The 72,089-nt window shown below is 43.7% G+C and overlaps 1 protein-coding gene across 1 annotated transcript; it reads left to right on the top strand.

The window, feature by feature from the left end:
• The first annotated feature begins 12,023 nt into the window (after window positions 1-12,023).
• LOC124275830 (fatty acid-binding protein 5-like) lies at window positions 12,024-64,740 on the top strand. The gene is made up of 4 exons (XM_046711510.1): window positions 12,024-12,400; window positions 58,098-58,276; window positions 62,416-62,526; window positions 64,199-64,740. Exons 1-4 carry the CDS (start codon window positions 12,325-12,327, stop codon window positions 64,250-64,252), a joined length of 420 nt encoding a protein of 139 aa, XP_046567466.1. The 5' UTR covers window positions 12,024-12,324; the 3' UTR covers window positions 64,253-64,740.
• Window positions 64,741-72,089: the final 7,349 nt, after the last annotated feature.

The following is a 72,089-nucleotide window of genomic DNA, read 5'->3' as shown; positions in this document are numbered from 1 at the left end:
CTGTCTCGCAGACCCTGAACCGCTTTATTTTCCTTTCTAGCTTTTTCTGCAATGCTAAAGCCCTAAATGAAGCAAGTCTAGAGTTCCTCAGGTCCTGAAACTCCCATCTCACTGGGGCTCCATTTAGTTAAAAAGAAATTATTTGTTTCTGCCCAAATTATATATATATTCAGAGCGTCAGTCTAACGGTTTGGTGCATGTTATTGTATTGCAGTTGTGCATATAGATCATCATGGCGTCAATCACTGGAGTGTCTGGTCCAGACACAATTATTTACAGACCGCCGTCGTAGGTGTCAGCCCGGGACCGCCACATCTCCCAGTTAGTATAGTCCCAGGAGCGCCACAATTGATTTCACTGCAGTTTGTGGCGTTGTGGGGATTATATGGTTGAGTGATTGCCGTTTTCTGAAAAAAGAGCTCGCTGCTTAAGTCTTGAGGTGAGGTGAGGTGAGGTGAAATTGGGTTTAACGCCGTACTTGAGAATATTTCGCTCATATGACGACGTGCATGCGTGTGTATGTGTATGTGCGGCTGCTTGTACTAGCCCAGACTGAAGCTGGTTTTATAGTGCTAGCCCACTGAGATACCATGCCGCAGTGAAGCATGAATACCCCACTCAGACGCATTATACTGACTCCGAACCGACCAGTCCTTGTTGTACCCATTAATGCCGAGCGCCAGGCAGGGACCAACAAGCACCATATTTTAACGTCTTTTGGTTTGACGCGGTCGGGGATCGAACCCGCGACCTTCCGCTCTCCGGGCGGATGCTCTAACCACTACACCACGGAGTTCTATGACCACAGGTTATCTCTGCCTGTGTGTTGTTACAACATGTATTAACTTACAGTATTGATCAAAGAGCCAATGGAAACAATCAGTTTGGCATCGAGTTAATGTTGGTAAGTAAGCAAGTATATGGATATAAAGACAAATCTGTTTGACACTGAGTTAAAGTTGCTCAGAAAAAAATCAGTTTGGCACTGAGATGATATTGCTAAGTAATCAAGCGTGTATATAAGTGAATGAGTGAGTGAGTTTGGTTTTACGCCGCTTTTTGCAATATTCCAGCAATATCACGGCGGGGGACACCACAAATGGGCTTCACACATTGTGCCCATGTGGGGAATCGAACCCGGGTTTTCGGCGTGACGAGCTAACGCTTAAACCACTAGGCTACCCCACCGCCCCAAGCGTGTATATAAAGACAAATCAGTTTACACTGAATTAATGTTGCTGAGTAAACGACAATATAAAAACTTTTGTATTTCAAACATTTATCACCATTATGGCTAATGTACAAGTGCAAATAACAGTAGTCGAGAACGTAAGAGGTGGCCACAATGTTTTCTTTGTTTTCATTAAGTAAACACTTGACTAGAATGTGTACGGTAATCTAATCAATCACCTGTGAACGATACCGGGACCGCCACAGTTGTATATCAGAGAACCATTCACTATGCCCAGGAGCGCCACACTACATTTCGCTCCAGAAATTACAAATATGGCGGTCCTGGGTATAAACCCCGTGGTATAGCTAGAAAGTTACTGAAAACACAGACTCACGGCAATGGTAACGCTACGAGTGTCGTAATTCCTATTGTTTAACACAGACGTACGACGGTGGGAACGCTACCACCGTCGTATCCCCTATAATTTATTATAGACTTTGTCAGTGGTAACGCTACGACTGTCGTAATTCCTATTGTTTAACACAGACGTACGACGGTGGGAACGCTACGACCGTCGTAACCCCTATAATTTTATTATAGATTTACCACCGTCGTATCCCCTATAATTTATTATAGACTTTGTCAGTGGTAACGCTACGACTGTCGTAATTCCTATTGTTTAACACAGACGTACGACGGTGGGAACGCTACCACCGTCGTATCCCCTATAATTTATTATAGACTTTGTCAGTGGTAACGCTACGACTGTCGTAATTCCTATTGTTTAACACAGACGTACGACGGTGGGAACGCTACGACCGTCGTAACCCCTATAATTTATTATAGATTTATGACAGTGGTAACTCTACGACTGCCGTAATTCCTATTGTTTAACACAGACGTACGACGGTGGGAACGCTACGACCGTCGTAACCCCTATAATTTATTATAGATTTATGACAGTGGTAACTCTACGACTGCCGTAATTCCTATTGTTTAACACAGACGTACGACGGTGGTAACGCTACGACCGTCGTAACCCCTATAATGTATTATAGACATGACAGTGGTAACTCTACGACTGTCGTAAGTCCTATCGTCTAACACAGAATGCGGCGCCGCAGTGTGCTGTGCGGAGATCACCGAAATGGAAAGTTTAAACCTGCATCACACACACCGATGCTCGCCACGCCACGCCACCCACGAGCCCACTTGAGAAGACGCGAGTAGATCATCGTAAAAGTCCGCCTTGCCTTGTGAAGACTTGAGTTCGGCATCGATCAAGTCCACCTTTTGAAGACGCGAGTTCGGCAGCGGTCAAGTCCAACTTGTAAAGACGCAAATACGGCATCTAGCGAGTGCTTCTCATGAAGACTCAAGTACGTTATAATTCGTGGGGTGGGGGTGGGAAGTTGGTACGTGGGGGGTGTTGGGGTGAGGGGTTCTTCTTTCCGAGTCATCCGCCATTGTGGGGAAAGTTCTGTTATCTTTCGGTCGACCTGACCCTAACATTTGTACTTTCCCTTCCAAACAAATGCAGTCCGTCGAGAGCGATAACCCCTCCTTTCAGAGGTATTAGCCTCAGTCGCCTGGCATTCTGTGTATATCATTTTCAGTTGACATTACACGTAAATATCAAGCTAGCATTAATTGTACCCTGCGTCACAGAATAACACTTATACACATGATAGCTGTGGCATCCGGGGACTGGCTGGCTGTTACATGGGGAATGTACCGGAGACGATCCCGTTACGTAAACTGTCTCAGTCATGGGTTGGGCACTCTCACACAAAGCGGTCTGAGCGCTACGACTGCCTGTGGTAAAGTATAGAAGTTACTATGAAAGTGGCGCTAAGACCGCTTTGTCCAAGAGGGACCTACAGTTTGTGTGAGAAGGGGACTGGGTGTGCTGGATATATGTGAGAGGAAGAATGGTGTGTCTGTGAGAGCCAGACTGGTGTGTCTGTGAGAGGGAGACTGGTATATGTGAGAGGGAGACTGGTGTGTCTGTGAGAGGGAGACCGGTTTGTGTGTGAGAGGGAGACTGGTATATGTGAGAGGGAGACTGGTTTGTGTGTGAGAGGGAGACTGGTGCGTCTATGAGAGTGAGACTGGTGTGTCTGTGAGAGGGAGACTGGTGCGTCTATGAGAGTGAGACTGGTATGTGAGACTGGAGAGGAGGGAGACTGGTCTGTGAGAGGAGACTGTGTGAGAGAGTGAGACTGGTGTGTCTGTGAGAGGGAGACTGGTGTGTCTGTGAGAGGGAGACTGGTGTGTCTGTGAGAGGGAGACTGGTGTGTCTGTGAGAGGGAGACTGGTGTGTCTGTGAGAGGGAGACTGGTGTGTCTGTGAGAGGAGACTGGTGGTGTCTGTGAGAGGGAGACTGGTGTGTGTCTGAGAGAGACTGGAGACTGGCGTGTCTGTGAGAGGGAGACTGGGTATATGTGAGATGGAGACTGTGGTGGTGTCTGAGAGAGGGAGACTGGTGTTTGAGAGGGAGACTGGTGTTTCTGAGAGAGAAAGACTGTTGCGTCTGTGTGAGAGGGAGACTGGTATATGTAACAGGAAGACTGGTGTGTCTGCTTAATGGCTATTTTTATGTGTGAGACTGTTCTGTCTGCAATGGGGAGGATGTGGTGGGAGAAACTGGCATGTTTGTGAGAGGTTGACGTATATGCACAAGAGTAACACTGAGTGATAAGCACACAGTGTTGTACGTACACGGAATCTGTTACTGATTTCTAGGAATTAAAAAAATACAGAATGCACAAGGTGTATCATAGCTATTAGTGAAAGATCATCAGTTCTTAGGGAACGAGTTTCATGTGAGTCCGGGAACTCCCCAATAAAGAGTACCGGAACTCATTAAGACAATGTTGATGATGATGTCCCTCTCGGCGTCTCCGTGTTTTCATTACCTGCACCAATCTATAGCAACCGACGACATGGACCTCCTCTTCCAAATATATTTCCGGCAGGTTTAAATAACAAAAATGGTACTGTTTCATTAATATATTATGTAAACGACTTTGAATAACGAAAATTGTCTGTCGAGGATAATTAAATTTAACATAAAAGCGATGCATGTCAGAGGCTAAATTAGCTTTCATTATTGACATGTGATAGAATGGGCGATACAAATTAGGGTTAGGGTTGTCTCCCCTTGTATCGCGAGCGCCAGTGTACAGGTGGTTTGCCCTGTATCTAGACATACTGCTCACAATTTGCTAAGGATATGTCATTTTCGTCTCCATGTTTAATCCCATTAGTCCGAGGCAAGAGAGTTGCTTTAAAAGTCCAGTTTCCATTTTTGCCTAACTTGCGTGGAACTTGCTAGCGCCACCATTTGCTATATTAAGAGTTATGTCCCTTTATGTGTCATTCCCAAGCGAAATAATCAATTCCCTGTTATGGCTATTATGAGTGAGTGAGTGAGTTTAGTTTCACGCCGCTTTTAGCATTATTCCAGCAATATCATGGCGGGGGACACCAGACATGGGCTTCACACATTGTACCCATGTGGGGAATCGAACCCGGGTCTTCGGCGTGACGAGCGAACGCTTTAACCATTAGGCTACCCTAGACTACAATTAATACCCAATGGACATAAACAGGAGACCAATGGTAATGAATCCAGTTGTGCCGTTTTGCAATCAACTGAAGAGGAGTGAGTGAGTGAGTTTAGTTTTAGGGTTAAATATTTTCAAATGAGCGAAGACTTAATGTTCACTTGGAACAGCGTTAAAGGGGCCATAACTGCTGGTTGCACAACTTTAATCAACATTTATTATTTATATTAGTCTACAGTCTACGGTGTAATTTACAAAGTCCACTTCTTGGTATTGTTAGCGTGATAACATTGTCTACCTCACGTATCACATGTCTTGGTCGAGTTTCCGGCTGCACCGGAAGTTGGTTGTGTGTCGGCGAAGATTCTCACTTGATATCACCTGATATACATTTACACCACTGATATACACCACTGATATATACACCACTGATATACACCACTGATATACACCACTGATATACACCACTGATATACACCACTGATGATATACACCACTGATATATACACCACTGATATACACCACTGATATACACCACTGATATACACCACTGATATACACCACTGATATATACACCACTGATATATACACCACTGATATACACCACTGATATACACCACTGATATACACCACTGATATACACCACTGATATACACCACTGATATACACCACTGATATACACCACTGATATACACCACTGATATACACCACTGATATACACACCACTGATATATACACCACTGATATATACACCACTGATGTAACCCTGAGGCTGTACATTTATATCTGGTATATACCTGTGTTTCACTTACAGCTCTTGTCACCAGTGTTTCACATTGAACTCTGGTCACCTGTGTTTCACATACAGCTCTTGTCACCTGTGTTTCACATACAGCTCTTGTCACCTGTGTTTCACATACAGCTCTTGCAACCTGTGTTTCACATAAAACTCTTGTCACCTGTGTTTCACATGGAACTCTGGTCACCTGTGTTTTACATACAGCTCTTGTCACCTGTGTTTCACACACAGCTCTTGTCACCTGTGTTTCACATACAGCCCCTGAACACCTTTGTTTCACATACAGCTCTTGCAACCTGTGTTTCACATACAGCTCTTGTCACCTGTGTTTCACATGGAACTCTTGTCGCCTGTGTTTCACATATAGCCCTTGTAACCTGTGTTTCACATACAGCCCCTGAACACCTTTGTTTCACATACAGCTCTTGCAACCTGTGTTTCACATACAGCTCTTGTCACCTGTGTTTCACATGGAACTCTTGTCACCTGTGTTTCACATATAGCTCTTGTAACCTGTGTTTCACATACAGCTCTTGCAACCTGTGTTTCACATACCATGTCACGGTTGAGAGGTGTCCTCCCATTATGCCTACAGTCCCATTCTACCTACACGTTAAAACAACATGATAAGCTCCAGTGATCAGGAAGTAAGGTTAATGTGCTGACCTATTCTACCTTTACTAAAATGAACTTGACCAAAGTCAATTGTATGCAATACGGGAAAATCCAAATCCAAATGGAGCGTGGATGTGTTGCGTTGTAGATTTAATGAAGTCTCCAGTTGTGGACCACCGGCCCTTGCATGCGAATGAGATGTAACCAGGTGGACGCCTACGACAGGATCAAAACTCTAGCTCAGTTTGGCCAATCTTTGATATTTGGAACAACGTTCACAGGCTGTTTTAAATCCTCCGGTGTCTTCAATGCGCTGCAACTGACACTCTGTATTGACTTTGCAGACTGATTTTTTATTTACACCATGGTTTTACGTTTTTATACACCATAGAGAGAGTATACTCGATTAGGTGATCGGAAAAAAGTCATAGGAAAATAATCATGGAAAAAAGTCATAGGAAAAATAACTATTATAAAACATCCTGTATTTCAAACATCTCCCACAATTGTAATAAAGCATCCTGTTTACCTGTTATATACCTGCTGACTTTCGTTATTGGACGGTTAGCTTTTACTATTGTCGATCTTTATACAAATAATTATGTGAGGCTTTCGTCTACTAGGGCTGTGGTTTACCGGCATTTACCGGTTCAGACATGACGATACGTATTGCGATACGCTGATCGAAAACCGGTATTTTGACTTGCATTCGGAAAACTTGTAACACTCGAAATCTTCGGATATGTCCTTGTTTCATTTGTGCCAAATATTATTCACATTCTTATTCTATCATGATTAAAAGTTGTTATTAAAGCTTAATCAGGCATAGTGATTTTGTTGTGTTTTGCTCTATAAATCAAGAATTAACTCGATTATAAGAAATTCTCTGCAATACCCACCCCTATTCTTTACCCTCGTGGGACACCATCATCCTTCCATCTGGCGTACAATCGAATGGTTCCAAAACGAACATGCAGCAGTACCGTCTGTGATTGCGCAAGATTCTGTGGGCAACCCTCGAACAAGAGACATCCAGCTCAAGAAGAAACTACGAAATTTGTGTTTGGACAGAGTAGCTGGCCGAAAGACTGTCACTCAGACTCTTCACGGTATGGGATGGAACATTCGGCTACATGAAATGTTCTTAGACAATTGATGTAGTGTCATTGCAGATGATAGTGTTGTGATCTGATTTTATGATGTCATGTATTATACTGGAATAAATACATTAATTTAAAAAGTTAGGTTCAGATGTGGTTCGAATGTGGTTCAGAGTAATTTATGTAGTGCTATTGATGATAATATTGTTATGACTTGTTGAAGAAATACATTATTAATACTGACTTTTTTTATTTTATGACTTTTCTCTTATGACTTAGTTTCCTACCCAAATCTATGACTTTAGTATTGCAATAGTATTTTTTCTCCTTGAATTGTTTCATTTGAAGTCATTTCCCAAATGAATGTATAGTTTATATAACAAGTTGAAGTAGTTTCAGTCTCTTTTAATAACTGACAAGAAACTTGAAAGCCAGATCCAGTAAACAGTTAACACATGAACTCAATGAAACTGCAAGTCTGCACCCAGACATCCTGTATTTTGTGCTGCGCATTTATCAACGGAAGTCAATTACTATCAATAACTATCGATAGTCACACATACTATCGATGCATCGATAGTTTTCGTTTCTATCATCGATTAATTGCTATCGGAGACTAAACAATTGCAATCCATCGATAGTTCGATACATCGTTACAGCACTAGTGTTGAATGTGTATCGCACTGATGACATGGTATATCGTAAGTGATATGCACTGATGACATGGTATATCGTAAGTGATATGCACTGATGACATGGTATATCGTAAGTGATATGCACTGATGACATGATATATCGTAAGTGATATGCACTGATGACATGGTATATCGTAAGTGATATGCACTGATGACATGGTATATCGTAAGTGATATGCACTGATGACATGGTATATCGTAAGTGATATGCACTGATGATGGTGACGTGGTATATCGTAAGTGATATGCACTGATGACATGGTATATGGTATATCGTAATGCACCGATGATATAAGTGATATGCACTGATGACATGGTATATCGTAAGTGATATGCACTGATGACATGGATGATATGCACTGATGACATGGTATATCGTAAGCGATATGCACTGATGACATGGTATATCGTAAGCGATATGCACTGATGACATGGTATATCGTAAGCGATATGCACTGATGACATGGTATATCGTAAGCGATATGCACTGATGACATGGTATATCGTAAGCGATATGCACTGATGACATGGTATATCGTAAGTGATATGCACTGATGACATGGTATATCGTAAGTGATATGCACTGATGACATGGTATATCGTAAGTGATATGCACTGATGACATGGTATATCGTAAGTGATATGCACTGATGACATGGTATATCGTAAGCGATATGCACTGATGACATGGTATATCGTAATATGATATGCACGTGATGACATGACATATCGTAAGTGATATGCACTGATGACATGGTATATGCACTGATATGCACTGATGATGGTATATCGTATATCGTGGTTGATATGCACTGATGATATGCACGTGATGATGACATGGTATATCGTAAGTGATATGCACTGATGACATGGTATATCGATATGCACTGATGACATGGTATATCGTGATATGCACTGATGACATGGTATATCGTAAGCGATATGCACTGATGACATGGTATATCGTAAGTGATATGCACTGATGACATGGTATATCGTAAGTGATATGCACTGATGACATGGTATATCGTAAGATGATATGCACTGATGACATGGTATATCGTAAGTGATATGCACTGATGACATGGTATATCGTAAGTGATATGCACTGATGACATGGTATATCGTAAGTGATATGCACTGATGACATGGTATATCGTAAGCGATATGCACTGATGACATGGTATATCGTAAGTGATATGCACTGATGACATGGTATGTCGTAAGTGATATGCACTGATGACATGGTATGTCGTAAGCGATATGCACTGATGACATGGTACATGTATATCATATGTGATATGCACTGGTATATCGTAAGTGATATGCACTGATGACATGGTATATCATAAGTGATATGCACTGATGACATGGTATATCATAAGCGATATGCACTGATGACATGGTATATCGTAAGTGATATGCACTGATGACATGGTATATCGTAAGTGGTGATATGCACTGATGACATGGTATGTCGTAAGCGATATGCACTGATGACATGGTATATCGTAAGCGATATGCACTGATGACATGGCATATAAGTCACGTGATATGACATGGTATATCGTAAGTGATATGCACTGATGATACATGGTATATCGTATGTGATATGCACTGGTATATCGTAAATGATATGCACTGATGACATGGTATATCGTAAGTGATATGCACTGATGACATGGTATATCATAAGTGATATGCACTGATGGCATGGTATATCATAAGTGATATGCACTGATGACAGGGTATATCGTAAGTGATATGCACTGATGGCATGGTATATCATAAGATGATATGCACCGATGACATGGTATATCGTAAGTGATATGCACCGATGACATGGTATATCATAAGTGATATGCACTGATGACATGGTATATCGTAAGTGATATGCACAGATGACATGGTATATCGTAAGTGATATGCACTGATGACATGGTATATCGTAAGTGATAGGCACTAATGACGTTGTATATTGCTGTGTGTAGCACAGATGATGTGATGTAGTATACGAGTATCTCGATGACATGGTAGATTGCAAGTGTATTGCACAGATAACATGCTTTATTGCCCGTATGGTGGAACATAACCAGCGTCATGTGTATCATATGTGCACATATCACTTTTGCCTAGCAACCATTGTTTCTGTATTTTGTCGTGTGACGTCATTAAACAATTGAACGTGACGTCATTGAAGAGGGCCGTCACACCGTGTTTTATTGCACAAATGTACATGAATAAAATGGATAATAAAGAAATTATTACACTCGAGCAAGTGTGTCATACGACTTATACCAAACCCGTGCAAAATTGTGTATTGCGCTCGCTCTCACTCGGACAATACAAATTTTCACACTCGTTTCGTATAAGTCACGTGACACGCTTGCTCGTGTAATACTCTCTCTATATTTTTTCGTTCAGCATGCTACAAGTGTACAGCACAGGTGGTATGTTATATTGTACGTGTATAGACATTTGACATGGTATATTGTAAGTGTACAGCACAGATGGTATGTTATATCGTAAGTGTATAGACATTTGACATGGTATATAGTAAGTGTACAGCACAGATGGTATGTTATATTGTAAGTGTATAGACATTTGACATGGTATATAGTAAGTGTACAGCACAGATGGTATGTTATATCGTAAGTGTATAGACATTTGACATGGTATATTGTAAGTGTACAGCACAGATGGTATGTTATATCGTAAATGTATAACACATGCGACATGGTATATTGTAAGTGTACAACACAGATGGTATGTTATATCGTAAGTGTATAGACATGTGACATGGTATATTGTAAGTGTACAGCACAGATGGTATGTTATATCGTAAGTGTATAGACATCTGACATGGTATATTGTAAGTGTACAGCACAGATGGTATGTTATATTGTAAGTGTATAGACATTTGACATGGTATAGTGTAAGTGTACAGCACAGATGGTATGTTATATTGTAAGTAAATAGACATTTGACATGGTATATTGTAAGCGTATAACACAGATGGTATGTTATATCGTAAGTGTATAGCAGATTCGACATGGTATATAGTAAGTGTACAGCACAGATTGTATGTTATATCGTAAGTGTATAGACATTTGACATGGTATATTGTAAGTGTACAACACAGATGGTATGTTATATCGTAAGTGTATAGACATTTGTCATGGTATATTGTAAGTGTACAACACAGATGGTATGTTATATTGTAAGTGTAAAGACATTCGGCATGGTATATTGTAAGTGTACAACACAGATGGTATGTTATATTGTAAGTGTAAAGACATTCGGCATGGTATATTGTAAGTGTACAACACAGATGGTATGTTATATCATAAGTGTATGGCAGATTCGACATGGTATATTGTAAGTGTACAGCACAGATGGTATGTTATATCGTAAGTGTATAGACATTTGACATGGTATATTGTAAGTGTACAGCACAGATGGTATGTTATATCGTAAGTGTATAGCACATTCGACATGGTATGTAGTAAGTGTATAGATGACATGGCATATTGATCTTGGATTGCACGAATGGTATGTTATATCGTTAGTGTATAACACATTCGACATGCATAGCATATTAAATGTATCCACTCACTGATGACAAAGAGGGTGGACCGTGGTCAGAAGGATCACCAAGTCTGTGACTGTCACTGCTGAATGTCGAGAGAGGGCTGTATAGTGCGTTATCGCCTCTTTATGTACAGTCCGCATTGCTCTGCCTATCCCAAAACATGTTCAAGACATGACATTAGCTATCATGACACAACACATATGCACTGTATACGAGGCCAAGTTTGGGTTTAACTCTATTTCCCTGCAATTCCTCATGGACATCGCGTTGACACGATCCAATAGAAAGGCTGAGGTAGGTTATTCCATGAAACTTTAACCGTTGCCCCGGCTAAGTAGAGAGGGGAATCCCCCCGTGTGATTTAGCTGCCAGGTTACACCCCCCTGCACGTGCAGGCTCGCGCCCATTCTCTCCAACCGCTCATACCGCCTCCTGATTGGACAGAATCCTGAGGGATAAAAAACTTGACGTGCGAGTACATGCTCTCTTCAGCCTGCCTGTTTGACTGATTATGTAAGTGAATATGGATTTGTAAGAATAGCCAGTCTGTCCCCGCGCAATTAGTCAGCGGCATCTATAAACCCAGAGTGGGACGGTTGGGCGAGCCATTCACAACATCTGTGGAGGAGCGAGGCAGAGTCTCACAGCATCCTACTCACAACACGGAATTGTTGCAGCAGCAGCAGCGAGCGTCAGTCGACTGCTGATCTCAGTGCCGCCTCTTCATCGCTCACGGCAGCGGTCCATCACACAGGAATACCCCAGTTACCGTCGTACACCATGTCTCTAGACAGCTTCCTCGGAAAATGGCAAGAGGAGTGCAAGGAAGGCTTTGACGAGTTCGCTGCTTCAATAGGTAGGTACACATTTTATTCTCGCGCCAAATGTCTCGTGCTGCAAATGTTGCACGCGCTGTCAGTTCTGGAAACAAACAGTGAATTTAGTTTTTTCCCCCTTCGCCAATCTCCGCCAAGTCGGACAAATCTGAAAGTTAAATGAAACAAGTTTTTTAGTTTTTTCCACAGTTTTGGTTTTAAGAAGACGTTTTGTTGTCCGTTAGGGCATGGGTTGTTTAAGATGACACTGGGTCGGTATTCACCCTAATCCCCCGCGCTGAAGAAGCAACGGCAGGATTGGGGGGAGACATAGTTTGCTGAGATTATCGCCGTCTTATGTCCAAATAGATCATCTTTGTGTCTGTCACCTGAACACTACGTGAATGTGAGAACCAGCATCCGCCGCCACGTCCGTGTTGACACGGAGTCCGTCACCATGGAGGCGAGTGACGCCGTGGATTCCACAACCCCTACGGCCAGTCCAGAAGTACCTGTCAAATATTTGACATGTCGTGACTTTCATCATAACATGCGTCGCTCGTCAAATACGACGCTGCTCCCGGTACTAGAAAGCGGGGTCTTCCGCCTTCCATCCTTGGAAACATTTAGCAACTCTATGTGAGGGTTTGTGTTCTGTAGTCAGGGGACAAAGCCTGTTGTAAGATCTAGTTGACAGTATGGTCAGCGGTTATTCGCTAAGTACTACATACAAACATACAACGACTTCGCCGACGGTCGGTTAATCCGGCCGTTCCCATGACTGGAACAACTGAGGGGTGAGACTGACCACCAGTGTGTCCCTTTATTCCAATATGTTCTTTCTTCACTGGACCGACGCAGGTCACCCCGTGCCCCACCCCACACACCCCCATCCGGCATCGGGTGGTCAGGCTCGCTGACTGGATTGACACATGTCATTGTATCCCAGTTGCGTAGATCGATGCTCATGCTGTTGATCACTGGATTGTGTAGTACAGACTCGATTATTTACAGACCGTCGCCATATAGCTGGAATATTGCTGAGTGCGGCATAAAACTAAACTCACTCACTCACCATCTCTCGTAGCTCTTTGCAACGCGATGACTATGGCTCCATGGCTTGTTAGCTACGTATCACACACCATGGGTATATTGCTCCATCCTTGCTATATGCGTGGCACACACCAGGAAAATGGCTCCATCTCTGGTGGTTGTGTGGCATACACCATCAATATGGCTTCATCTCTGGTAGTTGTGTGGCGTACACCATAAATATGGCTCCATCCGTGGTAGCTGATGTAGTTCCACTGGTGGGGGCCATGATATCAATATAACAGACACGACACTATGGCCCATGATATCAGTATCAAGGATACTGCGCTATGAGCCATGAAATCAATGCCACAGGCACTACACTGTTGGTCATGATATAACAGACACCACAGTATAACAGACACCACACTACGGGACATAATTTAGGTACCATCGACACTACGCCATGATATCAGTGTCACAGACCCTGCACTTTGGGCCATGATATTAGTACCACAGACTCTACACTGTTGGCCATGATATCAGTATAGTGGACACTAATCTATTGGCCATGATATCAGTATAACAGACACTAATCTGTGGGTCATGATATCAGTATAAAGGACACTGATCTGTGGGCCATGATATGTATGACACTAATCTATGGCCATGATATCAGTATAACGGACACTAATCTATGGGCCATGATATCAGTGTATAACAGACTAACTGGGCCATCTATGGGCCATGGTATATAACGGACACTAATCTATGGGCCATGATATCAGTATAACATACACTAATATATGGGCCATGATATCAGTATGAACATATGGGCCATGATATCTGTAACGGACACTAATTTATGGGCCATGGTATAAGTATAACAGACACTAATCTATGGGCCAGTACGAACACTATGGGACACTAATCTGTATGGGCCATGATATCATGTACACGGACGAACACTATGGGCCATGATATCAGTGTCACAGACACTAATTTGTGGGCCATGATATCAGTATAACGAACACTATGGGCCATGATATCAGTATAACGGACACTAATTTATGGGCCATGGTATCAGCATAACGGACTATGGGCCTAATATATGGGCCATGATATCTGTATAACGGACACTTAATCTATGGGCCATGGTATCAGATATATAACGGACACTAATCTATGGGCCATGGTATAAGTATAACGGACACTAATCTATGGACCATGATATCAGTGTCACAGACTAATCTACATGGTATAATCTGAACATCTATGGGCCATGATATCAGTATAACGGACACTAATCTATGGGCCATGGTATAAGTATAACGGACACTAATCTATGGGCCATGATATAAGTGTAACGGACACTAATCTGTGGGCCATGATATCAGTATAACAGACACTAATCTGTGGGCCATGATATCAGTATAACGGACACTAATCTATGGGCCATGATATCAGTATAACGGACACTAATCTATGGGCCATGATATAAGTGTAACGGACACTAATCTATGGGCCATGATATCAGTATAATGGACACTAATCTAACGGCCATGGTATATCAGTATAACGGACACTAATCTATGGGCCATGGTATAAGTGTAACGGACAATAATCTATGGGCCATGATATCTGTATAACGGACACTAATCTTTGGGCCATGATATCAGTGCCGCAGACGCTCAGGTCAAACTCACACAATCACTGTCGCATTGCATGTAACTGAATCAGTTTTGATTTCCCCATCACAGAATGAGGGCTGTATCATCTATCACTGAAGCATTGCTATATCACACACTCACTGTGTAAGGGAACTGCTGCGGTATTGCAGTGCTATATCGTCTATTAGACACAGCGTTTTATTTCCACCACGAAATCCTTGTCAAAACGAAGAAACGGAGTCAATTTCGTATTGCCTATCACAGAAGCAGACATGCACCGTTATCACAGTGCTCTATTGTCTATCATATAATGGTTGTCACGTTTCTATCAGAGAAGAAGTGTTGTTTTTTCTGTCACAAAATCACGGTTGCATTGACTGCAAGAGAAAAAGTGCAGTATTGCCTATTAAATTCTCTATGAAAGAAGCAGTGCTATAGTATAGTATGAATTACAGAAATATGCTATCTGTTATCACAAAATAGCAATTTCAGTGCTGTACAATCCATAACAGAGCCAGCGCTGTAATATCTATTGCAGAAGACGTGATATATTGTGTGTCACAGAAGCAATGCTGTTTTGTCTGTCACGCCATATCCATAACGGAATCAGTGCTGCACTGTCCATTACATACCCGATATTATCTGTCACACATATTGACTATCACAGAAGCAGAGCTCTAATGTCTCACACAGAAGCAGTGCTATATTGTCTGTCACAGAAGCAGTGCTCTATTGTCTAACATAGAAGCAGTGCTATATTGTCTGTCACAGAAGCAGAGCTCTAATGTCTCTCACAGAAGCAGTGCTATATTGTCTGTCACAGAAGCAGTGCTATATTGTCTAACACAGAAGCAGTGCTATATTGTCTAACATAGAAGCAGTGCTATATTATCTGTCACAGAAGCAGTGCTGTATTATCTGTCACAGAAGCAGTGCTATATTATCTGTCACAGAAACAGTTCTATATTTCCTATCACAGAAACGGTGCTATATTATCTGTCACAGAAGCAGGGCTATATTATCTGTCACAGAAGCAGTGCTATATCGTCTATCACAGAAACAGTGCTATATTATCTGTCACAGAAGCAGTTCTATATGTCCTATCACAGAAGCAGTGCTATATTGTCCATCACAGAAGTATTGCGATATTTCCTATCACAGAAGCAGTGCTATATTGTCCATCACAGAAGTATTGCGATATTTCCTATCACAGAAGCAGTGCTATATTTCCTATCACAGAAGCAGTGCTATATCGTCTATCACAGAAGCAGTGCTATATCGTCTATCACAGAAGCAGTGCTATATTATCTGTCACAGAAGCAGTTCTATATTTCCTATCACAGAAGCAGTGATTTGTTGTCCGTCACAGAGAATAATTGATATATTGTCAATGAAATGATCACACAATCACTGAAGCATTGCCCGTGAAGGAATGAGTCTTGTACTGTCTATAACAGAACCAGTGGTATATTATATATAACAGAACCAGTGGTATATTATATATAACAGAACCAGTGGTATATTATCTATAACAGAACCAGTGGTATATTATCTATAACAGAACCAGTGGTATATTATCTATAACAGAACCAGTGGTATATTATCTATAACAGAACCAGTGATATATTATCTATAACAGAACCAGTGGTATATTATCTATAACAGAACCAGTGGTATATTATCTATAACAGAACCAGTGGTATATTATCTATAACAGAACCAGTGGTATATTATCTATAACAGAACCAGTGGTATATTATCTATAACAGAACCAGTGGTATATTATCTATAACAGAACCAGTGGTATATTATCTATAACAGAACCAGTGGATATATTATCTATAACAGAACCAGTGGTATATTATCTATAACAGAACCAGTGGTATATTATCTATAACAGAACCAGTGTTATATTATCTATTAGTGATATATTAACAGAACCAGTGGTATATTATCTATAACAGAACCAGTGGTATATTATCTATAACAGAACCAGTGGTATATTATCTATAACAGAACCAGTGGTATATTATCTATAACAGAACCAGTGGTATATTATCTATAACAGAACCAGTGGTATATTATCTATAACAGAACCAGTGGTATATTATCTATAACAGAACCAGTGGTATATTATCTATAACAGAACCAGTGGTATATTATCTATAACAGAACCAGTGGTATATTATCTATAACAGAACCAGTGGTATATTATCTATAACAGAACCAGTGGTATATTATATGTCTACAAGGCAGACCTACTCGTGAAGATCCGGGTTAGAATTGATCTTCAGTAACCCATGCTTGTCGTAAGAGGCGACTAACGGGATCGGGTGGTCAGGCTCGCTGACTTGGTTGACACATGTCATCGTATCCCAGTTGCGTAGAACGATGTTCATACTGTTGATCACTGGATTGTCTGGTCCAGATTCGATTATTTACAGACCGCCGTCATATAGCTGGAGTATTGCTGAGTGCAGCGTAACACTAAATTCACTCACTCAACGCAGACCTGTATTGCCTGTCACAGAATCTGTTACATTGTGGTGTCAATGTGTACAACCCGATCATTTAGAAAAAGCGGAGAACAAGCTTTATGTCAGAAATGATGTAGGGTCTGGTCTGGTGTTTCCATGTAGACTATGTCTATAGTCTGTAGATGCAGTTGTCGTGGTCGTGATGCATCGGCCGTCGCACACGAAGGTCCCACATACAGTCACTTGCAGAGTCAGCGCTGCTCCCTAGGAAGTACGTGTTGCTAAACGCACCGGTGAACACCCTCAGCGTTTCAAGTAGCAAACATATTAAAAAACACTCTCCGAGACCACATACATGCACGCTCGGCATACATGAACAGTTTCATCTCGTGGACCCCTATACTTCGTTAGTTCCCCTAATTCAAGGAAGCCAAACTGGAGTAAGACCCCGTTCCTGATCGGCTTTGTATCTCTACTTAAAATATACAGCTTAATATTACGACGACGTTAAACCCAATTTCACCTCACCTCACCTTAATATTACGCTTCATGTTTGTATACATATATATATATACTATACAATATATTGATGATTATAATCATTGTTATTATAATTGTAAATATCAACATCATCACATGACCCCGAGCTCCCCAATTTGTAAACTTGTTACAAGTATCTAGTTGAAATGTAATCGCACCTGTTGTAAGTACACGTGCTTGGCCTCGCCATGCCTGGCATAGTGCAGGGGGATTACATAATGACTGACAGGTACTTAGAATAAGCAGTTTCCACGTAGCAGGGCCTGGTGAACGACTCTCAATCCGCGAATTACCAGGAAGAGCCTGATGGTCCAGACCTCCATCCTCTCCACAAACTCTGGTCTTCCGGGCCGCGTGCTAAAGTGCTCGGTTTCACCTGGTTGAGCGGTCTATTCTCTTTGAAGTCCGCGCTATTGCAGGTAGGCACTGACGAGGATCGCGGGAGGAGGAAGAGAGTACGCACTGGCCTTGAGTTCATTACTGGAGATGATTAGCATTTCTCAGCAGATTTTGTCTGGAAACGGCTGTGTATTATGGGCTCACGGAAACCAGATATTCAAACTATTTTAAACGTGAAATATGCAAAAGAGTTTTTGTGCAAGTCGTTTCAGACAGCCCAAAAGTGGAGAAGAGGGAAGGATTAAATGGTAGGGTGTTAAGGTGAAGGTGTGCAAGGAGTTGGTGCCAGAGAAATGATTTGTGCTGAATGTGTGGCTGGGTTTGGGATGTTGTGATGGGACCGGGTGTTCGCGTGTGTTAGTGGTGGTGGACACCGGGTGTTGAATGTGTGTGCTGGAAGTGAGTGAGTATGGTTTTAGGCCGTTTTCGTAATATTCCAGAACTATCACGGCGGGGGACACCAGAAGCTTCGTAAATTGTACCCATGTCGGGAATCAAACCCGGGTCTTCGCCCTGACGAGCGAGTGTTTTAAGCACACGGCTACCTCTGCTGCAAGTGTGTGTGGGATGTTAGCAGTGGATGATTCAATGTTCGCAAGTGTTCGAGACTAGTTGGGACGGGATGCTTCGTGTATGTGAAGGATGGCTTGTACCGGGTGTTACCTCTTTGTAAAGGTTAGTTTGCTCTAACCTCCCACCCCTTACCCAACGAACAGTCCATGTATAAACTGCCCACTCTACCCTCGCACATTTTACACCTAAAACAGTGCATCTTTAAACAGTCCACCCTACCCTCGCACCCCTCACGCCATCCCCTACGCGGCACACAGTACATCTGTAAATAGTCCGCCGGTAAATAGTCATCTCTACCATTGCACCTTGTACCACACTTCTTGCGTCTGAAAGTAGTCCGCTTTACCACCGTAAAGTCCTTTTGTAAAAAGTCCCCTCTACCCTCGCACCCCTCACGCCATCCCCCTACACGGCACACAGTACATCTGTAAATAGTCCGCCGGTAAATAGTCAACTCTACCATTGCACCTTGTACCACACTTCTTGCGTCTGAAAGTAGTCCGCTTTAACATCGTAAAGTCCTTTTGTAAAAAGTCCCCTCTACCCTTGCACCCCACACTCCGTCTGTGAAGGGGGCGGTGGGGTAGCCTAATGGTTAAAGCGTTGGCTCGTCACGCCGAAGACCCGGATTCGAAGCCCCACATGGGCACAATGTGTGAAGCCCATTTCTGGTGTCCCCCGCCGTGATGTTGCTTGAATATTGTTAAAAGCGGCGTAAAACCACACTCAGTCAGTCCGTCTGTGAAGAGTATGCTTTACCTTCATCTACCTGAAAAATAGTTCCCTCTACCCTCAACCCATCTACCCGAAAATAGTTCCCTCTACCCTCAACCATCTACCTGAAAATAGTTCCCTCTACCCTCAACCCATCTACCTGAAAATAGTCCGTCGTACCCTGACGTGAGGAGGAAGACGTGCGACCAGAGTGTGCAGTAAACCCCCAACGTTCCCCACACGCTGTAGGAATGCTCCACGCCATGTCAGACGTACACTTAATTAATACAACTGTTATCCTATTCTCTGTAACCGCTTAGAAGCGCGGCGCAACTAGCCGTGTTTTATGGCTTATTGAGGCAGCTCAATCGCTTTATGGCTGTCGCAAACCGGAAATGCGCCTATTTATTTGAAATACGGCATTAGCAAATTGTCTAATTATTGCGTAGTAATACCCCCGAGTGTGTTATGCTTTGTAAACAGGTGAATGTGTTTACTCAAGTATCTGCAGCGGATCTGTTTGATAAGATCACAGATTAGCCAGAACAGTGAACGGGTCTGTATCAAGTGGAGATTTATCCAGGTCTCGCCGGTATGCTCTGAAAAAATTCATTTTTACATTTGTCTAAGTCGCCATATTTCTCTGTTCATGACAGGCTATGATTTAATTAAAATACTGATCAAAATGACGTTAAACTCACCCGTTCATTCACCCACTCAAAAATACTCAGCTATGGCTTACACAGACAAACGCTTTGTCCCTGAATATGTATAATTTTAATAGTAATAAATAAACCCATTTAAATTGAAAAGGAGCCCCTGTGGGTTGGGAAAATCTGGGGAAATCTAGACTTGCTTCATTCAGGTTTTAGATTTGCAGGGAGAGCTAGGCAATAGGGAAATAATGTGGTTCAGGGACTGTGAGACAGTACACTGTGCGCTTATATTACTCAAACAGACTCGAATCTACACGCGTGTTGATTATCGTGTCGTGAACCTGTCTGTGTAAAGACAGTTCCGTGATACACACCTGTGGATGAGAAACCTTTCTCTGATAACTAACCCCAGTATCAAACATAAGTGCAAAATTGAAATCTGGGACATCGATTTGATACTCCATGGTGATGACCCAAGGTCAGATTATGACGGACTACTTTCTTGAATTGTAGGCAATGGTGATAAACTCGTACTTCAGTCGGCTTCGTCGACGTTTAGGGCCAGTGCTTTATGGTTTTAAGTGTTAAGAAAAGGTCTTACGTCTAATCCTGTTTGCTAAGTCATCATGGCCTTGATGATCCCTAGATATGGAGGGAACTTCTTTGTGTGGAGTCAGGTTAGTTACTACTAAGCACTTAGCCGGATGACGTGACTCACGAGCGTGTAATGTATTAATGAGCCATGATAGTGGACATCATATCGCTCGATTGGATGCTTAAATGCCTGCCAATTACAATTTATATAACTTCGTGGTATCAAGATGTAGACTGCTCACTTTCGCTCATTAGATACCTTCTGAAACAACTGGTCTGGTAAGACAAATGGTATTTGACAGCCACTCGTGTATTAATCTCTCGATTGATGATTTGAGCCGCAACCATGGTGATACGTGTGACCACGTGACCTGGTCACCCGGAAATGTCTCCTGATAACCTACTGGTAAAAGCACCTGCAGACGTAGCAACCTGGGCTATTTCTTCTTCAGCATCTGACCAAGCAGATAAAAATGGTAGGCCTCGATTAACGTTACTAATCCATACAAATAAATAAATGATTAGAAATGTATTTAACAATTAGTATAATTACATTCTGAAGACATATAAAATCTTTATCATTACAAAAGCGATTATCCAATTTGAAAGGAAGCGGGTATATTGGTTGGAATTATATCCGTATTGTCAGGGAACTTTCAACGCGCAGTTCTACTAAACAAAAGTGATCTGTATTCTCCACACCTTGCAATAACTTGAAAAGTGTTTAAAGCGGAATAAACCCAGCTCTCGATCACTTTCTCATCCTCACTCACTCACTCACCACCCGCCAAGCCCTTTCTGCAGTGCTAAAGCACTAAATGAAGCAGTCCTAGATTTCCCTAGTTCTGAATCTCCCCTCCAACTTGGGCTCCTTTTCATTCTGAAAGGAATTGTTTGTTTCTATCAAAATTATATATAATTATTTATAAATATATATTCAGAGACTAAGCGTTACTCTTCAAATATGATGTGTGTCTACTATAGAGGACTATTATGATGTGGCATTACGGGTCTCCCTCCCACTTCAAACAGACACGTCAAGATTCGACTGAATTAACTAAAAGCATTGTACACAGGGTTCGAATCACTGTTTGGACATTAATTCTAAAAATACAAATCTAGACTTTTGCAATCATATATTGTATTTATATGTTGTGATTAACATATATCTCAAATTTGAACGAAATCTGGGAAGAAATAACGATTTTAGAAACATCTACTGCTACACTATTGTATAAAATGGTATGGTATATATATTATGTATGGCATCTAAACCGATTGTGTATGGTTTTTATATCACGGTATTTACGCCATGATGGTATTCAGGCCATACACACCGCCCGTGCTCGCGCCAGTAACACGTTAGCACAGTATTACACGCGCGAGCCCAAATGAATATTTTTTGTAATTCATCAAACATCATGTTGCTTGTGAACGAAAAAACGTGCAAAAGGCCTGCGGGACGTTGCTGATTGCGGGAAGTTCATCAACAATAGCTCGGACATCTGATAAGGCTGGCAAGACTCCCACTGCGAGAAAAACGAAATATCAACGTGACATGCCGAATGTATGAGAACATCTCAATATTGCCGCGATATATTGACCCGAGAGTGCTGCGCACAGGGGCGATATTGTTTCCATGCACACCATCGTGTACACGACATCGTCTACACAGCCGGATGTGGTTACCGAGCTGAGGCAGTTGCCGGGTCGTAACTAGAGACGCCGCTGACATCCCTGCCCTGGGGCAACTTGACCCGTTCCAGGTTATCAGCCACACATCTGGCTGTCTACCAACTTGCACTATCCACTACCATCCAACTATCTAACACTACCGATATCCTGGACGATTGCTGGGTGAGGAGTTTAACAACAAACACTCGTACACTACCGATATGGATTGTCTACCAACGTACACTGTCTACCAACACGTACACTGTCTACCAACATACACTGTCTACCAACGTACAATGTCTACCAACGTAAACTGTCTACCAACATACACTGTCTACCAACACGTACACTGTCTACCAACATACACTGTCTACTAACATACACTGTCTACCAACATACACTGTCTACCAACATACACTGTCTACAAACATACACTGTCTACCAACATACACTGTCTACCAACACGTACACTGTCTACCAACATACACTGTCTACCAACATACACTGTCTACCAACACGTACACTGTCTACCAACATACACTGTCTACCAACACGTACACTGTCTACCAACATACACTGTCTACCGACATACACTGTCTACCAACATACACTGTCTACCAACGTACAATGTCTACCAACACGTACACTGTCTACCAACGTACACTGTCTACCAACATACACTGTCTACCAACGTACACTGTCTACCAACATACACTGTCTACCAACGTACACTGTCTACCAACGTACACTGTCTACCAACATACACTGTCTACCAACGTACACTGTCTACCAACACGTACACTGTCTACCAACATACACTGTCTACCAACGTACACTGTCTACCAACGTACAATGTCTACCAACATACACTGTCTACCAACGTACACTGTCTACCAACGTACACTGTCTACCAACATACACTGTCTACCAACGTACACTGTCTACCAACACGTACACTGTCTACCAACATACACTGTCTACCAACGTACACTGTCTACCAACGTACAATGTCTACCAACGTACACTGTCTACCAACATACACTGTCTACCAACGTACACTGTCTACCAACGTACACTGTCTACCAACGTACACTGTCTACCAACATACAATGTCTACCAACGTAAACTGTCTACCAACATACACTGTCTACCAACACGTACACTGTCTACCAACATACACAGTCTACCAACGTACATACACTGTCTACCAACGTACACTGTCTACCAGCTTACACTGTCTACCAACGTACACGGTCTCTACCAACATACACTGTCTACCAGCTTACATCATCAGATCACACTTTATTCAGAATTGAAGGCCATGTGGCCAACAGGTAATACAACATTGTCATGGTGTGTAGAGTTGAAATATAATTCATAATACAATAATGTTAACGTAGGTTTTGCTTCAGGAATATACTTATTCCTTTGAGAACAGTGACATTTTGTATCTTCAAAAGGGCTCGAAATTTGACAATTGAAGGTGGGCTGTAGAAATAGGCTGGAATCCATTGGGATCTGCATCGGTTATAAAATGGACACATTAGCAACATGTGATATTCGTCTTCAAGTAAGGTTAAATTACATTTGTTACAAACTAATTCTTTAAATGGGAAAATTATCTTTGAAAAACGTTGTTTTTGTATAGTCAAGATATGTGATTGACATCGAAAATTCATTAACATTCGCATTAGATCTTTGTTTAATGCGCCACAAATATACATTTCAGGTTCAAGAAGTGACTTAAATGTACTGTAATTTACAAGAAATGTTGTCAACGGGTATGGTCCCTACGTCGTTGAGTGGACAGGGATTGTCAACGTTTATACATAGTCCTGAGGTCGTCGTTGAGTGGACAGGGATTGTCAACGGGTATGGTCCTGAGATCACCGTTGAGTGCACAGGGATTGTCAACGGGTATGGTCCTGAGATCACCGTTGAGTGGACAGAGGTTGTCAACGGGTATGGTCCCGAGGTCATTGTTGAGTGGACAGGGATTGTCAACGGGTATAGTCCTGAGGTCATCGTTGAGTGAACAGGGGTTGCCAACTGGTATAGTCCCGAGGTCATCGTTGAGTGAACAGGGGTTGTCAACGGGTGTGGTCCTGGACAGAGATTGTCAACGGGTATGAGTGAGATCGTTGAGTGGACATTGTCAACGGGTATGGTCCTGAGGTCATTGTCAACGGGTATGGTCCTGAGATCACCGTTGAGTGGACAGGGATTGTCAACGGGTGTGGTCCGGAGGTCGTCGTTGAGTGGACAGGGATTGTCAACGGGTATGGTCCCGAGGTCATTGTTGAGTGGACAGGGATTGTCAACGGGTATGGTCCCGAGATCGTCGTTGAGTGGACAGGGATTGTCAACGGGCATAGTCCCGAGGTCGTCGTTGAGTGAACAGGGGTTGTCAACGGGTATGGTCCCGAGATCACCGTTGAGTGGACAGAGGTTGTCAACGGGTATGGTCCCGAGGTCGTCGTTGAGTGGACAGGGATTGTCAACGGGTATGGTCCCGAGGTCATTGTTGAGTGGACAGGGATTGTCAACGGGTATGGTCCCGAGATCGTCGTTGAGTGGACAGGGATTGTCAACGGGCATAGTCCCGAGGTCGTCGTTGAGTGAACAGGGGTTGTCAACGGGTATGGTCCTAAGGTCATCGTTGAGTGGACAGGGATTGTCAATGGGTATGGTCCCGAGGCCGTCGTTGAGTGAACAGGGGTTGTCAACGGGTATGGTCCTAAGGTCATCGTTGAGTGAACAGGGATTGTCAATGGGTATGGTCCCGAGGTCATCGTTGAGTGGACAGGGATTGTCAATGGGTATGGTCTTGATATTATGGTTGAGTGGACAGAGTCTATAGCGGGTGTGGTCCCAGTGTCCCAGAGGAGTTATCGTTGAGTTGACATGAACTCTAGGCGGCAAGACATGGCGTTGGTTGTGCGTGTATAGCGCATGGTTCAGTGCTTGGAATGAATGAGGGATACGTGGGGTGGCTGGACGGGCGTGTGGGAGTCTGTCGTGAAGCAGACAGGGGATGTCGTCGGTTGTCGGGTTCAATTACTGGCAGTGTTATACTGACGATATGGGCGGGAAGAGTTCCTCCACCATGTCACGGAACACGTGCTCCACTGCTCGCTAGTCAGGTACAACACCGGGCCGCTGTGTGTTCTCTCCTCTACACAGCAAACGAGTCAGATTACTCTAAACTTTCCTGGGAACAAAAGCACGGCCATGGTATGTAGCCTTCCCGGATGTATTATCAATATCAACATATCTACAAATCTTATCCATACTGTAATACTTTCAACGCGTGCTGGCAATCTGGTCGACTGACGTTCTCCCAGCAGACATTAAAGGTATAATCTGTCGCCACTCAAATAGTACCTGTTTAGGCGGAGCAGAGATCGCATGTTTCAAACATGTGGGCCATATGGGAACTGCACCGTTATCATGTAGAACTCGCACTTTAAGGCAGGGGAAATTAATGAATAGCAAATGAAATTCTGTTTCCATCTATGCCGAGCCGCTTTCCCTCCCTCAATCAAAGACATCGCATTGCATGTTAAAGGGGCGGCGAGACTAGACTGTGGAGACAGTGGCGCGAGTATAACACTCGCAGGAAGATGCTCGCTGTAACTTACTCTGTCTCACAGTCCCTGAACCACATTATTTTCCCCACTGCCAAGCTCTCTCTGCAGTGCTAAAGCCCTAAATAACGCAAGTCTACATTTCCTCAGGTTCTGAATCTCTGGTCTCCCTGGGGCTCCTTTTCAATTTATATGGCCTTGTTTGTTACTATCAAAATTATATATTCAGAGACTAAGCCTTAGCCTAGCTGTAACTCTACATCCGGACACACACGCCATCAAACTGCAAGAGTAATCACGAAAATATGTTGCTGAGTTGCATAAAATTAAGCTGCACTACTTCTATGAATTAAAATACAAATTTCCATGATAACCAGCTATGCATGGGGGTCCTTTGGTTGATTTGCCTAGGCACGATTTTAATACCGGACATGCGTGAAGAGGCATGTTTCAATTAGTCTGGAGATATCTAAAGATATGATTGTAGATCTCAAGTAGTGCTTCACTTGACAGATGAAAGGATGGCGCTCCCACACTTACGTCAGTGATAGAAGTGGTTCTTTGAGTTGATAGATGACAGTTTGATCTACACTTACGTCAGTGGTAGAAGTGTTTCTTTGAGTTGATAGTCGTGGAAGTGGTTCTTTGAGTTGATAGATGACAGTGTGATCTACACTTATGTCAGTCGTGGAAGTGGTTCTTTGAGTTGATAGATGACAGTGTGATCTACACTTACGTCAGTGGTAGAAGTGGTTCTTTGAGTTGATAGATGACAGTATGATCTACACTTACGTCTGTGGTAGAAGTGGTGCTTTGAGTTGATAGATGACAGTGTGATCTACACTTACGTCAGTGGTAGAAGTGTTTCTTTGAGTTGATAGATGACAGCTTGATGGTAGAAGTGTTTCTTTACGTCAGTGGTAGAAGTGTTTCTTTGAGTTGATAGATGGCAGTATGATCTACACTTACGTCAGTGGTAGAAGTGTTTCTTTGAGTTGATAGATGACGATGTGATCTACACTTACGTCTGTGGTTGAAGTGGTTCTTTGAGTTGATAGATGACAGTTTGATCTACACTTACGTCAGTGGTAGAAGTGTTTCTTTGAGTTGATAGATGACAATGTGATCTACACTTACGTCAGTGGTAGAAGTGGTTCTTTGAGTTGATAGATGACAGTGTGATCTACACTGATGTCTGTGGTAGAAGTGGTTCTTTGAGTTGATAGATGACAGTGTGATCTACACTTACGTCAGTGTTAGAAGTGGCTCTTTCAGTTGATAGATGACAGTGTGATCTATACGTACGTCTGTGGTAGAAGTGGTTCTTTGAGTTGATAGATGGCAATTTCATCTATACGTACGTCAGTGTTAGAAGTTGTTCTTTGAGTTGATAGATGACAGTGTGATCTACACTTACGTCAGTGGTAGAAGTGTTTCTTTGAGTTGATAGATGATAGATGACTTTGAGTTGATAGATGTGATCTACACTTACGTCAGTGGTAGAAGTGGCTTCTTTCAGTTGATAGATGACAGTGTGATCTATACGTACGTCTGTGGTAGAAGTGGTTCTTTGAGTTAATAGATGGCAATTTCATCTATACGTACGTCAGTGTTAGAAGTTGTTCTTTGAGTTGATAGATGACAGTGTGATCTACACTTACGTCAGTGTTAGAAGTGTCTCTTTCAGTTGATAAATGACAGCTTGATCTATACGTACGTCTGTGGTAGAAGTGGTTCTTTGAGTTGATAGATGGCAATTTCATCTATACGTACGTCTGTGGTAGAAGTGGTTCTTTGAGTTGATAGATGACAATGTGATCTATACTTACGTCAGTGTTAGAAGTAGTTCTTTGAGTTGATAGATGACAATGTGATCTATACTTACGTCAGTGTTAGAAGTAGTTCTTTGAGTTGATAGATGACAATGTGATCTATACTTACGTCAGTGGTAGAAGTGGTTCTTTGAGTTGATAGATGACAGTGTGATTTACACTTACGTCAGTGGTAGAAGTAGTTCTTTGAGTTGATAGATGACAGTGTGATCTATACTTACGTCAGTGGTAGAAGTGGTTCTTTGAGTTGATAAATGACAATGTGATCTATACTTACGTCAGTGGTAGAAGTGGTTCTTTGAGTTGATAGATGACAATGTGATCTATACTTACGTCAGTGGTAGAAGTAGTTTTTTGAGTTGATAGATGACAGTTTCATCTACACTTACGTCAGTGTTAGAAGTGGTTCTTTGAGTTGATAGATGACAGTGTGATCTACACTTACGTCAGTGGTAGAAGTGGTTCTTTGAGTTGACAGATGACGGTGTGAATTACTCTGACGTTGATGGTAGAAATGTTGCCATATTCTGTGTATGACGTCAAGGAAACAATACCTCACTAAACAGTAGTTTGGATTCAGTAAAGGGTCTTTGCACACCCCAAACCATAGTTACCTATTACCAACCTCGTACACCTGCCCAAACCGATGAGATGTAACAGTTCAACAGATCACATAGGTGTATGTGTTTCAGCTATTTCATTTTATGGGTCTTCACATTTAGATAAAATATGGCATGAAATGCTAGACTCTCTTTGAGAAAATATCCCAAAAGGTGAAACACTATTTTTGGAGCGTATTCTTTCTCTGTGAGGTTCTATCTATGCATATATAGCAACATGGTCAAGTTTATATACATATACATATATATATAAATTAGTGGCTGAGCGGGTGAAGCAGCTGACTGTGTGCGGGCGATTAGGTGCCTGACTCTGAGGGTGTGGGTTCGAATCCCAGATTGGACTCAATTCAACAAAAGTACTAGAATCTGTACTTTACTAAGAAAGTGTAATCCTAGATGTAACTTACGCTACATTTGACCACTTTCTGAATTAATAGTAATAATTACGTAAATCGGTAAATAGCATTGGGGTGGCATGCTCTGATTTCTGAATAAGCGCGTATGTTTACAAACAAGAGAAAAGACCGGACACGTGATATCAGATTTGAGCAGTGAGACTCCAAGTACAAAATTAGATGGAATTCGGGAGCAGGAGAAGAAGGGTTTGGTACCTTCTTCAGAGACTATGTTGAACAAAGAAGAAGTGTCTGCCCGACGTTTAGTTTGTTTAGTTTTGTGTTGTTAACCACGTGGTCCACGTGTTTCTGTCCTGTAAGCCATCGGCTGTGTTTTCGGCCTTCACACCTTGCTTGACCTGAATACCTCGCGGACTTGTCCACTGGTCACAACCACGGACACACAAATACTAACAATGTTGTCTCGGGAAGGCAAAACCAGTCCCTTGCTTAAAATAGGCCCGACCTGGCTTATCTCCAACTGATCTAACTAGCCATGTATTTTATTTGTTTGTTTGTTTGTTTGTATGTATGTTGTTTAACGCCGCACTCATATAGGTATATGACGGCGGTCCGTAAATAATCGAGTCTGGACCAGACAATCCGGTGATTGATGTAAAATCTGCTAAGGGTATCCAAGTAAACGTGCGGCACTGTATTTCAGTAGGCTCTATTCTTCCTCTCTCTCTACATGATATACGGATATCAGTCTGTGTGCCTGACTGTCTGTCACTCTCTCTCTCTCTCTCTCTCTCTCTCTCTCTCTCTCTCTCTCTCTCTCTCTCTGTCTGTCTGTCTGTCTGTCTGTCTGTCTGTCTGTCTCTCTCTCTCTCTGTTTCTCTGTCTCTCTCTCCCTCTGTCTGTCTGTCTCTCCCTCTGTCTGTCTGTCTCTCCCTCACTCACTCAGACGAACGCTGAGTGTCTAAAAATACTTAATTCTTCATCTCACTGTCTCTGTTTTTCTCTCTCTCTGTCTGTCTCTGCCTGACTGTCAGTCTCTCTCTCTCTCTCTCTCTCTCTCTCTCTGTCAGTCTCTCTCTCTGTCTGTCTGTCTCTCTCTCTGTCTCTTCTCTCTCTCTGTCTGTCTCTCTGTCTCTCCCTCTCTCTCAAATAATTGTAATATGACCAAACAGCTGCTGTTTACGTCGTTTCATTAGAATCTCACTTAAGCGAAGCTATAGTAGGGGCTGGAATTAATCCCACTAGAATGGAGATATAATACACTGATAGTCGGAGATACTTATCCCAACTCTCGAGGCCACATATACCGCTGTGTGAGTAGATAAGGATCGGTTAGACTTATCGCACAGATGTGTACTGTTACAGGTGGGAATCGCATCTTGTCAGTCAGACAGGTTTTGTGGTACTCCACCATGCTAACTCCGTACATTCTCCATTGTTGTGTCTGGGTTGGGACGACAACGCAGCGGATAATGACGTCGCTGACGGCGTGTTGACGCGCTTGGATGAGCTAGTGTAAGCACGCGCGCGTTCGTCTGTTTACATCTCTTTTTCCATCCCATTCCGCCACCATCGAATCTTACCACCGTGCATTGCCCTTCACAGGGGAGATAACTGCTGTAGAGTATGTATGTAGACTATTAACAGCGATTACGATCTTATTATTAAGCAGTGCATTTTATGCGGCATAATGAGGTGTGTTCCTTACATTGAGTAGACGTGCAATATCTTGTATTATCGGAGAGATGAGCACAGGTTAGGGGTTGCTCCTTCCGATGTACAACGAAGCTGTTCTTGAGTGTAATGGCTTTTATCTCTTTGCCCGACGTCACGTGACCGTACATTTTGCCCCATCTAGTCAAGGATACTAAGTATAATGACGTCAGTAACTAACTACTCTAAATGTTGATTAATTACTTAATTAGTGGTGCCGAGTTCTACCGGCGTTTATCGGCGCCCCTGTGGTGAGGCTCCTGCTCCATTGGCACTGGGCGTGAGCCGCACGTGCGCAACATGTAAATCTCCAAATTAAACTTACTTTGACAATTGTCATCCTCTCGCCAACACTTTCATCGTCTTCATCGGTACACAATCTGCAATATCATCCTCCTTATTACATACCCTTCAATATTATCCTCCCTGGTATATACCCTTCAATATCATCCTCCATATTACATACCCTTCAATATTATCCTCTCCAGTACATACCCTGCAATATCATCCTCCCCAGTACATACCCTGCAATATCATCCTCCCCAGTACATACCCTGCAATATCATCCTCCCTAGTACATACCCTGCAATATCATCCTCCCCAGGTACATAATACCCTGCAATATCATCCTCCCCAGTACATACCCTGCAATATCATCCTCCCCTCCTCCTCCCAAGTATATCATCCTCCCATACCCTGCAATATCATCCTCCCCAGTACATACCCTGCAATATCATCCTCCCCAGTACATACCCTGCAATATCATCCTCCCCAGTACATACCCTGCAATATCATCCTCCCCAGTACATACCCTGCAATATCATCCTCCCGGTACATACCCTGCAATATCATCCTCCCCAGTACATACCCTGCAATATCATCCTCCCCAGTACATACCCTGCAATATCATCCTCCCCGGTATACCCCTGCATACCCTGCAATATCATCCTCCCAGTACATACCTTGCAATATCATCCTGCACCCTGCAATATCATCCTCCCCGGTACATACCCTGCAATATCATCCTCCCCGGTACACACCCTGCAATATCATCCTCCCCAGTACATACCTTGCAATATCATCCCCTGGTACATACCCTGCAATATCATCCTCCCCAGTACATACCCTGCAATATCATCCTCCCCAGTACATACCCTGCAATCTTCCCCAGTACATACCCTGGGACTTTGTCCGATTTCGCTCCCTGTTGCTGTACCCGCAACTAGGTGTTTGCACGTAACCATGTGCCCACCAACTGGTCCTTTTAAGTTGGGTTGTGTACTGTACACTGGAGGTTGTGACAATACTGAAAGAGTGAAAGAGTCTGTAGACAAAGCTGACTCCAATGTATTTTACATCCGGTCACAGGTGGGCTCGATCCTCAAGCTCGCTGGATCACTAGCCTGGCGCCTTAGACAGCTCGCCCACCGCGCCACTATACAATCCTTCCCTTATATATCCTGCAATACCCCAAGTACATACCCTGCAATATCATCTTCTGCTGTACTCTGTGATACCATTCCCCATCGTGGACCCACAATCTCGTTACCTCTACACATCCCTTCCTAGCAGGTCGACAGTGTCATTCAGCTCTCACAAGTACTATCACGTTGCTTGATCCGCCATTACAAGCTACTATGTTCAACTGATACCCATTTCCGGCATATGTCTGGTTGACATTGTAGTTATTTACGTCAAATAGAGACAGTATGATTAGGGTAATCATCGACTGACAAATATATTTACACGATCAGATTTGAATCTGCAGATAAAGATGGTGGACTTAAAAACTTGATAAGATCGCGACTATTCCGACAGTATCAGCTTGTGAGAAGCTTTGTGACGATGTCGCGAAACAATCTTTGTCTCAGAGTTTATTAATACAATGATAATTACAGCCAATGAACGGATCCCGAGTAGTTATAAATATGGGAATAGGATCAGCGGCGGAAGCGGAACAGGAAGATGTATTTACGGCAAATTACCCCTGATAGTGCCATCTAAACCTTTCATACACCCGGTTGGTTGAAATGTCAGAGGGATCATTCAAGCTAATCAACCAAATTTCATTAATACCTCCAGGAAATCTAAATCCGGGATCTGTACCTCCTACCAGTAAGTCCCGTGATCCGTAAGCGAACCAATGAACACCCTTTCATCCGTACCCCAAGTCAAGCAACATCCATACCTCGAACCAACCAACACTCAACAAACACTCTCGTCACGATATGACTGAGATATTGCCGATGTGACGTTATATATTTGTCAGTCTCACTCAACAAACACTCTGGATTAGGACCTCCGACCAGTCAGAGTCGAAATCTATCCTTCAAGCCAGCCAATACAATTTGATCCATACCTTTAACCAATCAACACCCTTAATCCATACCTGCAACCAATCAACACCCTTGGTCCATGCCTGCAACCAATCAACACCTTTGGTCCATGGCTGCAACCAATCAACACCCTTGGTCCATGGCTGCAACCAATCAACACCCTTGGTCCATACCTGCAACCAATCAACGCTCTTGGTCCATACCTGCAACCAATCAACGCTCTTGGTCCATGACTGCAACCAATCAACGCTCTTGGTCCATGACTGCAACCAATCAACGCTCTTGGTCCATACCTGCAACCAATCAACGCTCTTGGTCCATGACTGCAACCAATCAACACCCTTGGTCCATACCTGCAACCAATTAACACCCTTTGTCCATACCTGAAACCAATCAACATCCCTTTATTCACTTCAAGCCAATCAGCATCATTGATTCGTACCTAAAGCACCACGCCTAAAATCTCAACTTAAAAATATATTTGTAAACAACTCCAAGAAAACAAATCATAATATAATGATGTACCCCCATTCATCTCGTACTACTAACTCTATCTAGACAACGTCGGTAGTTTGTATGTACCTGGCGAGTGGGTATGAAGCAGCATGCTGGGTGAATTCTGTTCTTCAAGCGTTCACATATTTTAAACTGCAATGAGTGAGTTAGTCAGTGGGTATGCTTTAAGCAATATTCAAACAATATCACCGCGGGGTCACCAGAAATAGGTTTCACACATTGTACCCATGTGGGAAATCGAACCCTGCTCTTCAGCGAGACCACTAGGCTCCCAGTAATCTGGATCGTCTACTTGACGAAAAACGTTTTAACCACTAGATTACCCTACCGCCCTTTTAAACTATACTTTACCCTACGCAATATAAACCAGAGGAAGTATACTTAAAGCTCCCAGCCACACTTTCCACCTCGTTCCTCACCCCCACCTTCTACCCCTTCGCTTCATCTATTATTTACCGTTGTAGGTCAGACTCCTGGTTATGCTTGAATCCATATTTATGCGCCCAGGTAACTCGACGCGGCTAAAAATAGACCCAGACATCGTCCGTGCCTCGCGACGACCTGAAATATTGTTGTTTGGTCGGAAATAACTGATGAAATATTATTAATACAACCAGTATCGATGTGTAACATAGCAAGACATTGATCGGGTTATATTTAATTTTTATTAATAACGGCCTCTGGGCTGGTCACGTGTTGGTATCGACCAATAGGAAGTGGTTATTGACTGACAACTTCAGTCAGTAGGAGGACAAAGGCAGTCAAGGGTGGGGATAATGCCTCCTCACAAACACGTTTGCGTCATACCCGATCAGCGCATGCACCACTCTGCTTCAGGAGCTCTGCACATCGCGTGACCCACATCCGGCCATGCATGAAGTGCATCCGGGTAATGGTATCAGACCGGAAGTAGTGAAGTTAACAACGATTAACGATAATGTGGAGTAATCAACCGATTCTGGTTTCCAGATTGTCTCCACATGTGGTTTAGGAACTTTTAGTTTTAGTTTCAGAATCGAAAACACAAACTAAGGATGTAACAACCCATTATCTGGTAAAGTGAGTGAGTCAGGCTTTTACGCCGCTTTTAGCAATATTCCAGCAATATCACGGGGGGGGGAGACACCAGAAACGGGCTTCACACATTGTACCCATGTGGGGAATCGAACCCTGGCCTTCGGTATAACCACTAGGCTACCCTACCGCCCCGTTATCTGATAAAGTCACCTGGTGGTAAGGTCACGTAAAATATGTCTACTCACATCAGGCGGTAGAACCACCCATTGCCATTTTTGACATTCTACGGGTTTGGGGCATATTTTGTTGTATAACTCCGTTGAAATTCATTCACAAACAACAAATCATTGTACAGTCTGAACAGCTTCTTACCACTACCATCCGTGAAGATCCGGGTTAGAATTGGTCTTCAGCAACCCAGGCTTGTCGCAAGAGACGACTAACGATGGTCAGACTCGCCGACTTGGTTGGCACATGTCATCGTATCCCAACTGCGTAGATCGATGCCCATTCTGTTGATCACTGGATTATTGCTGAATGCGGACTTAAACAACAAAAAAACACAATGTTACCACCACCTTCAGTACAGCGCAGATAGACTCGTTCATCCGGCATTGTCTTTCAGCCGTGAGTACATACCTTCGTTTATCCAGAATTGTATCAACCCCACGCGATTACATACCCTCGATTATCTATCATTGTGTCTCCCAGCAATTTTCTCGTACGTGTATTCTGTTCTGTCTTGAACCGCCGAAAAGACACACCCTTTTATCCAGTTTCATAACATCCGCCTAACCATCATTGCATATTCCTGCGATTACCTGCCCCTGTTTTTTCAGCCGTGCCTTCCCCGAGATGACATACCGTTTTCCCTCAAGCATTGATCCTTAGGTTCGGACATTCTCTTTTATTCATCACCGTTGCCCCCGATGGTCGCATACCCACTTTTATCTGGCTTTAAGTCCCACACGGACGACCACACTCGTTTATCCAGCATTAAATCCCACGCGGACGACCACCTTCGTTTATCCAGCATTAAGTCCAACACGTACGACCACCCTCGTTTACCCAGCGTTGACGTTCCCTGTGGTATCGCTTGCTCGGCCGAAGTTTAGATGGAGCAACAGCATACAAATTACAGGAAAATAAAGTGAATGTAACCTCTCATATAAATGATAAGGGCGGCAAGCGAGAGGAATGATGTGACCACAAGCGCTGCTGTTTGCATCGCGAGTACCTGTGGACGATGTAAACAGCTGCTTCCACAGATGTGCCTCTCACCGTCAAACTGATAACCAGTGCTGAGGTAATTATGTCAAGTAAACGAGGAATGGATTTCCCGAATTACAGCATCCGAGTCGGGTAACCAGACCAGCAGTCGTATGTGAAACGCTACCTGTATTTATTAGCTTATATTGGTCACTGCCATGTCAAACACGGTATCATTAAAAGATTAACATCTTCAATTTGAGTTAAGTGAATTCTATCGACCTACAAATACAAATATCAGGGACTAATCTCTCTCTCTCTCTCTCTCTCTCTCTCTCTCTCTCTCTCTCTCTCTCTCTCTCTCTCTCTCTCTCTCTCTCTCTCTCTCTCTCTCTCTCTCTCTCTCTCTCTTTTCCTTTTGGCTTTTGCTTTACAAAAATAGTTGGGCGAAGGGAATTTAAGTGTGGTTCAGGGACTATGTGACAGACTCGTACTGTATTAGTGTGTCTGTAAGTGCAAGTGTATGTGTGTTCGCGTCCGTGCGTACATGCGTATGTCTGACTATGTTGGAGGAGCCCCCACCGACTGGTCCTGGAAGCGGCTCTGTCCTCTACACTGTACATTAACACCATCGACAGCAGCACTCCCAGACACTTTCATAATCAAGACGATTTCTTTTCAGAAAATTCGAGGAATTAGATTCCTCTTTACGCTCGTGCTCCCTGCACTCGCCGAACTAGGGTAAACGTTTAAAACGCAAAATGAGGAAATATTTCTTAAGTAAAGCAAAACATCAATATTTAAGGTTCTAATTGCTTTGACGTCATTGTCAACTGACAAACGAGTCAGTGATAGCCCCGTCATTCATATAATAGTCAAAGCACTGGTAAATAGGTGTATTAGAGGAGTAACCCTTCCCAGAGGTAATCACGCTAAAGAGACGACTTCATTAAAATATAGAACAGGAATTCCTTCCATTATGGACAACGCTTACAAATACGTTCGTTCCACTCCGACGGCGTTGATGTTTTATCATAACTATGGTAATAGCTTCTGTCTAGTTACGAGGGGGGTTGGGGGTTCGAGGGTGGGGTGGGGTGTGTTTTGGGGTGGTAATCGCAGTTTGCCGGTAGTTTAACTGGAATATTGTTCCCGCATAAAACTCTCAACATTTACTCTCTCGCAGTAAAATATGTTTTTTTCGGTCATGATAGCATCTGTCCTCGTGCATCCATAAGAGTAAGCGAGTGAGTTGGGTTTTACGCCGCTTTTTCCAGCAATATCGCCACGGGCGACACCAGAAATGGGCTTCACACTTGTACCCATATGTGGGGAATCGAATCCGGGTCTTCCAGTGACGAGAAGACGCTTTAGCCGCTAGGCTACCCCACCGCCCTGTAACCATTATAGTGCATCCACTGATGGCGTGGAAACGTCTGCTAAAGTCAGCCGTCGAGTGCAATGCTATAAAAACTAATAATTCCCAAATTGTTCCCAGCACTAGTTAATATCACACACTTCAGTGATCACATATTCCAAATCAAAACATATTTCTAGATTTGAAACAAGCTGCCTTAATGCCCGGGAACAGAATCGAAACTTGGATTATGAAAGAAATCAATTTCCAGACAGCTTTTATTAGTTAAAGCCGGCTTCTGAATAGAATTATTGGTTTGTTTGAGAAAATTACGTTGTCGTCAATAATTGTGATGTTTCAACCGTTGTTGCCGACTTAAACTTGCGTGATCAATCACTCGTCCCGCAGTCAGTGACCTTGACATTCATGGCTGGCCGGGTGACCCTGACCTCATGTGTTTGCGCACTGCCTGGCCGTAAAATTAGGTCTATCAAACATTGATTGTCTAACTGGTGGAAGCGCCAACATATTATTTCTCCATAAAAAAACAGGAATTATGTAATTTGTGTGGTCTCCAATCATGCAGCCCAATGATGCGCGCACGTCCCTCAGGCGTGCTTATGACTCATCCGGGCTTTTTTGCTACTATAACGATTGAACAGGACCAAGGCAAATATCCCCTCAGCGTCTGATGGCCATAGTTTGTCTGTCTCGCAGAAACTGATAGTCTGAGTTCCTTGTGCTGAGTGTGCTATCAATGCGTGTATCGAAATTAATGAATTGGGGCATAATGAAGGTCAAGGTCATATTTAAGCACATTTCGAATGGGCACTATTAAGCCTAATTATCGGTTAGTTTTGGATTTTGTTAAGTTAGACGAAGTATTCCCCACGGTGAATGTTAGTTATGGCGCCGCAAGAACTGGCGGCGCGGTTATTGTTCCTGCTTCGAGGTGGGGTGTCTGTCTGCGCCTAGCAAGTGTGTTCAATGGTAGTCCGACTGCCCCTGTCCGAGATAGTCTGTCTGCACCTCTTACTGTACCCTGGGGTGTTTGTCTGTCCCCGACTTGTTTGCCCAATGGCGTGTGTGACCCCAGCTAACATGTCCTAGAGCGTCCATGTACCCCGCAGGATGGTCCAGCTGCCCCCATCCAGTGTGTCCAGCGATGTTGTCTGTTCCCGCCAAAGTGCGATAGGATGATGCGTCTGATCCCAGCTAACATATCCTAGAGCGTCCATGTACCCCGCAGGATGGTCCAGCTGCCCCCATCCAGTGTGTCCAGCGATGTTGTCTGTTCCCGCCAAAGTGCACTAGGATGGTGTGTCTGACCCCAGCTATTATGTCCTAGAATGTCTGTGTGCCTCTAGTTCGCCGCTAGTTCGTCTACCAGGATGGCCCGTCTATACCCCCATCCAGTGTGCCCCACGATATTGTCTGTTCCTATCAGTGCGCCTCCACATGGTCTGTCTGCCCCCAAGCAAATATGTCCTACAATTTCTGTCTCTAACACGTCCTAGAGCGTCTGACTGCCCCGACCTAACATGTCCTAGAGCGTCTGAATGGACGTAGCTAGTCAGTACAGAGTCAAAATGAGTTTTATTTCAAATCATATATTCATTACATTGTCATTTAAAGACAGAAAAAGGCATAGCACTAAATTTAGAGACTAACAAATTGCCAATTTAGTGTTATGCCTTTTTCTGTCTTTAAATGACAATGTAATGAATATATGTTTTTGAAATAAAACTCATTTTGACTTACAATTTGTACTTACAATGTTTATTAATGCAGACTTGTTCTCGTCACTATATGGTTGAAATAATGCCGATGTGACGTACAACCAACTCAACTCAACCCGTAGCTAGTCTGTCTCACAGTCCCTGAACCACATTATTTTCCCTACTGCTAGCCCTCTCTGTAATGCTAAAGCCCTAAATGAAGCAAGTCTAGATTTCCTTAGGTTCCCTAAATCTCTGGTCTCCCTGGGGCTCCTTTTCAGTTTATATGGGCTTATTTGTACCAATCAAAATTATATATTCAGAGACTAAGCGTTAGTCTAGGCCGTAACTAGTTTGCGACAGGGTGCTCTGTCTGCCCCCTTCTAGTGAGTCAAAGCATGGTCTGTCTGTTTCCATATTAGGTGCCCCAAGACAGTACGCCTACTAGTGTGTTCTAGAGAATCTTTCTGCACCCTCCAAGAGTGAGTCAGGGCGTCATTTGGTGTCACCAGACACCATATGAAATCTGAGCCAAAAGTGGAAGACCTGGACTGGGTTTTGAATGACTAAAATGAAGTACGGCTGATTCGAGCTTCGTCCTCTAAGGTTTGTGTCAATACCACATTCAGCGGTTCACGGTTGAACTGATGTCGGCATGGGGTCTCCTGTTATCCCCGGTAATTTTACACGTCAATAGAGTATAGAACACGGTCTTTTGATCTCATATAAAAATCAATGAGTTTATACTTATTCAAACCATCATACGTCTCTCCGCTCGACTGGCTACATATCACGTGACGACGCTGTGTGGAGCTGGGGTCATTTGTTGCACCATTTCAGTGCATACATGCGCTGTTGTAGAGTTTTCCTTGTGTCTGGGCGAGAACTTGACTCGATATTTGTCAGTCATGCCAGTGATCGCGGAGCCATGATTGTTTGTATGAAGAGAATCAAGCGAGCGGATTATTCTTCAGACCCAACATCGGCGCGACTGTATCAATGTCAATGTTGCCATGCAATCCGTACAGGTGATTTCACAACAAGAAATACTGTCATTGTTTAACAACCCATTGGTCACACCGAAACTTTTTGCCTCATTTGGCAATGTAAAACATTACACTTAACCCTCACAAATGAGGTATGCGTCTCTTAAATTAGAAGCAATAGCTAATATTGCTACTACTGAAGCCGTTGGGTAGCCCAATGGTTAAATTGTTCGCTCGTCACGCTGAAGACCCGGGTTCGATCCCGGAAGCCCATTTCTGGCGTCCCCCGTCGTGATAATGCTGGAATAATGCTAAACACGCCGCTTGAAACCGTACTGTCACTACTACTACTACTACTACTACTACTACTACTACTACTACTACTACTACTACTACTACTACTACTACTATTCCTACAACTACTACTACCACCACCACTACCACTAACCAGGAAAACTACTACTACTATTACAGATTCCACAAATATTATTAGAAACACCAGTCAGTAGATTCTCATTTTATTTGATATTCTTCATTTAGCTTGTTTGCCAGTCGATGCGCGCCGCTGGCTATTTACGTTAACCGTCAACAAGACGGGAGCCCAGTCTTCTGTTGTACCAGCACCCTCTCTGGTGCTTCACCTCTCCAGAAGTGTGGGTGTGGCTCCACAAGAGGCTGGGTAGATCGCCGTGGGTGTTGATGAGACTCCTGTCATCACGTCGTAGTCGGCGTGTCGGATGAAGGAGGCGAAGACTCCGCTCCCGACGACCTGTTGACATCTGTGCTGCACGTGCAGCTACTGCCCACGTGGTTTGCCTGCCACCTATGTGGCTGAAACACATCGCCGCGTCAGATCTGCACGGGAGGTGTGTTTGGAATTACCTCCCCTGATTCATCCGTACACATGTAGGTCAGATGTATCGGAGTTAGCTGGGTTTTTTATTATTATTATACGATATTTATATAGCGCACATATCCAGGCAACTAGTTCTTGCTCAAGGTGCTGGTATTTTTTCCCTCGATCACTGGATGTCAATCTCAACGGCACATCGTATTATCAATCTCAACTCCCTGGGGATCATACAACTCTTGCAGCCACTAGGCGCACCGAGTTATTGTGGCTTTCTCATTCTAACGAGGTACCCATTCACAGCTGGGTGTAATGGGACAAATAGTCACAGCACTTTGTCCAAGTTCACTGCACGTTGCTGTACCCGCAACTAGATGTTTGCACGTATTCATGTGGCCACCATCTGATCATACACCAACGGATTCGTGGGTTCATTTAAGTGCACAGAGTTGTGTACTGTACACTAGGGATTGTGACAACACTGAAAGAGTCTCCACAAGGTTTTTACAAGGTCACAGGTTGGCTCGATCCCGACACCTCAACCTCGCTCTATCACTAGTCTGGCACCTTAGCCAGCTCGCCCACCGCGCTCTCCCTCGGCGTCGACTACCACATCAGTTGTTACTGTGAAAGCAAGGACACTTCTCCCGAATGTGAAGTTCACGTGTCCACAGCACGCTTTTCAAAGATCTGTGTGTGAGGCCCATTTATGTTGTCCCCGGCCGTGATATTGCTTGAATATTGCTAAAAGCGGCGTAAAACCCAACTCACTCACTCACTCACTCACTCAAGATCTGTTTGTTTGTTTGTTGTTTAATGCGTCTCTCAGCAATATTCCATCTATAGGGCAGCAGCCTGTAAATAAATGAGCCTGGACCGGACAATCCAGCATCGATCTACGCAGTTGAGATATGACGACATGTGTCAACTAAGTCAGCGAGCCGGGCCAACCGCTCCCTTTAGTCGCCTCTTACGACAAACATGGGTTCCTGAGGACCAATTCTAACCCGGACCTTCACTGGTTCCGAGGTCTAAAAACAAAAGTCATATTAACTGGTTAAATTAGTACTTATTAAGCATAATTGAAACCTGAAGTTTCGTTTGTGGTACGTTAGTTGTTTTTGTTTTGAGTTATCTCCATGTCTCCTTTCATAATAAGGATAGCCAATCACAGCGGGGAATATGTCCAAGTTCCCAGCATGCCTTGGCGCTGATCACATCCCATGGCTGTGCAGAAATGATGGAATTCGGGCTCATTTACAGAGACGCGCAGTCAGGTTCAACCTGTTTCACATTAAAAGATTTAAGTTTCCTTGAGTTTTAATTAACGCGCTCCTTGTTAACGTCCTTAAATATCCAGCGGTTGAGTGTTTACAAGTATAGACACCATACTGCACAATGATTGTTTACTCTAAAGCCTTGTAAGCCAAACTACGACATATTTCAGGTTCCGCCATGTTGGCTCTTTAATTACGCTAAGGGTTTTAACCAGGGTTAAAAAATCCCGAGTTAATCTTTAAAACCGGGCTTGTACTTATAAAAGTCTCTTAAAATAAATTGGATAGATTTGATTTGAAATTTATAACTCCTTTTAGATGTTTTTTCTATAGATAGTTGGAAGGGATGAGTGGGTGACCTTCACCTATATTCTATTTACGCACGCCCTCAGCGGTGACGTCACTGGACACCGTGGTTCTACTTGTACCTGGTCTACCGCGAATAAAATGTCAACGTGATCTGGCAGTCTTCAAATAGAAGCATTTCCGATCTGGCAGGTTCTTCAAAATATGTTTTGTCAAGAGATAGCATTTATTCTCTGGCACAGAGGAAATGGTCGTTTAACATCGGTGTTCGCGTTAAAATGTCATCACAATTATTTTCCATTCAGACATTGTTCTCCAGCGTTTTGCGATCAAGCAAACAAGTGTATCAGATTGCCTTAGGTTTTTATAGAAATATCAAACACACGACTTACGATAGTTAGGGTGAAACGGAATACCGCGGTATTAGTAGAACCGCGGTATTTTGCCTTCGGTTCGGTATACCGTAATGCTATCCAAAAAATAAGTATTTTCGATTTTCGCACCGTCATTTCTATCTAGTCATAAAAAGACAGTTTTGTTCATTCAAAATAACATACATTATGGTTATTTTGTTTCCATGGTATTAAACAATGTAAGGTTTGGCTCTTGTTGTCAATTTTCTGCATTATGAGCATATCTCAAAAACCGAACCGAAGGCCTTGTACCGCAGTACGTGAGTGAGTGAGTTTAGTTTTACGCCGCACTCAGCAATATTCCAGCTATATGGCGTCGGTTTGTAAATAATCGAGTCTGGACCAGACAATCCAGTGATCAACAGCATGAGCATCGATCTGCGCAATTGGGAACCGATGACATGTGGTCAACCAAATCAGCGAGCCTGACCACCCGATCCCGTTAGTCGCCTCTTACGACAAGCATGGGTTGCTAAGATCAATTCTAACCCGGAACTTCACGGGTGCGCAATTCTTACCGTACCGTGGTAAGAGTGTACCGTTTCACCCCTAACGATAGCCAATCTCACAGTCCCTAAACCACATTATTTCCCATACTGCGTAGCCCTCTCTGCAATGCTAATGTCCTAAATGAAGCAAGTCTAGTTTTTTTCTCAGGTTCTGTATCTCTGCGGCTCCTTTTCAGTTTAAATGGGTATTTTTGTTATTATCAAAATTATATATATTCAGAGACTAAGAGTTAGTCTAGGCTTACGACAACATTAATAGTCGCGGTTACCGCTCAAACCTTAACACTGATGAACTCGCGGCTAGATCTCCGGTGATCCTGAAAACTCGCAAAAACCTACGGGATCATGTGAGTGAGTGAGTTTAGTTCTACGCCGCTTTTAGCAGCATTCCAGCAATATCACTGCGGGGGACACCAGAAATGGGCTTCACACATTGTACCCAGTGGGGAATCGAACCCGGGTCTTCGGCGTGACGAGCGAACGCTTTAACCACTAGGCTACCCCACCGTGCCTCTGTTTGATATAATCCATATCTATCAGGATTTGATATAATCCATATCTATCAGGATTTGATATACAGATGAATTCAAGTGAAAACCACTGTTTCAAAAAAAATAAATGACGAATGTTTGATTTTAGAGATGGCAATAACAAATTCAATTAATGAAAGTGAGTGAGTATGTTAAGTTTTATGCCGTTTTTAGCAATATTCCACCAATCCCTATTGGGTTATGAATAACCGTAATCTCGCGCGACTGATTTTAACATGAACACTAGGAGTGAGTAAATTTTGTTTTACGAGGTGTTCAGTGAAATTCTAGTTAAATCACGGTTTCCTGAGATAGGTACAGGATCGGAAAAATTAGTGGTCAATAGCATGAACAACCCCTATTTCACCATGGGATTCACACGGGGTCCGATGTGAAACTGGTGATAACTCAATAAATAAATTTCAAGTGATCCCGTGGCGTTTGAGTGGTTAACCGAGTAAATTCTTTTGCGTATCTTTGAACAAATGGAAAGTGGTTTGTTTTATACCTTAACTGTGAGGGGCGGCGGGGTAGCTTAGTCACACCGAAGACCCGGGTTCGATTCCCCACATGGGTATAATGTCCGAAGCCCATTTCTGGTGTCCCCCGCCGTGATATTGCTGGAATATTGCGAAAAGGGGCGTAAAACCATACTCACTCACTCACTCATTCACTCACCGTAACTGTGCTATTGAGCATTCTGTTTTACTGTGGTTTGTAGAAAGACCTTTAACAGTATTCAACTTGTTCTTAACGCTATATGGCTGCAATATTGCCGATGCAATGTACAATTTTAACTCACTCACTCACTCACAAACTGAAACGACTAGCCACGACTACTGACGGACTGTTGTCAAATTGCCTGAATATAGAATGGGAGCGGCTCGTGTTGCGTTATTGTTCTGAACGATGTGACTGTTTTCTTATAGTTAGATGGAGCTTTAATAAGTTAATGAGTAAATAATCAATCTGAGAAGTTAAAGCTGACGTATTTATTTATGACAACTGACTTCAAAGTGTTCCCGTTTTGGAGCGGTATACAAAAACACAAATGTGCACATTTTGCGTGCATTTTGGCTGGTTTGAAAATCGGTCAACTGGCCGTTTTTATATATAGTTGTCGCGTTGGCTGCATCTATTTTTGGAGGATGTTGCCCATTCTACGATTTATTCAGCTTTGTTCATTGTGATACCTCGCCGTTTAGTCTGGTTCCTTTAATAACCATTTCACATCGGGATCTTTCAAACATCATTTAAATGTAAAATGGGCGAGGCGTGAGTATCGCAGACAAAACAATCAGGGTTGCTGTTTAACTGTGTAAATAGACCGGACTATCACATTACCCAGTTCCCCGCTCATCACAGGACCGGGCACGACCTACCGGAAGTTGTTACGCGGTTACGCCCCTTACATAATTCAAGCCTCGTGTTATTGTCCGGCTCGTACCGCCGTCACCTCGGGGGCGTGTCCTCCTTGATGTCTTTGGCGATTTAGAAAGAAATTGAAGTGTTTACGTTCAACTGAGTGGTTTGCTATTCGATACTAGGAAGTGCCAACTTGTCTAATCTCCAGACACTGTTCTCGCATACCAAGAACGATGTGCGGAGCTCACAGGGAAAGTGGTTATCGTGTGTGACAGCTTTTCTCATAAAATACTTTATTTACGTACATTCTAAGTGTTGAATATTGGCGTACGAGATAAGCATTTTCACCGCCTGTGTGTTTCCAGGTGATAAAGGTGTATCTTGTTTCCGCCGTTCATTCATAGACGTTTATTCAGTGGAATGTATCTCATGCAAAGGTGATAGAGCTGGGAATGAGATTAAACTTCCACAAGTCTCTTAGGCAATAATTAGTTCCAATTATAATTTCTAAAAAAATATATAATCTGCCTCAAACAGACGCTTTAGATGAACTGTCCCCTTATCTTTAAAGGGTAGAATCGCGTGATAGAATGGGCATAGCATTTAGTACAGCCTTGGAGCGAGGCTAGGACATGGTGTAAATGTGTGTAGCTTTACAGGAGAACCAAGGCCCGTAGGACGTCTTCAGTGTATTGATAGGCTTACCCGGCATGACAGCGTCTTTCAACCAGTGGGTCCGGGTAAGAATATTGGTCTTCAGTAACCCATGCTTGTCGTAAGAGGCGCCTAACGGGATCGGGTGGTCAGGCTCGCTGATTTGGTTGACCACATGTCATCGGTTCCCAATTGCGCAGATCGATGCTCATGCTGTTGATCACTGGATTGTCTGGTACAGACTCGATTATTTACAGACGCCGCCATATAGCTGGAATATTGCTGAGTGCGGCGTAAAACTAAACTCACTCATTCACTTTCAACCAGTGATGTTATATGTTGGCACGACTGAGAGATTATGATTGTACGACGCTTTTTGGTCACACATTGTACCCATTTGGGGAATCGAAACCAGTCCTTTGGCGTGACGAGCGAACGCTCTAACCACAAGGCTACTCCACCGCCCAGCATCCATCATTGTCCATCCACTGATGTCCCACCCTCATGCATTATGGAGTTGTGTCAGAGTAACATGGGCTTAGGGTGGCATGGTTATAGTGGCATGTTATGATGTCATGATGACATAGCGTGACATCATGACGCCATTGTGTCTTATTCCGGATACGATACACAACTCTTCTGTTATGCTCTCGGTATTTACATTGTTTAGGTAAATAATTCGCCTGTTTTCCTTTAATTCGTTCGTTCTTTCAGTCTATCATCTCCCTCAGATGTGGAAAGGGAACGAAAAAGAATTTTGGCTTCTGATACCGATACTTGATGATGAATATTCCGCATCCATCCATGCATCATCCAGGATGGGAATGCATGTATGGCCGAGTGTAATGTTCCAAAACGAGACAGACAACCCCTCCAAAATACGAGCGCCTTGAGCATGCGCTAGTTGCCTGGATATGTGCGCTATATAAATATCCTATAATTAAAAAAAATAAATAAATAAAAACGTCATAATTCACAACTGAGCCGCTTTAACGTTACGTCAAAACCAGACCACGTGACCCTCTTCAACTGACATTCTCGCACTTGCCGATATTGGCTTCTAATGTTGGCTTGCATTTGATTTTGTTAATATACTGGATGCCACAACACGTTTCAATAACGTTGTGTTTCTCTCAGAAAATATATCCAGAAACGTTTGATGGGAACAAATCGCTCCATTTGCGTTGAAATGATCCCAAGTGAGCTGTGAGATTCAGGACCCGCGGAAAATGAAGACTTGCTTTTTTGTGGCTTTTGCATTGCAGAAAGGGCTGGGAAGGGAATCATTGTGGTTCAGAGACAGTGATGATTTGGTGAGACAGACAACCCCTTGATCTTTTCCCGTGGTTCAAATTACCCGACCATGAATTTCTATTGGCCAGTTTGATTGGCTACGTCATTAGGTCAACCTACCAATCAGAGTGCAAGTTACAAACCAGCCCGAATGTTGTAGTTGGGGCAATATCAACACCATTGCAGCCAGAACCATTCAATAATAACGAAGGAGTTAGTCAGAAATTCAATACTGAAAAACGTACTGACATGCGAGAGTAAGACATCAAAAATGTCTATGATGGAAAGGGTGTCATTTTGTCCATAAAACTGGCGATGTCAAGGTGATACGAGTTAGCTCCCTTACCTTCCCTTTATGTCGACGTTTGATTGGACTGTAAAATGTTGCTGAAAATCAAGGGCAGGTAATTTGGGACCACAAGCACCACGAAAACCGATTCAGGCCTTAGTGCAGGTTGACCGAAATGCAAGCCATGGAACTACTGAGGATGATGTTCTTTTAAGTGTAAGCGATATGCTACAGATGAACTATAACAGCTATGTTCGTGAGAGGAACTTTGAAGGTAGCAGCGTAACTTCTTTCTTCAAACAAATTGCGGTATAATCCTTAATTTCTTACCGGTTTATTGATGGAGAGAGCCAGTGTTCACAGCTGAGTTCAAAATCCTCATAACATGTGCTCAAGGGAAAGGGAGGTAACTCTATATTTTTTCTATTGTAGTTTATGTTAGAATGAAAGGGGGGGGGGGGGGTAGAATGGTGCGTAGCGTTATTCGAACAAAATAGAATTTCATACAAGCGAGGTGTTTTGCACAGATCGATGTGTCGTGAAAACGATACTTGTGTATACACTGGAAACGTTCCTCCCACAAAATATATGGGTAATATAGATTATCACTCGAAGTCATTCTAGGAATTTTAAGGTTATCTTTCCCTTGGCTTATATATGGCCAAGACTGTATGGCACGAGTTCTCATGGGATATGGAAAGCCTCGTCCATTTCAAATGTTCGTTCCACTGAAAGAGAGATAAATTGTGATCGGGACGGAATGGGTCTTAAAGCTTGTAACGGTCGTTCGGAATATCCCGTGTTATGATTTTCAAGGCTTCATGATAAGAAACTACATTCCGACTGTCACCTTCCGAAGTGGTAAACGATGATGCGGTTCGCCGGCGGAGACCTTGAAGATCCTGGTTAGAATTGGTCTTCAGCAGCCCATATTCTTGTCGTAAGAGGCGACTAACGGGATCAGGTGGTCAGGCTCACTGACTGGGTTGACACATATCATCGTATCCCAATGGCGTAGATCGATGCTCATGCTGTTGATCACTGGGTTGTCTGGTACAGACTCGATTATTTACAGACCGCCACCATACAGCTGGAATATTGCTGAGTGCGGCGTAAAACTAAACTCACCCATTCACTCGCTCACTCACTCACTCACTCACTCACTCACTCATTCACTCACTCACTCACTCACTCGGCGGTGGAAGGGTCTTTCTTACGTGACCGTAATGGTATGTTCTCCGATATTTGTTAAGCGGAAATGAAAACAAAAATCTTAGTTTAAAATTAAGCTCGGTTCTGATCAACCTAGAGACACACAAATCGAGGATTCGAACCTTACGTTTCTGTTAGTCTAGACATGTATCATTTCACCATCTCCGGGCCATCACTTTGGGTACGGCTGGTAAAGTCGTCGTTACCCGCCATGTAGAGTTGCGCCCCTTACTGTATCTGGATACGATGATCGTAGTTAGAATCCCAAATTCGCGCAGATTGTTGTCTTTGGTTTCCGATAGATAAGTGCTTCAGTCGGTGGCTTCGGGTTTCCCATAAGAGGTTCCTGACTAGACGCTTCTCAGGGAATTCAACCCTGCTCGCTCACCCAGTGCTTAAGCACAAGCAGGTACTGATTGTTTATTGTATAAAATGCGCCCGAGCCACCTGCCGTGCTATCACAAGGTTAATGATACATTTACCTGATATACTTACATTGGTATATCAAGGCACCTCATCGGCAGCTGCACATGAAACAACCGGTGTGTATCACTAATCCCCCGACCCCGGATGCAGTTTCGAACGCGCCAACCTGTTCAGGAGCTAAACTATTTCAATACGCAAACCATCCCGTCTATTAAGACTGGGCACCTGTCTCTTAAACTGAATGCGATATTCCCAGCCCGCCGCCAATATTCTGCCTTGTCACTTAGTCTAACAAGTATGGTCGACTCTTCAAGGTCACGATGTGAAATACCTGATGCCTGTATAGCACATCTCGGCAGCGACGCTCCGGTAGATTAAAGAAATTAAGCGATAGGTGCACCTGTATCTGTGAGAACGTGGGGTTTCTGCTTGTATTAAGGACGAGATGGAGCCAGGTGATGGTGTGGTTGGTTTGTTGTTGAACGCCGCACTCAGCAATATTCCAGTTAAATGGCGGCGGTGATGGTCTGGTAGTCTGAAATAGATTAATTTTATTTGTGACCCTCGTCTTCCTACACCAACGATAGTTCATATACAGACGACAAACGTGATATAAACGAGACGAGCAGATACACACGTGATAGACACCATGGTATACACACATCATATATACATGAACACGCGCATGCGCACACAGGCCAAAGGCCAGACGACACACACAGCACGCGCACACCGTCCAGACGACATATATGCATGCACTGGGCAGACGACTCACACTCGCACACAGGCCACAGGTGAGACGACAAAATATGCTCACAAGTCAGATGACATACATGCGCACACAGGCCAAAGGCCGGACGACACACACGCGCACACATGTGCACAGGCCACAGGTGAGACGACATACATGTGCACACTGGTCAGATGACACATATGCGCACACAAGCCACATGCCAGACGACGCACACGGAGACACAAGCCAATGACACACACACCCATCAAGGCCAAACTAAACACCTGCCCACACAGGCCAGAGGACACACTCGCACACAGGCCAGAGGCCAGACGACAAACCTGCTCACAGGCCAGACGACATACATACACACACAGGTCAGATGACACACGCGCACACAAGCCAGACGACATACATGTGCACACTGGTCAGATGACACACACGCAGACGACAGGTCAGACGACAAACACGCCCATAAAGGACAAACTAAACACGTGCTCACACGGGCCAGACGACGCATTTGCTCACACAGGTCAAACGACTCACATGCGAACACAAGCCTAAGAAACACACGTGCTCACACACCTAAGGAAACACCCGTGCTCACACAAAAACATACGCACACAAACTAGACGACCCACACATCGCGATGAGATGCTCCCGTCTTGAATGAATGGCGTCAGGCTGTACATCACTGCGGAGACGACAGTTATTGCCGCACTCTAGAGGTGTAATAAACTCTGTGCAGCTTCATTTACCCCAGTTACCGTACCAAATACCTCATAAAAGCATACTGAAGATACCTGGCAGTGATGTGGAGCTCACGACGCTCAAAATGACGGGGAGTCCCAGTAGGAGGGAACATTGCCACATGTATATTCAGCTGAGGATTTGGACTCAGATAATTTGATTTATTCATAAGTTTGATTCATCGCCAGTCAAATCTGACACGACAAGAGTACTGCTTCTCCGTCACTTTGAGAAAAATCCTAAAATAAAGGGGAGAGTGAAGTTGTCTGATGGCTATAACGTTCGCTCGCCACGCAGAGCACCAGAGTTCGATTTTCCTCGCGGGTACGATGCCTAAAGCCCATCACCACCGGGTACCCGCTTACAGCAGGTTGTTAATCTATCACTCACACGTCCAATGTTCACAATGTACAAACAGCCAAAACCCGTGAAGGTCCGGGTTAGAATGAACCTTCAGCAACCCATGCTTGTCGTAAGAGAAGACTAACGGGATCGGGTGGTCAGGCTCGCTGGCTTGGTTGACACATGTCATCGGTTCCCAATTGCGCAGATCGATGCTCATGCTGTTGATCACTGATTGTCTGGTCCAGACTCGATTATTTACAGACCGCCGCCATAAAGCTGGGTATTGCGGCGTTAAACTAGCCTCACTCACTCACAAACATCCAGTAGACTGAGTCCAATAGAACTTCCCGTCGGGGTAAGCTTTGTATTTCATACATCTTGCTGGGTCCCGTTCCTCAAAGCGATCGTAGCGCTACGATGATCGTAACTCCCATAATTTAACATAGACTTACGACTGTCGTAGCGCTACAATCGCTTTGAGGAACGGGGCCCTGGGCGCTTAGTTGGTGAGGAGCCTCGTCCACGTCTTTGGATTCAACGCTGCGCGGCGTCATCAGTAGTACAGGATGCTGGTGAGAGAGTGAGTGAGTTGAGTTTTACGCCGCAACATTCCAGCAATATCCAGGCGAGTAACACCACAACTGAGCGTAGCATATTGCGCCCATGGAAGCCGATGAAGGGGTATGAATGCGTTTGACGGTTCTCCAAGCAGCACTGTACGATAACAGCGAACACGGAGTTCCAAGTACGGGATCGGCCAGGACGTACGTCGTAAAAAGATCCTAGAAATATTGCGATCAGATTAGCCGACCTGCAACCTGCTTCAGGATGTGATAGAGTAGATCGGTTGATTGCCAAGTGATGCTAGCGCTAATCTGTGTTACAGTATACACTCATCAGTATGCGCTGTACTCTGTCCGTTGTACAGTGCAAGGTTTGTGATGAGCGCCCACCATTTGCTTGTACGTCGTAGGTGAGGTGAGGTGAAATTGGGTTTAACGTCGTGCTTGAGAATATTTCACTCATTTGACGACGTGCATGCGTGTGTATGTGTATGATCGGCTGCTTGGACTAGCCCAGACTGAAGCTGGTTTTATAGTGCTAGCCCACTGAGATACCATGCCGCAGTGAAGCATGAATACCCCACTCAGACACATTATACTGACTCCGAGCTGACCAGTCCTTGTTGTACCCATTACTGCCGAGCGCCAGGCAGGGACCAACAAGTACCATATTTTAACGTCTTTTGGTATGACGCGGCCGGGGATCGAACCCGCGACCTTCTGCTCTCCGGGCGGACGCTCTTACCACTACACCACGGAGGCGGTTTGTGCGTTGTAGGACGTCCGCTATACGCCTTACACTACACACTGTTTGTTTGTTGTTTAACGCCGCACTCATCAATATCCCAGCTATATGTAGGCTATATTCCAGCGTGCTGTTGTACAACGCGATCTCAGCTCTAACATGAGTAACTCCCATACCTTACGTAGACTTACGACTGACGTAGCGCTAAGGTTGCTTTGTACAACGGCACCCAGGGCCTCTCACAAAGCACTAAGGTGATCGTAAGTCACTAAGGTAACCTTAGTGCAATGTTAAAGAATGGGAGTTAAGGTTAAGGGAGTTCGTGAAAGGAGCCCCAGGGTGCCGTTGTACAAAGCGATCTTAGCGCTAAGGTGACCGTAACTCCCATACCTTAACACAGACCTAAGGTAGTCTTACCACTAAGGTTGTTTTGTACAATGGCACCCTGGTCTGTAAATAATCGAGTCTGGACCAGACAGTGCAGTGATCAACACCCGGAGCATCGATCTACGCAATTGGGATACGATGACATATGTAGTTATACGTTGTCAGATGTCCGCTGTACGTCAATTGTACGCGAATTGTACGCTGTACTCTGTACATAGTGTGTACCCGTGAAGGTCCGGGTTACAATTGATCTTCAGTAACCCATGCTTGTCGTAAGAGGCGACTGATGGGGTCGGGTGGCCAGGCTCGCGGTCATCGTATCCCAATTGCCTAGATCGATGCTCATCTTGTTGATCACTGGATTATCAGGTCCAGACTCGTTTGTTCACAGATCGCCACCATAAAGCTTGAATATTGCTGAGTGCGGCGGTAAACAACAAACAAAAACAAAAATCAGTGTGCCTGGTATCTCACATTTGCCGCTATCGTGATTTTAATCTTGCGTGTTTTGCGTAGATCGATGCTCATGCTATTGGTCACTGGATTGTCTGTCCTCCGCCGTTATTGACAGTCGTCGAATCCAAGGAATAATTTCATATAAACTTAGACAAACAAAATATGTTCTTATAGATATCAATTTTCTAAATATTCATATGTCTCATATATCCAACCGCCCCTTAGATGAGTGAGTGAATGAGTTTGGTTTTACGCCGCTTTTAGCAATATTCCAGCAATATCACGGCGGGGGACACCAGAAATGGGCTTATCACATTGTACCCATGTGGGGAATCGAACCCGGGTCTTCGGCGTGACGAGCGAACGCCTTAACCACTAGGCTACCCCACCGCCCCTTGGGTGCACAAGGATGTAAAGCTCACTGTAATGGTGCATACAAGCCCGTCGTGAGTGCACGTGACATGCGTCTTCCTCAGACTGTGCTGTTTTGCAGGTTAAAAAACAAACCTCATTGCCACAGAAAGATATCCTTGCCACTGATAACAGTTTACAATTCGCCATTTTTATTACTGTTAGAAACATGACGCGTTGAAGCGCTGATCACAGCGATAGGACATGACGTCGTAACACATGTGGAATGTACTGGCCACACAGATCTCGGCACATAAACTCAACACAAGGGCTTTCTTCCACAGCATTCAGAGGAGATAACTAGATAGGGCAATTCCAAACAACTTAATCTTTGCCGTTTAAGTGTCTGTTTATCAGGTTTACAAAAAGTATCTGTACAAGGAAAGAAATTATATTTACAAAGCAGTCGTGAAAGGCATTATCACACTTCAACAGCGACATGAGGTTTGCGCCGTTAGATGGGTATCTTCGCTGACTACACGACTGGGTCTGTTACTGTTCAGCGCGGTATCTGCAGATCGGGGATTGCGGTCTATGTTGAACAACTGGAGAACATTCCATTAGTTGATCACGGTTTCTGGTTCTGTTTGCAACACAGCACAGCATCATTCCTCTCCATATCGCCATCAACATACATACAGCATGCACCGCAGGGCACCGCACCGCATCGCATCGCATCGCAACCGCAAAGAAACGCAACGCAACGCAACGCATAGCACAGAGGCTTAAACCACACACGGCACCGCATCGAACCAAACAGCACGGTAACGCATCTTACCCCAGACAAGGCGCCGCATCCCAATACATTCTACACAACACCTCCATTATATCACAAACCACGCACCGCACCGCACCGCACCGCACCGCACCGCACTCGCACCGCACTCGCACCGCATCGCACCGCATCGCACCGCACCGCACCGCACCGCACCGCACCGCACCGCACCGCACCGCACATATCTTACACTACACACTGCCCTGCACCATATCACATCACGAATCACCACACCTCGACAATCCACACCCACCCACTCCAAGTCTCTACACAACCCCATCCAGCGAGCTACAACCACACATCGCATCACAGCACTTCACCACTCACCATTACAAGAAAATCGCCACAGCGTACCACCAGAGACCACATTTCGATGTGGTCTCTGATACCACCTCCTCTACCCAACATATCCTCTCGAAAAGTGACCACCCCTACTCTAGATCACCGGTCCCCAACCCGAGCGCCATGAGACCACCCCCTCTCATCAAACTGGCATCTCCCCAGTCTCACACACGTCCCCAGGGGGGAGCCAAGAATTCCAGACACGGTTTGGCAGGGGGCAACTGCCAGCGCGTGCATCTCTTAACATTTCCAACATTTCTGCGGAGACAAGATAAGCCGGTATTCCAATTATTTTAACAAAGTTAAAACTCCTCTCTCGCTATGTCGTGCTGAACTTAAAGACCACCCCGCCCACCCTCGCACAACGACCCCACGGGATGGTCCCGACCCCTGGTTCAGTGGGGGAGGGGCTGTCCTCATCCTCTCTGTGAGATGCAGCAGCTATGCCTGGCACGGGAACACGACACTATCATCCGGGGACTGAAGCGTGCGCCGCGTGCCAGGTGCGCGTGTCAACGTGACACGCTGTAACGTGACCAGTTCCATAATTGATCACAACTCCCTTACACTGCTGCCAGAACAAACTTCGATTATTTGACACAGGTATATTTGACGCCCTGCGCAAGCTATTTATGTGGAAATTAACTGTTAGACGAAATATTCTGAAGGTCTCGCCGCATGAACGTGTGCCGTCTCCCAATGGCTCCTTACTTCTCCCTGTCTACATCCCGTGTTTGTGCCACTGACAATGTACCCATACTTTCACAATACCGCATAGTGTAACAGGCAACATAAAGAATTCTTCATTTTATCCCTTTCAACATAACGGTAGGGAAATCGAGTTTTTCACCTCAACATTAATCCCCAATTGTTGGTCTTCCAAATCCTCACAGCCGTTCCAGATTTTCAAGTCACCTGTGACATAAAACTTAGGGTTACATCAGAAAGTTCACCTTCAGAATGGAAAACATCAACTCGAAACCGGACGCGAATTTAAAATGCAGACACATCTTTTTTTTTAAACGTTTTGGTTTGGCTGATGCTTAGAACCAGTCAGAGATAAGAAACTAAAACAATATCTGGCGTTAACAAAGAGGAACTGTTTTTGTCAAATATTCATCTACGTTTGCTGACTGCCCGCTATGACTGTTTGACAGCAACGCTACAACGCCCTGGAAAAGACGGCAAGTTGAGCCGGGTTTCTCTCTGGGAGGCGTCTATACTTCATGACGTTGAGAAAGACTTCCACTGCATGAATATAAAGTTATCGATCAGAATAAATGGCTTCAAAACATTTCTTGACATACTGAATGAGTGTCTGGCACTGTTGATCAGAAAGGTCAGTGTTCCATTTAATACTTTGCTGGCCAAAGCTGGAAATGTCATTCAGCTAAGATTACCCACGGAGGATATTTTTACCGCGTACTAATATGTTCTGTGTTGTCAGCTATTAGTGGAGTATGTTGGGGAACGCGTATAGTGGGGTTGGCATTTAGTGGAAATGACATAATAGTGTCTGGTTGCCTCTGACTTGGACAGAAGTTGACTTCAGACAAGGAACACTCCCTCTGTAAGGAGTTCTTCGGCTGACGTATTCTTGGCAATGTGCTGGTAGACATGTCATGGCTTGTTACAAGCGATATTCTGAAGCTTGACTTGTCTCTCAGTGGGAATTCCGGGACAGAATAGATCCTTTGTGCCCTAATACTGTCTCTCGATGGGGTTTCCCGGGCAGAATAGATACTTTGTGCCCTGATACTGTCTCTCAAGGGGATTCCGGGACAGAATAGATCCTTTGGTGCCCAAGAACTGTCTCTCGTTCAGGAATCAAGCAAAATTAGGCCCTCTGGGTCCTAGACTTGTATCTTGGTGGGTATTCACGGACAGCATAATAGGCCCTAGCGCTGCATCTCCATGGTGATTTTGCTATCACCACTGGTGACATCACTATTTGATAATGATTCATAAACACATGCTCTGTCATCGTATTTCATTATGTCAGTCACTGGATTGTCTGGTCTGGACTCAAGTGTTCACAGACCGCTGTCATAAGCTGCAATATAGCTGAATGAGGCGTTCAACAATCAACACATGTTCATAATATAGTCGGAATTATACAATAATAATAAGAAGAAGAATATCATTGAATTTTCTGTAGCTTTTGACAGCAATGTGTTTGGCAAGATTCAGGAAAAGCATGATAAATATGCGGACCTCGCCTTTGAAATATCCCTCTTGCATCCCAAGTACACTGTCGTCAGACTCCCCATTGTTCTCGGTGCCATTGGTTTGGTACCTCCTGATCTCTTGGCACAGATCAGGAGAGTGCCCGGGTTCTCCACCTGGAGCACAGCCCTTCTGACACTCTGGGTAATGCAGAAGGCTGCAGTGTTGGGGAGCCTTCATATTCTCCGGAAAGTTCTTTGTGGGTTCGACTGGGCAGCGGTTCCTGGGATAAGTACCATTCGCTGTCTGGGTTGCGTGTAGAGGAGGCAAGGGCCCTGAGTTGATGATAAGCCTTACCAGCCTGACTGTGCCAGGATCACTCGAACCCTCTGTGCTTTATTTTTATCTTAGTCTGTAAAACATGATAATAATAACAAAACATGATAATACTGGAAAGTTATATAGCGCTATATCCAACCACTAAGTGGGTGCTCAAAGCGCTACAAAATAATAATAATTTTTTGAATAGAGTTAATAGTGCAGCGAAAAGAGATGCGTTTTAAGATGTGATTTGAACGCAGCAAAAGATGGGGACAATTTTAAGGCGAGGGGCAGTTCATTCCACAGCGAAAGAACGCTTTCCATAAGAGGCCAGTCTTTTAGAAGGAGTTTTCAAAAAGAATCTGCTTTCAGATGGCAGTTGTCTGGATGGTTTGTAGGGGGTTAGCAGTTCACTTAGATATTCTGGTGACATGCCTTTTAGACTCTTGAATGTACAATGGATAGTGTTCTCGGCACCGGCACCGGGCTTGTGACGTAACGTATTACTCCGCACATATTTGTGACGTCATAGACATTCCACGAAGTTTAGTTTCATGATTTGTGGCATTTGAAATCGCATTTTTTTAAATTATAAAGCAAAAATGACACTGTATGATAAATAGATTATCACGCGAGTGTGTTTTGGGATGGTTAATATCCTGCATTAGGAATAAGCACTATGTATTTAGCTCGCCAAGGCTCGCTAAATACAATGATTATTCCTAATGCAGGATATTAACCATCCCTAATGCAGGATATTAACCATCCCAAAACACACTCGCGTGATAACCTATATGTCTTATGGATGTGGGTGGTGGGGTAGCCTAGTGGTTAAAGCGTTGGCTCGTCACGCCGAAGACCCGGGTTCGAATCCCCACATGGGTACAATGTGTGAAGCCCATTTCTGGTGTCCCCCGCCGTGATGTTGCTGGAATATTGCTAAAAGCGGTGTAAAACCAAACTCAGTCAGTCTTATGGTCGTGGAAATAATTTGTTTCTTTTATTGTATTGCGTTGGATGACATTAGTGCATTCTCTGTTCAAGGTCTTGACAGTGATAAAACGACGTTCTACAAATGCTCGAAAACCGTCATCTCCTATAACAAAGATGGCGACGAATGGATCATCGACGTGGGCGTGGCCGACGTAAAAAATGGACGGCAGTTCCGGTTCAAGATAGGGGAACCGTACGACTCCGCCAACCTTGACGGCACTCCAATGAAGGTAGACACGTGTTTTATAACCTATGATGCCATCTTTAGAGTATGGGAGTAGGAAACCCGTGACGATCCGGGTTAGAAATGGTCTTCAGTAACCCATGCTTGTCGTAAGAGGCGACTAACGGGATCGGGTGGTCAGGCTCGCTGACTTGGTTGACACATGTCATCGTATCCCAGTTGTGCAGATCGATGCTCATGCTGTTGATCACTGGATTGTCTGGTCCATATTCGATTATTTACAGACCGCCGTCATGTAGCTTGAATATTGCTGAGTGCGGCGTAAAACAACAAAACAAAAATCTAGGTATATGATGCGATACTGGAAGGGTGTTTCAGGTCGTTGTTTTGGTTAATAGCAAATGACGGTTTCTTGGCACCGAAATGCAGGTGCAGTTTTGGTATAGATTTGTTGGCGTCGTCTAGACAGGGAAATATATACTGTAATATCTATATGATGTTATGTTAGAATTAGATATGTCATGATCTGTGAGAAGCTGTAAATGACGTTATGATATAATTAGATATGTCATGATCTGTGAGTAGCTGTAAATGACGTTATGATATGATTAGGTATGTCATGATCTGTGAGTAGCTGTAAATGACGTTATGATATAATTAGATATGTCATGATCTGCGAGTAGCTGTAAATGACGTTATGATATAATTAGATATGTCATGATCTTTGATTAGTTGTAAATGACGTTATGATATAATTAGGTATTTCATGATCTGTGAGTAGTTGTAAATGACGTTATGATATGATTATGATATATTGTGATGTATGAGTAGTAAATGACGTTATGATATAATTAGATATGTCATGATCTGTGAGAAGCTGTAAATGACGTTATGATATAATTAGATAGGTCATGATCTGTGAGTAGCTGTAAATGACGTTATGATATAATTAGATAGGTCATGATCTGTGAGAAGCTGTAAATGACGTTATGATATAATTAGATAGGTCATGATCTGTGAGTAGCTGTAACTGACGTTATGATGTAATTAGATATGTCATGATCTTTGATTAGTTGTAAATGACGTTATGATATAATTAGGTATGTCATGATCTGTGAGTAGTTGTAAATGACGTTATGATATGATTATGATATATTGTGATGTATGAGTAGTAAATGACGTTATGATATAATTAGATATGTCATGATCTGCGAGTAGCTGTAAATGACGTTATGATATAATTAGATAGGTCATGATCTGTGAGTAGCTGTAAATGACGTTATGATATAATTATGTATGCCATGATCTGTGAGATGCTGTAAATGACGTTATGATATAATTAGGTATGCCATGATCTGTGAGAAGCTGTAAATGACGTTATGATATAATTAGGTATGCCATGATCTGTGAAAAGCTGTAAATGACGTTATGATATAATTAGATATGTCATGATCTGTGAGTAGCTGTAAATGACGTTATGATATAATTAGATATGTCATGATCTGTGAGTAGCTGTAAATGACGTTATGATATAATTAAACATATTATGTTCTAAGAATAGTTCAAATGACGTCTGATTTAACTAGGTTTATCATCATCTATGAGTAGTTGTAATTGACGTTATGATATGATTATGACATATTATGATTTATGAGTAGTAAATGACGTTATTATATAAATAGGGTATATATCATGATATACGAGTCGTTGTAAATGACGTTAGGATACAGATAGAATATATGTTGTAAGCAGTATATAAATGTACACTTGGCGTTTACACCAAGTCGCAAACGGGAAGCACAGAACACACACAGCCATATTTCAAGCTTAAACGAAACTTACTTTTCCTATTTTTTTAAAAACGAAAGCTTGAAGTATTTGAGCTGGGATTGCCTCGGTTACAATCCAAGCACAAATCCTCACCTTGAGTCTAAGGTAATTAGCCAGCGACCTGGGTGGGGTGCCACACACTTAACTTTACGGTTTTAAATGGGGGCTCGAAAAACCGTGGGTGAGCACATGCCAGCTTGTAAATAGACCGATCTGGAAGTGTTCTGGCTGCGTTGAGGCAACCTGCAGACTGTCAGGGTAGACTCCGCATAGATTCTCCTGGTGCAGTGTACAAAATATCCAACCAATTATAAATTTGAAAACTTTTTAAATGTTTCAATTACATCGCAACTGATCGTTATAATAATAATAATGGTTGTTTAGAAAACGCCTGTTTCCACGCACTTGTGCATGGTCAAAGCGCTAACGAAATATTACTCCGGATAACCCAAGCTGTCTGTGGGGCACTAGAAGGGTAACAGTCATATGACTTATCCCACCGGGTACCCATTTACTGCTGGGTGAACTGAGGCAATGCAGGAACAAAGTCACTCGCCTTAGGTGAGACATGTATCTCATGTGCTTCGTTGTGGGGCATGACTGAAGTCCTAGAAACTCTCAGGAGTCAAGCTTCCAAATGTGGTCACCCATCCACGGACTCTCCGCGACCAACGTTGGTTAACTTCAACTGATTTGTGACCTGTGCTCTATGCACGGAACCACACACCTCCACGTTATAACGATAATGGGGATTTTTTGATAACTTGGGCCAAACTTCGAAGCCATCTGAAGGTATGACAGTTGTGTCCGTCGTCTGTTGGCGGCACTGTCTCGAAATGAAACATGGCCGCCTCGGCAGCCATGTTGAAAACGCCTCTTGTGGCCAGTGTGCGAAATAGTTTCCAAAGTTTGCTAGCCAGTCGGGCTAGCTATGCCTGAAAGTTACTAGCCAACAAAATAATTCACTGCCCCGAAATTTGAATGTAGAAACTAAGCTGCTAATATGATAAACATTTTTATCTGGCCATAATCGTGCGTGATTTAAAAGTGTACTATAACTTAACAAGTCGAAGGGAGTGATATAATTAGAATATAATCCCATGAAAATTCACTAGCCAGGCGGGCCGAGATTTACTGGCCTGACTGGATATTTACTAGCCACGGGCTAGCGGGCCAGTGGCTATTTCGCACACTGCTTGTGACCATTACTCTATCTTGGCAATGTTGGTGTTTTACGCTCGTTCTTGGCCACCTGAGCGTTCCATCGAGGTTAATCTTAACATGAGACAGCCGAACAAAGATCGAGGCATGGTTGAACCCTACTACTACAGTGAGTAAGTGAGTGAGTTTAGTTTTACGCAGCTTTTTGCAGTTTTCCAGCAATATCACGGCGGGGGACACCAGAAATGGGCTTCGCGCATTGTACCCATGTGGGGAATCGGACCCTGGTCTTCGGCGTGACGAGCGAACGCTTTAACCAGTACAGTGAACTGTATACGTATAACGAACACGCTTATAACGAACTGACGGATATAGCGAACTGACGGATATAACGAACTGACGGGTGTAACGAACTGACGGATATAACGAACTGACGGATATAACGAACTTTTTTTGTCTTGGCCATTGGTCGATTGGGCCTCCCGCGCTCCCATAATCTGTAACAATCTGTAATCCTGTTTACGCGAATGTGAACTGGGATTCGAGCCCACGATTATAGGTTATGGCGTGCCCAAGGGGCGTAACTCTTAACAGCGACCTTTGACACCTTGGACGACTAAGTCTTGCATGGCTTGCTTTTCCTCTATTGCATGCAACTGCCATCACTTACTGGTGTTGTTTCGATATCAGGCGCTTCAGTACACATGCACCAGGAGCCGACTAAGGAGAATTGGGTGACTTGGTTTGGTCTGGTGTCATTTGAGCCGGTTTGCTCGTGTTCTCAGTCACTGTCGGGTCCAAATATGACTATGTACAAGGTTGAAAAACAGCTGATTATTTACCCACCCACTCGTACAAATTCTTTGAATGAACCTCATTTTGGTTTGGTTTGTTGTTTTACGCCGCACACATCAATATTACAGCTATATGGCGGCGGTCTGTAAACAATCGATACTGGACCACACAATCCAGTGATCAACAGCATGAGCATCAATCTACGCAATTGGGGTACGACGACATGTGTCAACCAAGTCAGCGAGCCTGACCACCCGATCCCGTTAGTCGCCTCTTACGACAAGCATGGGCAACTGAAGACCAATTCTTCACGGGTAGAACCTTATGTTGGCACAATGAAATAACATGGCAGTAAGTACTGGAGATACCCTGTACTTAATGTGCACACATTTGCTTCAGAGCGTGATCACTGCGAAGGATGGAATGTTCCTGGAGACCCACAAGATAGCAGAGATGGAGAACGAGATGCAGATCATGAGACAGATACAAGACTCCGGGAAGATGCTTGTCGTAAGTACTCTCTGTCAGTAAGTGAGTCACTGTGAGTGAGTGAGGTTTTAAGCTCTTTTAGCAATATTCCAGCAATATCACGGCGGGGGACACCAGAAATGGACTTCACAATATATCATGTTGGGAATTGAACACGGTTCTTCGGCGTGACGAGTGAGTGAGGCTTTGCGCTCTTATAGCCATATTCCACATAAATGAGTGAGTGAGTGAGTTTTGGGTTTTACGCCGCTTTTAGCAATATTCCATCAATATCACGGCGGGGGATACCTGAAATGGACCTCACAATATATCATGTTGGGAATTGAACACGGTTCTTGGGCGTGACGAGTGTGTGAGGCTTTACGCTCTTATAGCTATATTCCATATAAATGAGTAAGTGAGTTTTGGGTTTTACGCCGCTTTTAGCAATATTCCAGCAATATCACGGCGGGGGACACCAGAAATGGACCTCACAATATATCATGTTGGGAATTGAACCCGGTTCTTGGGCGTGACGAGTGAGTGAGGCTTTACGCTCTCATAGCCATATTCCATATAAATGAGTGAATGAGTGAGTTTTTGGTTTTACGCCGCTTTTAGCAATATTCCAGCAATATCACAGCGGGGAACACCAGAAATGGGCATAACATATTGTACCCATGTGGGGAATCGAACCCGGGTCTTCGGCGTGACGAGCGAACGATTAAACCACTAGGCTACCCCACCGCCCCCTGGCATTATGGAAGCAATAAGAAATGACCACTTCAGCCAGCTCCTTTTCCGAGTACTGGATGCTGAACGGACCAACCCAAGTTCCGCACAAAATGTCAACTGCTTGACCTGTGGTCACATTCAACAAAAGTCATCATGTAAACAAAAATGGCATTAGATATTAAAAAATATGGTCGGGTTTAATTTCTGGATAGATGTACATTAAGAAAACAGCAAAATCTTACACAAAATCACCCAATCACAGCTGCCAGATGATTCAGTCAGCACTGAAGGTTCGGGGCGAAAATTGCTTGTAAAAATACGGATTCTAATTTGGTGTAGTGCAAGCTGTAGGCGCTGAAGGTGAGCAACTCTGCATTGAAAATGGCGGCTACCAGTGCCCCTATATCACCTAGAGCGTTCATACCACCAAACGTCATTGTTCGCGTGAGTGAGGATCGAATCCGGACCTTCCGCGTGAAGAGCGAGCGCTTTAACCACTAGGCTACCCCACCGTGCCACTGTTTGATATAATCCATATCGATCAGGATTTATAATATATAACAGATGAATTCAAGTGAAAAACACTGTTTCAATTTTTTTTTAAAAATGACGAATGTTTGATTTTAGAGATTGCAAATAACAAATTCAATTAATGAATGTGAGTAAGTATGTTATGTTTTACGCCGTTTTTAGCAATATTCCACCAATGTCACGGCGGGGGACATCAGAAATGGGCTTCACACATTTTACACATGTGGGGAATCGAACCCGGGTCTTTGGCGTGTCGAGCGAACGCTTTAACCACTAGGCTACCCCACCGCCCCATTCATTGTTTGAAGGAGGTGGAGACTGTACGTCGTATTCGTTATGGTATGTGATGAATCCTGGTCATGTGTGTGCGCGCGTGTGTGTGAATTCTGGTCATGTTTGTGTGCGCGCGTGTGCGTTTTTCTTATCACATTGTTATCTTCTCTTGCAGACGACTGAATACAAGGGGAATGTGATGACGTCGACGTATGCGCGTGTATGCTGACGCAGTGTAAACACGAATCTATGACGTAGTGCGCAGAAATGATTTGAACGTTCCATACTTTGCACACAGTGACTTTCTGGGCGCCGCGCGACGGCTGAACAAGGCTGGATAAAACGTTTCTCATTACCGTGTGTCATTTCGCGAGGTCTACGTGGATTGTCTCCCTCTACAGGAAGTGACGATCCCCAGCGGTGAAACGGTCTGAGGGAGGGAACCCACTTAGCAGGTGTGCACGACGGCCTGTCATTGGCTTTCACTCCTTCATCGCGGTGTGGACGTTCTCACGGCGCTGTCTGTGTCGTCCTCGTCATCATCGTCGTCGTCGTTGTTGTTGATGTTGTTTTGTTTACGCTACAGCGTTCTGTCTTATCGTATACGTGGGCTATGGCGGACCCCCTTTGTTGCCATGGTAACGTTGACATGGAACTTATGTCAAGCACCTGTTCCAAGTAAATGCTAATAAACTCGTCGGTCTTTACTCGTCAAAAGTGTTGCGTGTCTTTTTTTATTTTAACTGAAATAATCCTTATATCGTACTTGATAAACATGGATTGGGAGGAATGAACTTTATTAAACTCTCATCAAATCCATGTTGACACGAAAAACAGCAGACCGAACTAGATTGCACCTTGTCATAGCTTTATCAGAGTCGACTGACTGACTGACTGACTGAGTTTGGTTTTACGCCGCTTTTAGCAATATTCCAGCAACATCACGGCGGGGGGACACCAGAAATGGGCTTCACACATTGTGCCCATGTGGGGATTCGACCCCGGGTCTTCGGCGTGACGAGCCAACGCTTTAACCATTAGGCTACCCCACCGCCCCTATCAGAGTCGAAACATAAATGCATTAACCAGTGTAAATAAATAGAATCTCTGATCTTTGCATTGAGGTTACTGAAGTCATATCTTCCCACGTACCTCTGTTCTAATACCGCCATCTCGTAAAGTCCTAGCGCCACAAAACGCATCACGAATTATCTCCCTTCTTTCCATCCAATCAGAACACGTGTTACTTCGACTTAGATCCAATATTGCGATCCCGATCTCTGTTTCTTGTGGATATTCCTTCCCAACACTTGCTCAACTTGACTAATATAAGCAAATGTGGGGCCACAAATATCCCTCCTCTGCCGGGGTCTTGTGTTGATGTGACACACAGGACATTTAGTTGCTAGCTTGTCCGTTGTCAACGAGGGCGATGGAGACGCCACTGATCCGCCATTACATGAGTTCTGTCTAGGAGAAACGTTTGCGCATCACGTAGGGGAAGAGGTTCTAGTTTTCCCGAAGGATACGGAAATTACCGAGGCTTTGCGAATGATCACTTTTGAAACAACGTCGCTGATTGCACAACTAAATCTGATTACAACCAATCACGAATCCTGAACACTCGCGCCATGAAGGGCCGTATTAGAACAGAGGTACGTGGGAAGATATGATTTGAGTAACCTCTGTGGGAAGAGAGTGAGATCTTTGATGAATGTGTCATGATTGCTGTGAAGCGCCACGCTAAAGTGGACAGTCGTGAAATGCCCAAAGTTTTATAACATCACGGCGAAGAAGTGAGTGAGTGAGTTTTAGTTTTACGCCGCTTTTAGCAATATTCCAGCAATATCACGACGAGGGACACCAGACATGGGCGTCGAACATTGTACCCATGTGGGGAATCGAACCCGGGTTTCGGTGTGATGAGCGAACTCTTTAACCACAAGGCTATCCCACACAGTGATCAGTGATGCAGCATGAAACAAATGACCTAGAGGTTTGTTAATTTGTTGTGTAACATCCAGTGATATGGCGCCGGTCTGTAAATAATCGAGTTTGGACCAGACAATCCAATGATCACCATCTTAAGCTTCGATCTATGTTGTTGGGATACGATGGCATGTCATCATCATCATAAAAATATTTATATAGCGCCAATTCCAGTCCAAAAGTACTGCTCAGTAGCGCTCTCTGAACAACTCAAGAATAACAAGTTAGACACTGTATGTTTTCTTAAAAAGGTATGTCTTCAGTTTAGATTTGAAAATCTTCAGGTTGTTAATTGTCCTTAACTCTAGTGGAAGTTGATTCCAGAGAGTGGGTCCTGCCACCTGAAATGATCGACCCCCAAACTGGTACTGGACCTAAAGTGTGGGACAACAAGAAGACCAAGATTTTCAGATCGGATGGGCTGATATCTGGTGATCTGGGCCCTGTTCCTGAAAGCGATCGTAGCGCTAAGGTGATCGTAACTCCCATACTTTAACATAGACTTACGACTGTCGTAGCGCTACGATCGCTTTGAGGAACGGGGCCCAGGTCATATAGATACTTTGCAGCTAGGTTATTGAGACACTTGAAAACAAAAAGGTTGAGTTTGTATTGGATTCTGTCTGTATTCTGATTTTGTATCAACCAGGTCACCGAGTCTGAGGAAAACCGGAAGTGCTTCAGGTCACACCACTGTCGTGAAACTCATTAGGGTATGACTCGAACACATAACACTTCGATGTAGGCAGCTAAGGCGGGCGAAGACCACTGTGCCACCAATGTCCCCAACACTTGGTTCTCACAATTAATGGGGTTCAGGGAAATAGGAAGTCTAGATACATACGATATCAGAACTACACACCATGAGCAGGTCTGGACGGCATGAACCACTGGGCCACCGGTACGCTTCCTAAACAGTTCTCTCATCTTCATCATCCAATCGACTGGACATAAATACACTCGTGATTTGGGCAGACATGTTGTCTGATCCACAAATGCACAATTCCAGAAATTTGACATCACATCAAAAAGCTGATTGTGTGTATGTGCGTTTAGATAAACATGTAGATAGACTGTGGACTGATCCCATCTATTACACAAACGTCTATCAGTTGTCAGCGAGTCTTACACTTAAGCAGCAACTGCAATAGGATGTACAGTATTGAAGCCCTTGAATACACAGGCCATTATACTGCAGCTTACATTTACATCATATGGGAAATAAGCGGAATGAACTGTCTAGGGCTATAATGTTTCAGGGAAAGCTTGACTGTAAGGCCTATTCAGTCTATGTCGTCTTGCAGATATGCGTTGTCAGTATTATTTGAAAACGTAGTCAGTAAGGTGGGCACAATGTAAATACATTATCTGTAACGTCTTCATTAGGTAGAGACGTGATTTGTAACGTCTACATCACATTGAGATATGATATGTAAAAGCCTAAATCATGTAGGGACGTGGTTTCTAACGTCGACATTCAGGTAGAGACGTGGTCTTATACTACGTCAGGTAAAGACATGATCTGAAACGACTAAATCGTCTGGGGACATCAAGTAGAGACGTGATCCAAAACGCCTAATTCGTGATCATGATCTGTAACGACAAAGTGGTGAAAAGACGTGGTCTGTAACGACTACATCGTGTAGAAATGATGTGATTTGTAGTGACGTGATCTCTAACGTCTACATCATGTACAAACGCCTTTTGCAACGACTACGTCATGTAGAGACGTGATGTGTAACGACTATGTCATGTAGAGACGTGATGTGTAACGACTACGTCATGTAGAGACGTGATGTGTAACGACGTGATGTGTAACGACTACGTCATGTAGAGTCGTGATGTGTAACGACTACGTCATGTAGAGACGTGATGTGTAACGACTACGTCATGTAGAATCGTAATGTGTAACGACTACGTCGTGTAGAGACGTGATGTGTAACGACTACGTCGTGCAGAGACGTGATGTGTAACGACTATGTCATGTAGAGACGTGATGTGTAACGACTACGTCATGTAGAGACGTGATGTGTAACTACTATGTCATGGAGAGTCGTGATGTGTAACGACTACATCATGTAAAGACGTGATGTGTAACGACTACGTCATGAAGAGTCGTGATGTGTAACGACTATGTCATGTAGAGACATGATGTGTAACGACTACGTCATGTAGAGACGTGGTGTGTAACGACTACGTCATGTAGAGACGTGATGTGTAACGACTACGTCATATAGAGACGTGATGTGTAACGACTACGTCATGAAGAGACGTGGTGTGTAACGACTACGTCATGTAGAGACGTGGTGTGTAACGACTATGTCATGTAGAGACGTGATGTGTAACGACTACGTCATGTAGAGACGTTATGTGTAACGACTACATCATGTAGAGATGTGATGTGTAACGACTGCATCATGTAGAGACGTGATGTGTAACGACTATGTCATGAAGAGACGTGATCTGTAACGACTACATCATGTAGAGACGTTATGTGTAACGACTACATCATGTAGAGATGTGATGTATAACGACTGCATCATGTAGAGACGTGATGTGTAATTACTGCATCATGTAGAGACGTGATCTGTAACGACTACATCATGTAGAGACGTTATGTGTAACGACTATGTCATGTAGAGACGTGATGTGTAACGACTATGTCATGTAGAGACGTGATGTGTAACTACTATGTCATGTAGAGACGTTATGTGTAACGACTATGTCATGTAGAGACGTGATGTGTAACGACTACGTCATGTAGAGACGTGGTGTGTAACGACTACGTCATGTAGAGACGTGATGTGTAACGACTACGTCATATAGAGACGTGATGTGTAACGACTACGTCATGTAGAGACGTGGTGTGTAACGACTACGTCATGTTGAGACGTTATGTGTAACGACTATGTCATGTAGAGACGTGATGTGTAACGACTACGTCATGTAGAGACGTGGTGTGTAACGACTATGTCATGTAGAGACGTGATGTGTAACGACTACGTCATATAGAGACGTGATGTGTAACGACTACGTCATGAAGAGACGTGGTGTGTAACGACTACGTCACGTTGAGACGTGGTGTGTAACGACTGTGTCATGTAGAGACGTGATGTGTAACGACTACGTCATGTAGAGACGTTATGTGTAACGACTACATCATGTAGAGATGTGATGTATAACGACTGCATCATGTAGAGACGTGATGTGTAACGACTGCATCCTGTAGAGACGTGATCTGTAACGACTACATCATGTAGAGACGTTATGTGTAACGACTATGTCATGTAGAGACGTGATGTGTAACGACTATGTCATGTAGAGACGTCATGTGTAACTACTATGTCATGTAGAGACGTGATGTGTAACGACTACGTCATGTAGAGACGTGGTGTGTAACGACTACGTCATGTAGAGACGTGATGTGTAACGACTACGTCATATAGAGACGTGATGTGTAACGACTATGTCATGAAGAGACGGGATGTGTAACGACTACGTCATGTAGAGACGTGGTGTGTAACGACTATGTCATGTAGAGACGTGATGTGTAACGACTACGTCATGTAGACGTCATGTAGAGACGTTATGTGTAACGACTACGTCATGTAGAGATGTGATGTATAACGACTGCATCATGTAGAGACGTGATGTGTAACGACTATGTCTTGAAGAGACGTGATCTGTAACGACTACGTCATGTAGAGACGTGATGTGTAACGACGCCGATCACGTCATGTAGAGACGTGATGTGTAACGACTACGTCATGTAGAGACGTGATGTGTAACGACTACGTCATATAGAGACGTGATGTGTAACGACTATGTCATGTAGAGACGTGGTGTGTAACGACTACGTCATGTAGAGACGTGATGTGTAACGACTACGTGTGTAACGACGTTATGTCATGTGTAGAGACGTGATGTGTAACGACTACGTCATGTAGAGACGTTGATGTGTAACGACTACGTCATAGAGGCGTAGAGACGTGTAACGATCATGTAGAGACGTGATGTGTAACGACTACGTCATGTAGAGACGTGATGTGTAACGACTACGTCATGTTGAGACGTGATGTGTAACGACTACATCATGTAGAGACGTGATGTGTAACGACTACGTCATGTAGAGACGTGATGTGTAACGACTACGTCATGTAGAGACGTGATGTGTAACGACTACGTCATGTAGAGACGTGATGTGTAACGACTGCGTCATGTAGAGACGTGATGTGTAACGACTACGTCATGTAGAGACGTGATGTGTAACGACGATCATGTAGAGACGTGATGTGTAACGTCATGTAGAGATGTGTAACGACTATGTCATGTAGAGACGTGATGTGTAACGACTATGTCATGTAGAGACGTGATGTGTAACGACTACGTCATGTAGAGACGTGATGTGTAACGACTACGTCATGTAGAGACGTGATGTGTAACGACGAGATATGTAACGACTACGTCATGTAGAGACGTGATGTGTAACGACTACGTCATGTAGAGACGTGATGTGTAACGACTACGTCATGTAGAGACGTGATGTGTAACGACTACGTCATGTAGAGACGTGATGTGTAACGACTACGTCATGTAGAGACGTGATGTGTAACGACTATGTCATGTAGAGACGTGATGTGTAACGACTACGTCATGTAGAGACGTGATGTGTAACGACTACATCATGTAGAGACGTGATGTGTAACGACTGCATCATGTAGAGACGTGATGTGTAACGACTATGTCTTGAAGAGACGTGATCTGTAACGACTACGTCATGTAGAGACGTGATGTGTAACGACTACGTCATATAGAGACGTGATGTGTAACGACTATGTCATGAAGAGACGTGGTGTGTAACGACTATGTCATGTAGAGACGTGATGTGTAACGACTACGTCATGTAGAGACGTTATGTGTAACGACTACGTCATGTAGAGATGTGATGTATAACGACTGCATCATGTAGAGACGTGATGTGTAACGACTATGTCATGAAGAGACGTGATCTGTAACGACTACATCATGTAGAGACGTTATGTGTAACGACTACGTCATGTAGAGACGTGATGTGTAACGACTATGTCATGTAGAGACGTGATGTGTAACTACTATGTCATGTAGAGACGTGATGTGTAACGACTACGTCATGTAGAGACGTGATGTGTAACGACTACGTCATGTAGATAAGTGATGTGTAACGACTACGTCATGTAGAGACGTGATGTGTAACGACTACGTCATGTAGAGACGTTATGTGTAACGACTACGTCATGTAGAGACGTGATGTGTAACGACTACATCATGTAGAGACGTGATGTGTAACGACTATGTCATGTAGATAAGTGATGTGTAACGACTACGTCATGTTGAGAAGTGATGTGTAACGACTACATCATGTAGAGACGTTATGTGTAACGACTACGAAATGTAGAGACGTGGTGTGTAACGACTACGTCATGTAGAGTCGTGATGTGTAACGACTACGTCATGTAGAGACGTGATGTGAAACGGCTACGTCATGTTGAGACGTGATGTATAACGACTACGTCATGCAGAGACGTGATCTATAACCACTGCATCAGGTAAAGACATCATCTGTAATGACCTAATCATCTGGAAACGTGCACTGTAACGTCTACATCACGTAGAGATGTGATCTGAAACGACTACAACGTGTAGAGACGTGCATGATCTCTTACATTTACACCACATGGGCACAATGTGTGAAGCCCATTTCTGGTGTCCCCCGCCGTGGTATTGCTTGAATATTGCTAAAAGCGGCGTAAAACTAAATTCACTCACTCACTCTAACATCTACAGCATGAACCGACGTGACCTTCAACGCAAGAGACGTTATCCATTGTTAGATGCTTGCTGACTTGGTCGACACATGTCATTGAATTCCGATTATGTAGATCGAAGCTCATGCTATCAATCATTGGATCCAGACTCGATTTTCAGTTGGAATATTATTGATTGTGGTGTTAAACAAAATTTAAAAACTAAATAAAAGAAATAGTCGGTAACGACTACATCATACAAAGACGCGGTCCGTAACGCTACCATTATGCAAT

Source organism: Haliotis rubra, unplaced genomic scaffold, assembly GCF_003918875.1.
Source record: "Haliotis rubra isolate DU_JTF1 unplaced genomic scaffold, ASM391887v1 Scf203, whole genome shotgun sequence".
In the NCBI taxonomy this organism is placed as follows: Eukaryota; Metazoa; Mollusca; class Gastropoda; order Lepetellida; family Haliotidae; genus Haliotis; species Haliotis rubra.
This window is presented reverse-complemented; position numbering and strand designations above follow the sequence as displayed.

Coding starts and splice junctions, on each gene's coding strand:
- LOC124275830 (XM_046711510.1), top strand. CDS start 12,325: ATGTCTCTAGACAGCTTCCTCGGAAAATGGCAAGAGGAGTGCAAGGAA. Junction 12,401..58,097: donor CGAGTTCGCTGCTTCAATAG/GTAGGTACACAT, acceptor TCTCTGTTCAAG/GTCTTGACAGTGATAAAACG. Junction 58,277..62,415: donor TTGACGGCACTCCAATGAAG/GTAGACACGTGT, acceptor CATTTGCTTCAG/AGCGTGATCACTGCGAAGGA.